At 44.7% G+C, this 72,089-nt stretch overlaps 1 protein-coding gene across 2 annotated transcripts; it reads left to right on the top strand.

Moving 5' to 3' along the window:
• The first annotated feature begins 58,789 nt into the window (after window positions 1–58,789).
• On the top strand, window positions 58,790–62,113 carry LOC149449200 (polyubiquitin-C). Of its 2 annotated transcripts, none has more exons than XM_089693685.1 (2): window positions 58,790–58,812; window positions 60,165–62,113. In XM_089693685.1, exon 2 carries the CDS (start codon window positions 60,171–60,173, stop codon window positions 61,998–62,000), a length of 1,830 nt encoding a protein of 609 aa, XP_089549811.1. In that variant the 5' UTR covers window positions 58,790–58,812; window positions 60,165–60,170; the 3' UTR covers window positions 62,001–62,113. The 2 variants fall into 2 exon arrangements, with proteins under 2 accessions (XP_089549811.1, XP_089549810.1); XM_089693684.1 differs by lacking the exon at window positions 58,790–58,812 and adding an exon at window positions 58,993–59,147.
• The last annotated feature ends 9,976 nt before the right edge of the window (window positions 62,114–72,089 follow it).

Genomic DNA, 72,089 nt, shown 5'->3' with positions numbered 1-72,089 from the left:
TGGCCGCAAGGTACTGTTATGATCCGCCAGGCGGAGCCTTCCGGCTGCCAACTGATAGACCAACCCAGAGCGTGGGGTCTAAGCCCGGGCTGTGCCTTCACCAGGGCCCCTGATGGTGGGGATGGACTTGAAACAGTCCCGGGCCAGGTCACGACCTCTGGGCGGGCCCACCAGCGGCTGGGAAGGCCTCCGGGGATGCGTGTAGGTACCGGGAGAGCCAGATATGAGGCGGATGACGGCCCCAGCAGGGTGGCACGGATAGTGGTTCCGTGGGGGGTAAGCGGGGTACCAAATCAGCGGGCAAGGCGTAGTCAGGTCACATGCAGGGTCAGCCAGGTAAATCAGTCCATAGAATAGTCAGGATATCCGAGTCAAAACGCAGGAGCAGGCAGAGTAGTCAGGACAAGCCGGATCAAACACAGGGGCAGGCAGCGTAGTCAGGGTCGAAAACAGGGTCACAGAACAGGAGCAGGTATCCAGGATCACATAAGACCTTGCGGCAATGGGTGACAGTGCAGGGCATCTTTAAATAGTGCGCCCTGCACTGTCATTGGCTGGCTGGGACGCGCCCCCGGCTGTCATTGGACGCCTGAGGCGCGCCCTCGACTCTCTACTGCGCATGCGCGGCGTCCTGTCAGCCGCGGCTCGCCGCCAGTGCGCATGCGCGGGGGGACGGCGTCGTGATGCAGGATTCCGGCGCCGTGATCCCTGACAGTAGGCGATAGTATGATTAATTGGGGTAGAGATTTCCAGAGGATGGGGAAGCTCTGGAGAAGTCCTGGAAACTAGCATGGGAGGAGGAGACAAGGGAGCTAGAGAGTAGAAGGTCTTGCGAGGAGCAGAGAGTACAGTTTGGGTGGTATTTGGAGACAAGATTGGTGATTTAATTTGGGGCAGAGTTATAAATGGCTTTATACGTTATTGTTAATGTTTTGAATTTTATCCATTGGGCAGTGGGAAGCCAGTGAAGGGATTGGCAGAGAGGGGTGGCAGATACAGAATGGTTAGTAAGGTGGATGAGTCTGGCAGCAGCATTCATGATGGACTGAAGAGGGGATAGCCTGCAATTAGGTAGGCCAATGAGGAGGGAGTTACAATAGTCAAGGCGAGATATAACCAGGGAGTGAATAAGTTGCTTAGTGGTTTCCGAGGTTAGGAACGGCCGTATCTTGGAGATGTTGTGGAGGTGAAGTCTACAAGATTTGGACAGTGATTGGATTTGGGACTGAAAGGACAGATGGGAGTCTAGGATTACACCCAGTACCCTGGCATGAGGGGAGGGACTGATGATTGTGTTATTGATCTTGATGAAGAAGTCAGGGGAGGGGGCGCAGGCTGGGGGCAATACTAAGAGCTCAGTTTTGGAAAGATTGAGTTTGAGGAAGTGGAGTGACACCCATGCCGATATGTCACTTAGTAGGTTAGTAATGCGAATGGAGACTGAAGGGGTGAGGTGAGGGGTAGAAAGATAGATTTGTGTGTCATCAGCATAGAGATGGTACTTAAAGCCATGGGAGTTTCTCAAGTGACCAAGGGAGGAGGTGTAGATGGAGAAGAGAAGGGGTCCAAGGACAGAACCTTGAGGGACCCCTACAGAAAGAGGGAGTGAAGAAGAAGAGGCAGCGTTATAGGTAAAGCTGAAGGAGCGCTGCGATAGGTAGGAGGAGAACAGGAGAGAGCAGAGTCTCGGAGGCCAAGAGAGTGGAGTTTTTTGAGGAGGAGGGGATGGTCAACCGTATCAAAAGCCGCAGAGAGGTCAAGTAGTAAGACTATGGAGTAGTGGCCATTGGTTTTAGCTGTTAGTGGACCATTAGTGAGTTTTAGTAGGGCAGTTTCAGTGGAGTGTAGTGAGCGAAAGCCAGACTGTAAAGGGTCAAGAAGGTTGTTGTCGGTGAGGTAGGAGCTCAGGCGATTGTAGACTAAGCGTTCTAGGAGTTTAGAGATAAATGGCAGCAGGGAGGTGGGTCTTAAGTTGTTCAGGTTGGTGGGGTCTGGGAGGGCTTTTTAAGTATGGGAGTGATGTGTGCATGCTTTAGAGGGGAGGGGAAGGCACCAGTAGAGAGGGAAAGATTGAAGATGTGAGTGAGGGAGCATAGGATGGAAGAAGAGGGTGACCGTAGTAGTTGTGAGGGGTCAGGATCCAGGGGGCAGGTAGTGAGACGGGCTTCTGAGAAAACCTTAGTGACCTCTTCAGTAGTAGCAAGGTCAAGAGAGGAAAGTGTTGAGGGAGGTTTAGTATAAGGTATGCTAAGTGGGATGGATGTCTGTGCAGTGGAGATGCCCCTACGAATTGCATCAGTCTTGTTTTTGAAATGATTTGCAATCTCGTGAGCAATGAGTGAGGTACTGGGTGGAGGTGGAGAAAGTAGAGAGTTAAAAGTAGAGAAGAAACTATGAGTACTGGATGACAAGGTATTAATAAGAGTGACAAAGTAGGCTTGTTTGGCAGCATGGAGGGAGGAATTGCTTGTTAAGAAAGCAGATTTCTATCGGGTGAATGGTTGTTGAGATTTGGTTTTACGCCACAATCGCTCCAGCGCACGACTATGTCGTTTAAGATTTCTGGTGTCGCCAGTCTGCCAAGGTTGTAACGGTCGGGGCCTGATGCTTCGTGTTGTTAGTGGAGCAAATGAGTCTAATGTGGATGAAAGAGAGCTGTTGTAGACAGCAGTGGCCAGGTGAGGGCAGGACATGGGAGAGATTCTGTCATCGAGTTGGTCAGTTGCAGAGTGGAAAAGAGAAGGGTTCAAGTTGTGAAGGTTTCTGCAGGTAATTGTTTGCTGCTTAGAGGGATAGGTGTTTGAAGACGAGGACACTGTGAAAGTGATGAGATTGTGATCAGAGAGAGGAAAGGGGGTGTTTGTGAGGTTGTAGGGAGTGCAAAGATGGGAGAAAACAAGGTCTAATGTATTCCCATCAGAGTGAGTAGAGGACTCCAGAGTGTGTCCATTGTGCTAAGGCAAAAGATGAGGTTAAGTTGAAGAGTTGGGATGTAGCCGGGTTGTTGACATTAATAGGGATGTTAAAATCTCCGAGAATGATAGAGGAGAGAAAGTAGGGTAGCCAGGTGGAGAAATCATCAAGAAAGCAGGATACCGGTCCAGGAGGCCAATAGATCACTGCAATCCTCAGAGAAATGGGAGAAAACAGCCGGATGCAGTGAGTCTTGAAAGAAGAGAAGGATAGAGAGGGAAGGTTAGGGAGGACTTTAAAGGTGCTCAGCGGGGATTGAAGCAAACCAACTCCACCACCTTTCCGACCACTGGGTCTGGGTGAGTGGGTCCAGAGAAGGACTCCATAGGAAAGTGCTGCAGGAGAAGAAGAATCTGCTGCTTGAAGCCAGGTTTCTGTAATTGCTAGTAGGTTAAGGGAGTGGGAGACAAAAAGGTCATGGACAGAGGTGAGCTTATTACAGACAGAGCGGGCATTCCAGAGCGCACATGAAAAAGGGAGTGTGGTTTTTGGGAGCACGGGGACGGATATTAAATTGAGGGGATTGCGGCTATTCCTGGAAGAAAGAGGATGCCTGGTGTGGGGGTGAAATAGTGGAGGACCAGGGTTTGGGGAGATATCCCCAGAGGTTAGGAGAAGAAGAAGGGTGAGGAAAGTTACATGGGAGAAGGATGTACACAAGTGCACATGCCTTCCTGTCCTGGTGTTTGGGTCAGCAGGAGAGTGAAGTATCAGCAGGAGGTGATGAGAGCAGTAGTAGGGAGATGGTAGCAGTGAGGGTGAAATGTACAAGTTTTGGGGTGGAGCAGAGGGGTAAAGAAGTGAGATTTTGGGAACGCAGGATAGTAATATGAAAAGGAGGCGTAGAGGGGACATATTACAAAAGGTACATGGAGTGGGACTCAGACTTGTAAGAGATTTCCCAGGGTGTTTGCTTGCAGTCTATCCAGCATGCAGTAGAGTTTCTTGTTGTTGTATCTTCCTGCTGCTTGAGTTATCCTGCTTAATTCAACTGCTGTGTTCAACTGCTTCTTAGCACTCCACCAAAAACAGCACAATGTTTCACTACTAAAATACCGCATGAGTTAATAATATAACTCATGCTGTATTTTAATAATATAACTCATGCGGTATTTAGGAAGCTGAGTGGTATCTTACTGCATACGCAGATGCTAAAATACCGCTCAGTAAATTGTCCCTGTTTGAAGTTCGCTGTCGAACGTTCAGTAGGTTCGAATCTTCGTCCATGAACAAAACAGGAGGGTGTTTAGCCCATCACTAATTTCAATAAGAAAATGATTGTTTAGGTGAAACTGAAAGTGAACCCTTGCTTTTGACCTCAAGGATTGAATCATATTTTTGTGCTGCGCACGTTACATGTGTTAGCATGTTGTAACGCATTACTGTGCAATACTATGTTTTGCTGCATCAAAAAAGATGCTGCATTTCTTTTTTGTCTCTGTGGTCCCTTAGTAGTCCATTCAGTTGAATAAGATGTGTTAATCCAATGCACATTAACAAGCATGGCTTTATGTGAATGGGCACTAAAGCAACACAGAGCAGTCTCTCTCTGGACTAGCCATGTACCTACAAGCCTGTATGCTGCTGTAGAACTCAATATACCCAATATCAACTCTAACTCAATGGCATTTGGTTTGTTAAAGTGCTGTATTATAACAAATGCATTTGTTTTAAATAAAATATGACCTAAACAAGATATGGTCAAATATGACTTAACCTCCCTGGCGGTATTCCCGAGTGTAGCTCGGGGTAACATTTCAGTACCAAAAGCGGTAACCCCGAGCTACACTCGGGAATACCATGCGGCGCTGCTCCGGCATGTGTTCTTCACTTACCTTACCCTGCGCTCCCACGATGTGTCCCCTGCAGCGTCCCCGGCCATCTCCTCCGGCCGATGCCAGCATCCGGCTTCTGTGTCCTGTCCCTGTGACGTCGGGACGTACGGGCGCTGCCGGCGGCGGGAAATTTAAAAATTTTAAAAAATGTCATTTTTTTTTTTTTTTCATTTTACACAGTAAAACATTGCTGTTTCAACCTATTTCACATACATTTTGTCCCTAGTGCTTTGTCCTGCGCCCTGCCTGCATTTTGTCTGTTCTTTCTGCCTGGAAACTGAGAAATGTCCATGGCGTCCAAAAAGTGTCCCTTTAGGTCAAAAGCGGTTTAGATCAGCTAGAGAACAGCGATAGTAAATCAGAACCACTTGCAGAATTGAGTGATAATGATTCGTGGGGGAAATTCGTCATCAGAAACTGAAAACGATTTTGCGACTGAGCTCAGCAATGTGCGAACTTGGCGCTATATTTCACATTTCAGTGTTTTTGGTTTGATTATATTATTGAATTAAATTTTTTATTATTTTTATATTATTTTTATGATTATTTATTAAATTATAATTTATGATTTTGTGTTTCAAATTTTATCATACCCGGGATGTTTACTAGACTCTTGTTCGGACAGATTTCAGTGAGTTTTTCCTAAAAATTACAGCCTACAATAAAAAAAATACATATTTCCATGCAAAAAAATGGTACCGCTTTCAGCACCAAAAATCTGAAATAATCATACCGCCAGGGAGGTTAAACAAGGACCTTTATGGCAGGATCACCAGGTGTTCATTTATTGAAAGCTGCAGATTTATTATTAGTGTACATCATTCTGTGGTGCTACATATGCTGTACTTGTGTTTGTGCTGGAAGTGCACTTGATCACACGCCCCTCCTCTTTTAGGTGACTCATGATAACAGCAAGAAATAAAGTGGAAATAAATTAAAAAATGATTTTTTTTATTACTATTTTTTACTATTTAGGGCTGTCAGGAAATATCTATTACCATTTACGACCAAATGAAAGTCCAACTTGTCTTGAATAAGACAACGCATAATATACAATGGATAAACAAAGTAGTTGTGATGATATGTACAGTTTTACTAACAAATGTCAACCAAGTTGCAAAACTTGGTTCAGCCATTATGGTTTGTTTATATCTGTGTTATTAAGGGGTTATGTAGCACCCTTCTAGAGTAGGATGCTAGTCAATTTAGTTTTCATCAAGTGTAGTCAAGGAAGCAGCGATTGCTTGGTTTGATGTTTACCCCTGCTTCTGGAAGAAGTTTCTAAAATATAGGGCTGGAAGAATCAGATGACCAGACTGAATTTTTATCATGCCCTAGCCAATTCCTGGAGGGGGGTGTCCAGAAGGTGGCTGGGGGAGGCAATAAATAGCCTGGAGCCCTGCTTAGATCCTCTTCTTTGTATGGCCAGCCTTAGACAGTTGTCAGTGAAGCAGGTGTACTCATTGGAAGTTTTCCCCTCAGCTCTTGTAACTTTTGTTCTAGTGAAAACTGCAAGGGCCTGTTCCATCAAGTGTTAATATGCATTGCATTAAAGAATATGTAAACTCAACATTTCCTATTCATGATATGTGCCTGCTGTATCATGTACTTAAATGAAAAAGTATCCTGTTCTTTGTATTGCTTGCTGTGTGTGAAATCCCTGGTGTTCCTGACAGTCAAAAAATTATCACCCTGGGCAGGAGAGCACAGTGTGGTCAGTTCTATAGCTTTGCTCAAAACTTAGCCTGTTCTCCTTCAATTATCAGACTTTTGCTGACACGCCCCTCCCATCTGCACAGCCATTAACCTGGAAGATCAGTATGCTGCTGTTTCTCCTCCCCCAGGTCTCCAAGATCCTTGTGCAGCTGAGAACAGAGTTGGTGATTACTTTTAAAAAAGAAGGAAATAGGTATTTATTTTTTTTTCCATAAAGTTTATTAATAAACTCAGAGCATACAATAGGTACAGGTAATACAAGGTATCAGTCGGAAATACAATAGGAGGTAATACACATACCGCAAACAAAAAGATACATAGCAATACATAGGCAAAGAATCAGATGTAAGTCATCCCAGGGAAAAGAAAACGGGAAAAATGAGGACATGCAAAAGCAGGAACATTAAAGGCATAACTGGTCTCAAGCCCTTATTCAGCATATTGGAATCACAGCACTGGCAGGGTCGATGATATTTAACCTCAGTTACTGAGCAGCAGCAAAGTGCAGGGCCAGTGAGTCAAAGGTATGCATTGGAAATGTATACAGTAGGTGTGGAGGGAGGGGTGCAAGGGCTTGTAAAATAGGGCCTTTTTCTTTTGATGAAACTGAGGTAACCCACTACAGGTTGCCAGCACGTGGGTAAAGGGTTCGGGAAAGGAGATATGTAAAAGTAAAACATATGTGCAGCTGGATTGCAGATAGGGAGTAGGGCTCCTATGCGTAGAGAAGTGTACCAAAATGGAAAGGGGAGAATGAAAGCTAAACTCTGAGTATGAAAGCAAGGAAATGGGGATTAAGAATTTAAGAATAACCATGAAAAAGAAAAAAAAAGGGGGGGGGATGGGGGGTTGGGGAAGGGTCAGACGGGGAGGAGGTGTGGAGGAGTAGGAGAGTAGGTAAGTCACCTTTACTCAAGACTCCCTGGCAGAGAAGCGAGCTGGGGACAGTTGCAGGCATAGCAGGGTGCCAAGCGTAACTTGCTCCAAGCAGTACAGGACATCGAGACAAAGGACCTCAATCACAACCTTAACAAAAACAGAGAGCCGATAGATCACCAGAAACACTACGGGGTATCAGAGAGGTTCAGAATCAGTCAGCAAGGCCCATGAAAGAACGATATTCAGGGGTTGTTCAGAAGTGAATCCAATAGGACCACGTATGAGAAAATTTAGTAGGGTTATCCAGAGAAGAAGCAATCCGCTCTTCCATTTCAGCAATTCTGTTCAAACGTATGAACCAATCTCGCACTGTGGGGGGGTGAACAGACCCCCAGAGAACCGGTAAGCAGAGTTTAGCTGCGTTAAGCATATGCATAGCCAGAGATTTGAAATATAGACGTTTGGGAAGCAGAGTGTGGTGGAGGAGGAGTTGGGCCGGAGAGAACTCAATATCAAGAGTAGACACCGAAGAAGTAATCCGATGTACCTCCTGCCAAAAGGGCTGAACCATAGGGTAGTCCCACCAGATATGAAGAAGAGATCCAACAGGAGCCCCACATCTCCAACAATTACTAGGTCTGGATGGATCAAAATGATGAATTCTAGAAGGTGTATTGTACCAACGTGTCGCCAACTTATATCCGTTTTCTTGTGCCGAAACATCAAAGAGCACTTATGAGAAAAGGTAAAGATTTGGTCCCAATCAGAGGAAGAAAAGTCAAAGTTTAAGTCTCTTTTCCAAGCTTTGCAGGCGGGAAGTGAATCAGAGGTTCTGTCACCAAGAAGAAGCAGATAAGTAAATGATACTAAATGCCTCCATGGTTCAGCCTTTGAACAGAGTGACTCAAAGGAGGTGAGAGGGCAGACCCATTGATGGCGATATGCAGGAGAGAGAAGAAAATGTCTGATTTGAAGATAGGCCCAAAAGGGAAAGGTGAGATCACCCATAGTACTTGCCAGGGAAGAACAAGACTTCAGCTGACCTTTGTGAAAAAAGTGGCTCGCCAATACTTGACTGTGTGGCCAATGTGCTGATGGAAAGGACTTATGCATACTGGGAGGGAAGTCCGGATTGAGGCAAAGAGAAGTTAGTGGGTTGGGGGCATCGGAAATGGAGGCTGATTTGCAGGCTAAGCAAAAGGTTTTAAGGGAAGGACCGATTATTGGATGTAGGAGGAGGTCTTGAGGAATGTGTTTGGTCAGAAGCCACTGGATCGATGCCCAGGGGGAAGTGGAACAAGAGTGTTCCAGCTGGACCCACGCTTTGGTGGTAAAGTGAATATTCCAATCGATTATCCTAGTAAGATGGCAGGCCCGATGGTAAAGTTGCAGGTCAGGTAGTCCAATCCCCCCTTTGGATTTGGGGAGCACAAGCTGGGAGAAGGAAATACTTGGCCATTTATGATTCCAGAGAAAAAGAGCACATTCTTCTGAATGAAACGAAAAAGGCGGGTGGTAAATGGATAGGTAAGGTTTGAAATAGAGGAGGCGCGGGAGGATATTCATTTTTAGTATAGCAGCCCTACAAAATCAGGAGAAGCATGGGCGATGCCACCTAGTTAGGTATGCTCGGATGGCACCAAGGGTTGGAAGAAAGTTTTTGACATAAAGATCAGAGAGGTTACTCGTAAGCTGTATTCCCAGATAGGTAAGGGAGTCCCTTTCCCATTGAAACGGGAACTGTGACTGACAAAAGGAAACCAGGTCTGGAGGAAGAGTAATGATTAAGGCATAGGATTTGGAATGATTAATTTTGAGGTTCGAGATATATTGAAAGAAGGAAAAATCCTTAAGTAGGTTGGGCAAGGTAATCCGGGGCTCCGTCAGAAACAAAAAAATGGCGTCTGCGTAGGCAGCAAGTTTGTATTCCTTGTTCGCCACAGAAATACCCCTGATATCTGGGTTTAAGCGGAGTTTGCGTAACAATGGTTCTAGTGACATCACAAAAAGAAGCGGGGATAGGGGGCAACCTTGGCGCGTACCATTCCCAAGAAGGAATGGATGAGATAGATGCCTATTCACACGGACCTGAGCCGTTGGACCAGAAAACAGTGCCATAATGAAATTGAGCATGGTGTCCCCTAAATCAATCGCCTGTAGGGATGCCTTTAAGTAATCCCAGGACACCCTATCAAAAGCCTTCTCGGCATCTAGGGAAAGAATAAATCCTGGACTGCGAGAATCGTGAAGTCGGTGGAGAAAGTTAAGAGCCTTGATGGTGTTATCCCTTGCTTCCCTTTCCCGGGATGAAGCCCACTTGGTCAAGGTCAATCAGGGAGGGTAACAAGGGAAGGAGACGGTTGGCTAGGATCTTTGCGTAGATTTTGATGTCTACGTTCAAAAGAGAGATTTACCTTCTTTGGGGATGACAGTGATATGAGTTTCCAGGAGGCGATAATGTTGCATGGAGGGTGAAGAGAAAGTGTTGAAAGCGGAGAGGAAGGGTCCACTCAAAATATCTAGAAACTCCTTGTAATATGCCACATAAAGACCATGAGGGCCTGGGGCTTTTACCAGGTTTTTTTTGCTGGGTGCTCAGGAGAGTTCCTCCGCCGTGATATGATGTTCCAAATCCTGAACAGTATCATCAGGTACAGTGGAAGGACTATAGAGGCAAAGAAAGTCAAAGATTAGGGTGTCTCTAGCCTTATTGGCCTCAGAAGGGCGATGTTCTGGAGGGAGATTGTATAATGTTTTGTAGTATTGCTCAAAGTGAGATGCTATATCCGCATTTGAGGTGGCCAAAGAGCCATAAGAGCCCCTAATCTTGTGAACTGTTAAACTCGACTTTTTTGTCTGGAGGGATCTGGCTAATAATCTCCCGCTTTTGTTAGCAAACTCATAAAAAAGTTTTTGCGACAGAATAAATCTGCACTTAGCTGCCTTGCCTAGTTCGTTTAAGAGCTGTGTGCGGGTGTTCATAAGATCAGATAAAGTCGAGGCGGCCTGATTATGTTTGTGCGCCTGGAGGAATCATGGAGGAAAGAGATTACCTCTTTATCAGCTTGCGTGATAAAGAGGTAATCGATTCTGGAATATTTGTTGTGTGGAGCTGAGAAAAATGTATAGTCTTTGACATTCGGGTGGAGGACTCGCCAAGAGTCGTGAAGTTGCAGATCTTGAAGTTGAGTGTGAATCTGTCTAATGGATTTATATGGCAAGAAAGAGCTCCCCGAGGAAGAGTCCAATACAGGGCATAAGGGAACGTTAAGATCACCTCCCAAGATTAGTATACCCGTCTGGAAGGAGGAGAGTGAAGAGGTAATGGAGCGGAAAAAGGATACCTGTCTAGCATTGGGCGCGTAAAGATTTGCTAAAGTGATGGGCCTATTGGAAAAATAACCTTTTAGAAACAGGAATCCACCATCCGGATCCGGAAGTGACTCCGAGATAGCCAGAGGGAGGTGCTTTGCAATCAAAATGGCAACGCCTTTAGATTTAGCATGAGGGTTAGGAGCATGATAAACTGTCGGAAAATGGGAGTTGGTAAGCTTGGGTATGGCATTGTGACGGAAGTGCATTTCCTGAAGAAAGACAATATCCACCCTCTGTTTAAAAAGGTGCGAAAGCAGGAGAGAGCACTTTTCAGGGGTATTCAGACCCTTCACATTAATAGACAGAACTTTCAGCGAAAGATGTCCTGACAGGGAGTTGAGAGAAGGCATGTCCAGGAGAGTAAAGGGAACCTAAAGGGATGGGAAAAGGGAGTAAGAAAAAAAAAAAGGGGGTGGTGGAGGGGGATGGGGAGAAGAAGGGGGGGAGAGGGGAAGGAAAAGAAAAGAAATTAAAAAGGTAGAGGAAATTAGGGGAGAAAAGAGAGAGAGAGATAACCGGCAGTGGGGGTAGACCAGCTGACCCACCAAGATGTGGGAAGGAGGAAAGAAGAACAAGAAAGAAGAAGGGGTAGGAGGGAAACAGCAGAAAGAGGAACAAGGAATGAAAGGAGATGAGAAGCAGAGGACAAAAGAGTAAAAACGGCCGGAAAAAGTTCAGCGAGAGCTCTCAAAGCTTGCTGTGTGGGAAACGCGGTGGACTTAGATCCACAGTGAAAGAGTCCGCCGGGTCATGGACCTTAAAAAAATGCAAGAATAGGGGAAGGAGGGTGAGCACAATTCGTTTGAATGAAGATATAGATGGGGGCACAACCGCCATCGTCCAGCATAATGGGTGAGGTAAGACGCAGCAACAAGCTTAGGGATATCAGAAGGAAAATGTAACAAATGTCATGAGGGCAAGGAGACCGAATATATATCATTAGGGCGTATTGTGGTGGAAACATTGTATGTAGGGAAATTAGAAAATGCACATCTAAGTGGAATGCAGTCGTGGCATGATAATAAGTTATGGACAGAGTTGTGGTATCGTAGGTGTGCCATGGTAGGGCCAGTGTGCGAGTCCATGCTGAAAATAAAACATCAGTGAAAGCCAGATGGAAAACCTGCATATCATTAAGATGAAAAGCAAATCGTATCATAATCTGTTTAGGGCAAAAACATTGCAACATCACAGAAACAGCAGGGCAACCATTCAGAAAAAAAAAAGCAACCATCAAAGGAAACAATTGGGAAAAATGAGACATAGTGCACCATTTCTTTTTGGAACCCTAAGGTATCTTTCATCTGTCCTAACTCTTCTCTTCCCGACTTCCTCCCAAAAACTTAAACCATCCATCTCCCATCCCGCTCCCGCAGGACTCCACAACATTCTAAAAATCAAGTAGCACCTCGTGTCTGAAAAGAAAAAATAGCGGTAGTTAGGCAAGGGGAGAAGATGGGACTAGGGGGGAGCTCAGCAGAAGTTATAAATGATGGTTTCAAAACCTGTAAGCAGTAAATGTGATTTAGATGGGTGTTATGACATGGGTGGAGGAGGGGGAACAATACCTGGAGAGTGTAACGAGGTGATACTTGATTTCAAACAGATATGTAACATAATAGTATGGAAATGACAGCCCGGGTCCCGGATCCCTTCCTCCCCCCAACCCAGTCCTCCCCCGCCATCCCACACTACCCCTGGAAAAGGTATAAAAGGTGAGCTGGAGTATGAAGCTTCTCACAGTAAACTCTGATGAACAGTAGGGATCATGCTCAGGGAAATACAGACAATATGTAATGGAGGGCATGGAAATCACCCCTGACCACTGCAAGAGCAACAAAAGACCCCTGGGAGGCCATACAACCAAACAGGTGCCGAGCATAGAGGGGCTGGAGATCCATACTCTCCAGAGACTCTAGGCAGCGGGCAAATCAGCATATACATTACAAACAGGACATGGAGGGTGCCTGCGGAGGTACATCAGGACTGGCGGTCCATTGGAGAAGTTGAGACGGAGAGGGAAAAGGTATTCATGATCGATGAGGTGAATTTGGCAACATCTGCAGGGGCATTAAAAGACCTGGACCAGGGCGGATGGGTTAGAGAGCAGAAAATGAAAGGGTGAAGGTGTACAGTTAAGGGGCTAAATAGGACCCGAGGTGCTACCGGAATGGTCCTGGAGTCGGATGGGAGGGATCTGGTAAGATCATAGTCTGGATAAGTATTGCTGATGAGAGAAAGTCAGGGAAGAGATCGAAGAAAGGCCTTTAGGCATCATGGCGGGGTCTGCGATGTGCAGGAGAGGCCGTCGGGCTGTTGGCAGTGGAGCCTCTGGCAGGAAGTCTCGGAGGAGTGGAAGCGACCGATCGGCGGTGGCAGAGATGGGGGCCTTGCCAATCCATGTCACTTGGTACTCGACCAGATTCAGTAGCATTTGGAAGACGCAGAGATCTGCACCAATCTGGAAGCTCAACTAGAGGAATGTCTAGTGCGGAACAGAAGCTTGGGAGATCCTCTGGAACTCGCAGGTAGGCTGTGCGCCCCTGAGCTTGAGTGGAGAGACAGAATGGAAATCGCCACCTGTATGGTATGTTATGAGAGCGAAATGTGTCCAGCAGGGGGCGAAGTTCTCGCCTTTGTTGCAAGGTTATGGAGGAGAGGTCCTGGAACAGGTGTATCTCATTACCCTGAAATAAAAGGCGTCTTCTTTCTCTGGCCCTTCTTAGAATGTCTTCTTTGATTGGAAAGCTGACCAAGCAACACACCACATCTCTTGGGGGGTCAGAATCTCTGCCTCTGGAGTGAAGCGCTCTGTGTGCACGTTCCAGATCAATGGGTGCAGCAGGTGGACGGCCCAGCAGATCATTGAAGATCGCAATTACTGTTTTGGGGATGTCGCTCGGCTCCACAGATTCAGGCAAGCCACGCAATCTGATATGATGTCTGCGACCTCTATTATCCAGATGTGTGCGATACTGACAACTGCTGTATCTCCACTATGGCAGCAGCATTAGATCTGCTTGTGAACTCCACCTCCTCTATTCTTGTACTTAACAAATGAAGGTCTTCCCTTAGGTCACTAAGGGCTGTGGTAAAAGTAGCTTTAATGTCACCTGCAACTGCCTGCAGATCTCTTAAAGAAAGTGTATGAGTGTCTAAAGAGAGATCATGCTGTGGGACAGATGCAGTGCCAGCCCCAGTGTCTGTGCTCTGTACACCCTGAGCACATGTTTCTGTAGTGGGGGGGGAGGGGGATGCTGCATGTGGCCTGTCCCTCTGCTGAGAGCTGAACAGCTCCTGAATATGTCTAGACTGCTGGGGGTTATGTGCCTGCGGAAAGCGGCAACAGGTCCACTTTCCCCCATCATATAATGGCTCTGTCTCACCCGCTCCTCTGTTAATATCGATGCAAGGTCTCTGGCTGGCAGGAGCTCCTGTGTCATGCAGCCATCTTGGATCTCGGCAGACCACGCCCCCCCGGAAATAGGTATTTATAATGTTTTTTAAATCTATACTCCAATGTTTTACCTTTATTTCTATTTTAAATTGAATGGTTTTTTTTTACAAGTTGAGGGTTTACAAACACTTTAAGGCAGTCCAATGAAATGAATAGGTTTTCAACGCACCCTAGTTTGTCCAAAATTTCATATGACCCTTTTTGTAATGCAATCCACGGTAAGAATACCGTAGGTGCATCGCCTTACTGCATTGGGTTGTCATTCAAAATGAATGGCCCCGCATGTTATTATTATTATTTTATTATTATACAAGATTTATATAGCGCCAACAGTTCTGCTCAGCAATATATATATTACAATATAAGGGAGACAGTACAATTACAATACATTTCAGTACAGAAGGAATATATTACATGCATTACTGCGCATTGTGATAATCCATGTGTTCCCACAAGGTGGTAATGTAAATGGGCCATAAAATTTTGGATTTCTAATTCTTCTTTTCATTGTCACCAGGGCTAATAGAGTAATTTTATCTATCTGGGGCACAGACAGCAAAAACGTTATGGAGGATAACTTCTGTAACTAAAAAAATAATTTTGACTTATTCTTAGATACATCTTTACTATTTCCAGCACAAGGCTCCAGTATGCTGAATGTAATGCGTATATGGCGTGAACTATGTGAATCAACCAGCAGAGAGAGTCAGAGATACATTTCCCTTCATTTCATACAATAAATACAGTACAATGCTGAGTAGAGGTGACTCACTTGTTCCAGGTCACACGGATCAGAAAATGTTTTCTAAAACTGACGAGACACAAAATTATCATTGTTTCAAGCTACAGCAACGGCACACAGAAAGAATAATATGTACCAACCAAAGAGACATATCTCACAGAATGACATTCAGGAAAACAGAACCATCTAGCAGTAGCACATCTGGCATGGGGTGATTTCTCCTACAAGATGGTACAAGGGTGGACTGTGCTGATGGCTGGAGCTTAAAACAATAAGGTCTGTCAGACAATTGTAGGGAAGAAATGGGAGGCAAGCAGCTAAGCATGCAGCAGGTACCTGCCTTCTACTGTTGACTATCTGGGTAGCTCTGTAAGTAACCATATACTAGTAAAAGAGAGATGTAACATTACATTCAGTCCATGGGTGCTTGTCCTCTACAGAAAGTGATGCAGTGGTGGAAGGAACTGGATAGTGAAAGGGGAGCTGTAACATCAAACAAGGTCCAAATGGGGATGTGAGAATGTAATATTTTAATTTCTGTTGATAGCTTGTGAGTTCTTGAAGTGGACAAGCTGAGGTCATGGAGCACCATGGCAAGAGGGCATACACATACAGTATGTGAAGCAACAATGAGGAGTGCAAGGGATGGCAGTCTACATCGGTGCACATGGACCTCTACAGTTTGTGTCTACCATTACACAGAACCACAGTAGTTCACGCTTAAAGTGTTACTAAACCCAGGACCCTGCATTCACTATCTGGTCTCCCACAGTACACAGAACATGGAAATGCAATTATTTTAGTAAATAGAAACAACTAAATACCTTTTCTCATCAACATTCTATAACAGTCTTGTGACTTCTATCAGTGTCCAGCTGAGCACTGGTTAAAGCTTGAAGGAGGAGTTTTCATTCTGCTCTGACTGTCCTATGGGCTGCATAACCCCTGACACTCTGTCTGGACAGCGCTGATTGGCCCTCTGCTGATCACATGCACCCTCCCAAAGAAAAAAAACTCTCTAGCAATATACACTACACTGAGCATGTGCAGAGTGACTCCTAGAGTTTTGTACTATGGCAGATGGATTGGGGACAGTTAAAGAAGGGGAGGATCAGAGAAGATAGGAACAAACAGCCTTTTTACACAATGCAGAGGATTAACCCCTTAGGTTGCACAGTGAATATTCATTCGGTATATGATTGGGTGCTAGCAGCTCCCCACGTTCGGTAGCATTGTCCATTTAAGAGCGCAGGAGGATCATACCATAAAAGCATGCTTTACTGCATATACAGACTGATTTTATTGCTGTGGGTTTAATAACACTTTAATAACATTTCCTGTGTATATGTGCTATGGCTACGGAGGAGTACATATCTCAGTGTTATATTGAGGGACTGCTTGTTTGAAGGGGTGTTCAGTGAAGGCTTTCATTTGATGACAGTGCTGGACATAGATTCTGAGAAGCCATTTAAATGCCATCTGATGCTCATAATTATTGCTGTACACTTCTACATTCTCTCTTTCCTTTGGGTCACCTGTCTAAAGCCTGTCAAGAACCCATGTGGCAGCTAGAGTAAACTGTGGCCACAAGTTGTGCAATTTGTCTGTGTTCCCTGCCACATCTCAGTAGTAGCCAGAATCACTTCCGTTGATGTTATCAACAGAAGAAAAAAACACCACAACCCTTACACTGCTGAAAACCTAAACCTTTAATTGTTAATGATTAATTATAGAATTTAGTATACTCTTCCATCCTGACCATCTTGATTTCCATGTTGTTCTTCAGTAACAACCCCCTAACAGTCATAGACCAGGAACAAGCATGTTGCAAAAGAGTATCAGAAGTGTCCAAATTTCTTGTTGATACTTGTTACTAGTTAGTGGTTTGGACAGCATTAAAGCCAAGCATGGCAGCCACAGAACTAGCATTTCAAAAGGATAGGTCAGCAACAGAAACCACCGTTTTCCTCTCTTGACGGATTCCCTTCAATAAAAAAGATAGATGGCTAAACATGATAATAAGGCTTTAAAACCATTATGCTAGGCCAACCTCCAGGTTTCCACCTGTAACGCTACCCTCTTCTGGGCCATTGTGTTTCTGCGTCACCCTAAACTTCGCACAGCCAGGTAACATGCATTTTCCACACTTGCATCCACAGTCAGTGAACAGTACATGAGCTTGGTTATTGTTATTTATTAGGGAATACAGCTTGGATAGGGTAAAAGGGATTATGGGATGCCCAACTTGGCTGAATCAATGCAAAGGGAAAACTTTCTTCGTATTTACAGAAACAGATTGTGGACTGTTCTATTCCTAGAAAGCGGGCAGTCATTACGGATCAATAGCAACTGCCCCTTACAGGCTAGGGACATGCAACCCCTTCTGAAAGTTAGATTAGCTTTTTGTAAACTACATGCAGAGATGTCTCCTCTCCCTTGTATAACATTTCCCAGCTCCACAGCCTGCAGACACTACCAGCCCTCCTGGCTGCTCTCAAGATCTCCCAGGACAAAGATAAAGGATTAAGCACAGTGCTGTCCTTTGAAAGCTTGCTACATGTGACAGTCTCTCCCCTTGTAGATCCCTAGGTGTGCTGATGTACTCGCTCTGTCTTCCTTGCTTCCACTGCTCCCAGGCCTTTATCCTGTTCATGTTTTGATGCTGAATGGACTCTCCTGAGCCAGCCCGAGCCAAGCCTGAAAGCCTGCCCCCCTATTATTATTATTATTATTATACAGTATTTATAAAGCGCCAATAGTTCGCTCAGCGCTGTACATTACAAAAGGGAGACAGAACATGTGACAGAACAATACCAATACAATGCAAAACATGAGGGGATCAAGGGCCCTGCTCTTTCGAGCTTACAATAGGGGACCCATTCTAGACCACCGACAGTCTATTCAGCACTCCATCTTCCACCCGACCTCCCCTTGCCAGCCTGACTCACCTATATATGTGCAGATTAGGTCTCCACCCCTTCCACCCACTGGCTTCTGGAAGATTCCATGGTCTTCCAGAACCAGGTGGAGGCAATAGAGTCCCAACCTCTGAAGCCATCCAGCCCGACCTGCAGTAACCTGATCTAATTACAGACTCACACAGTTACCATGAGTCTCACACACATTAAATTTACCTACACTACCCTAATAGCACATTAGAGGGTGCTCTACACATCTCTCCGCCATGAGGAGTTAGTGACACCCCAAGTCCAGCCAGCAGTATTGCATTGACAGACTGAAGTCAATCAACCAAATCCAGCCAACCATGTTTCAGGTTTTCATTTACCTAAATGAGGTGTTAAACTTGACCCTTCTTTTTTCCTACAAGTTTATAAAATGGCTGCATTCTTTCTCTCTCCAAGGTTGGACATCATGACTTATTTAGGTACAGAAACGTAGACATACTGTAGGTATTAATATGAAGGGTTTAGCACACATAAGCATTGAGAAAAGAGTTTACTTTGCAATGTGTCTTAAAGTGTTATTAAACTCTTTTATTTTTATTACATGTAGTTTATGCCATAATGTGCTAGTATGCACAGCAAATTAGCACATTATGACAGGGTTTAGCTGTCATAATGTGGCCTCCAGCACTTCCATCTTCGCCCAGTCTTCCAGATTCTGTCTGTTCAGCCATTTAAAGTGTTACTAAACCTACAACAGTAAAATAGTCTGTATATGCAGTAAAGCATGCTTGTTATACTCGCTGTGGAACCTACGGGGTTAATCGTCTGCATAGTGTAAAAAGGCTGTTCGATCCTGTCTTCTCTGATCCTCCCCTTATTCTACTGTCCCCATTTCAGCTGCTGATTGTACAGAGCCCTAGGAGACACTCTGCACAATATTCAGTTCGATGTATATTGCTTTTTTTTTCCGGGAGGGTGCATATGATCGGCACAGGGCCAATCCGCGCTGTCCAGACAGGGGGCCAGGGATCATGCAGCCTCATAGGACAGTCAGAGGATAATGAAAACTCCTCCTACAAGATTGAGCAGTGCTTGGCTGGACACTGATAGCAGTCTGCTATATACTGCTGTATATTGCTGATGAGAAAAGGTATGATGAGAAAAGGTATGATGATGAGATGCTGACGTCAGGGAAAGAAGAGGGGAAGAAGGGATGGCTCGGGTGAGCACATCGCTGGATCCCAGGACAGGTAAGTGTGTGTTTATTAAAAGTCAGCAGCTACAGTTTCTGTAGCTGGTGACTTTTAATAAACACAAATACAACTGTAGCTCCTCTTTAAAGTGTCTCTAAATCTAAAAACATTGTTTTTACCTTAATGCTTTCTCTGTATTAAAGTAAAAAAAACATTTTGCCACTTACTGTGACCCCCCCCCCCCCCAAACACTTACCTGTGTAGGTCCAGAGCTGTGCCCATCTGCAGGTCTTCCTCTTCTCATAGGCGGATCAGGCAGCAGGGGGAGCCATTGGCTCCTGCTGCTGTCAATTAAATCCTGTGGGCAGGGCCAAGCCACACAGTGCATGTCTATGGACACACTCTCTGGCTCGAGAGCGAGCCCTCTCGTCTGCCCCCATAGCAAGCATTTTGCTATAGAGACACAGAAGAGGGGGAGCAGACAGTGCTGGCGGGGGGAACTCAGAAGAGGAGGCTTGGGGCCGTTCTGTGCACAGAGCAGAAAGGTATAACATGTTTGTTATTTTAATTAAAAAAATGCATTTAGAAATACTTTAATACCGCTTTAAGGCCTACACCATTGGCAAAAGTTTCCTTCACTTACTGTCACTGTGATGCCCATACAAGAAATAATCAGTAATAAGATCACAGCCAGTAGTGAAGTTTTTTTTTTTGCTGGCTGTCCCTCTATTACTGATTATTTCTGACCTGGTTCTAACCTTCCCCATTTAAAAAAAAAAAAAAACTTTAAGGGGGCAGTTTGATTTGAACTACAGGCCCGTTCTTGATGTCAGCAAAGTCCCCCTCACATAAATACATCAACTTTGAGATCATTTGAAAGGCTTCTGCGTGCATCATCACTATGTACAAGCAGGGTGTCAAGGTCATACCTTTCTTCAGAGCTTGTGCATCTCCATGTGCTGGCATCCATTTTGGGTTTCTGCAAAGCATGGTGGGAACCTTTATGCCTTCAGGCTTCTGCGGCTCCTCCTCAGAAGGGTGTGATTGAGCACATTTAAACCTGCTGTCTGCAAGTGCTCTCTGCATTAGTGTCCTGTATGTTTCCTTGTTGCAAGCTCTTGTTCTGTTCTCGTTGCTCTCCTGGTAAACGACTCGGCTTGGACAAGACTATTCGCTGCTTTAACCCTTTACCTGACCTCCTGTTGCTGAACCCGGCCCGTGACCTGAGTATTCTTTGCTTACCGTCTTGTACTGTCTGCTCCGTTGTTATTGACCCAGCCTGTCTGACTACGCTACACGTGTTCCCATCTAGCTCCCACCAGCTGTACGCCATTGGCGGCAGACGTTACCGCAGCTGGGGTAACTCGGGGGCCGTGACCTGGTCTCAGGCTGCGTCAAGTCCATCCCCACCATCAGGGGCCCTGGTGAAGGGTAGCCTGGGGCTTAGACTCCGTGCCCTGAGGGACTCTGGTCTGTGGGTAGTGGCTGTCGTCAGTCGCGGCGTGACCATACCATAGGCCTGCCTGCCCATTCCATCGTTCCTGCCCTGACACAGGGCTGCAGTTAAAAACCATGGGGGCCCATACAGCTGACCTGACAGGGCCCCCATAAAAACCCCCCCAAAACAACAGTTATGAATGAACACAGTGAGTGATCGGTACCATTCATTCAGGAAAGAAACGGGCTGGTAAATGTAACATATTTACATGAGCCTCCCCCCATTCTCCATCCTGAAAGATCCTATTGAAGGTGGCAAGCAGAGGAGGGAAGCCAGCAGCACTGTGGGGTTGGGGGCACACAGGGGGCCCCTGGGTGGCAGAGAGAAACGTATGGAGCACAGGGAGGGTGATGGGTGCAGTGAGGGGGATAATTATTGGAACTAATGTTCCAACCCAGTGGTGTATTTAGGTTTTGTGCTGCCCTAGGCAACACAAAAATCATCTGCACCAACAGACACCGACCAACACACCCCCTTCCCACGAAGAGGGCCTGACATTGACCAACAACACCCCTGCCCCTTACCTGTGAGAACCTTCCACTACCACTCCCAGCGATAGAGAGAAAGTCACCCATCTTCACAGCTCCGGATATCCCTGGGATTCAGAGTCAGGCTCTAAATACACCATCAAGCAGCCTGCAACCTCTCTCGTAATCCCACCTGGTCCCCATGGTGTGCATGTCTCTTCTTCCATCCCTTTTTCTGGGGGGAGGTGCTGCCCCCCTGAAAAATGCCGCCCTTGGCAAGTGCCTTGTTTGCCTTGTGGTAAATACGCCCCTGTTCCAGCCCTGTATGACTATCTCTGCATCAGCTGGGAGGGAGAGGAGCAGAATCCAGATTTCAGCTGCTGCAGTAAGAGCCATACAGGGGATCATTGCCAGTAATCCCCCCCTCCACATGCCTTGCTGATCACCCTCCCTGCCCACATCCATTTCACCCAGCTGCATGGGCCCCCCTGCTGGCCTTGGCCCCATATAGGAGGACTGGTGGTACCCCCTTATCCACAGCCCTGTGTACAAGGTCATGCCCTTATTGGCTGTCACCATATCTTTTTAACTTTTGATTGCTTACCTGTAAGTAGTGTAGGAGGAGCTTTACTTTGGTTGAAAATCATTATAATGCCATTCTGGCCTAATCAGTACCAGTTTAGCCACAAAAAAATGTCAGTTTATGAAATAAGATCGTATTCATTTGCATGCTTGTCTCACTGTGTATGAAGAGTGAACATTTGTACTAGGCAGCAGGATCAGGCAGATTGAGAACTTTGCCCAGTCCTGTTTCTGGTAATAGGGCAGAAATAAACAGGCCAGTGCTGTGATGTGCTATCTCATCGGCAATAAAAACGGGAGATTCCTCCAACATACCCTAAACTGTGGACATTTATGTCAATTGTGAACAAGGTCAAAAAGATATATTGTCTTTAGTTCAGATCTGAAAAGTTGGATCTTCCCATGCAAAGCGTCTATTGCACTAGATAATCAGTCCTGTGTTTATTCACCTGTTAGTAACATCCCATAGTAGAAGCCGATACCATGACAAAATGCCTGTGTTGTGACCACAGGAGTGCTAAGCAGTAACAGCTATTCTGGGTCAGTGAACGCACCTTGGTAAGGACGTGTCACTGCTGACTAATGCTGGGACATGTCAGGACTTGCAACCAGCCAACATTTTGTACTAGTTTATTTATGGTCTTGCTAACTGAAAGCCACATCTTTCACGGTAATTTCTGAAATAACCTGATTTCTAGGAAACCAGTCTGTCAACATGTTTTGGGCTTCATGTAAACGAGCAGCTGCTAAACTCGAGTTTAGGAGCTTTTGGCATTTTTTTGCCAAAGCTCCTAAACTCAACTCAGTAACAGCCCATGTGTCCATGTACACAGGCTTTTAGCAGAGTTTTGGGAGCTGCAGCGTTTAGGTGAAGTTAAACCTCCCTCTCCAGAACGCAAAGGAATCATGTTCAGGATAGGAACGTTTTGACCGCCAACCCTGGGAAAACACAAAACGTTAAAAACGCAATAAAAAGCAGCAACAGTAATGTAAGGGAATGTCTTTTTAACTGGCATTCATTCTTTTTGTATAATGCCTCCATTTCTAGATGTGTAAACAGTTAGTTTTGCTTGTAACTCCTCTCGTTTCCTGAGTCGAGTTTCTATTCTCAGTAAACAGAACCACTTTATATGGTATTTATCAACCATTTGTAGTTTCTATCTTCTTTGATAAGAGTATAATATTTCATTGGTCATCCTAAAATTAAGCAACACCTATTGGGCTCTGTATAACAGTTCTTGTCATGCATTAAACTCTCAGAGATTTAGCTTTATCTAGCTTTGGAGCTTTATTTAGCTTTGGAGCTTTATTTCTCCCGGGCCTGGTCGTGAAAAATAATCGAGGACAGTAGGGATACAGACAGAAATTGATCCTATCACGTGGTACTGCGATTTGCCGATTGGTCAGAGTAGGCTCGTGTACATAAAGCCTGAGGCTCCATCTACACTGCAGCTGATAAACTCACGTTCAGGAGCTTTTCTGCATTTTTTCAGCAGCCCCTGAACTCTCCCTAATGTTTCCCTATGTGTCCATGTACACTATGTTGTTTACAGTCGTTTACAGGCAGTTGAGTTTGCGGTCGTTTTTGGCCGCACCAAACTTGCGTTCAGGAGTAGATTTTATCAGCGTTTCAAATGACAAACGCTTGTAAACGCGTCTAAACACGGCTAACCGCGTTTATAAACATTTGTTTTTGGAATTTTTTTTAACTCTTCCATTTCCAGATGCTGTCCAGAGCCTTTTTTCATCATGAAAAATGCATGCAAAGCATTTTCCCGATACTCAAATGGATCTGGTACACCATACTTTGAGAAAATATGGTAGACACTGCTGCTATAATTTCTGCACAGAAATGAGCTGGAACACATCCAAACACCACAAAAAAAAAAAGACAGCTAATCTCAACAAATACTGCTCTCTCTGCTTCTGCTCTCTATTTCTCTCAAAATGTCTGAAATAGTAAATTTTTTACTGTTTTTCAGTGCATTCTGGGCATTTTGGAAAGTCGCCTGAGGTTATCTTTAAAAAAACACTTCTAAACGCAAACGCTCATAAACGCAGTATGCAAACACGGCTAAACAAACATTTTTTAACCTACGTTTTCCAGCAGTCAGTTTCCATTGTTCAGAAGTGTCCCGTGTACATGGAGACTTAGTCAGTTCTGTAATCCTGGCACAGGGTAGTATCTCTGGGCCCACAGCGAGTATTTCTGGCACACAGCGGCAGCAGGTAATCCTGGCCCCGGGTAGTATCTCTGGGCCCACAGCAGGTATTTCTGGCACACAGCAGCTGCGGGTAATCCTGGGTTAGGCAGAGTGCTTAGCGGGCATGGCTGCGGGGGTCTGGCCTCAACTCAGAGCTCCCAGCAGCTCCAGGGACCAGCAGCAGAAGAAGACACCAACAGAGTATTTCCGGACACACAGCGGCAGCGAATAATCCTGGCACAGGGTAGGCAGAGTATCTCTGGGCCCACAGCGGGCATTTCTGGCACACAGCGGCAGCGAGTAATCCTGGCACAGGGTAGGCAGAGTATTTCTGGGCACACAACGGCAGCGGGTAATCCTGGCACAGGGTAGGCAGAGTATTTCTGGGCACACAACGGCAGCGGGTAATCCTGGCACAGGGTAGGCAGAGTATTTCTGGGCACACAGTGGCAGCGGGTAATCCTGTCACAGGGTAGTATCTCTGGGCCCACAGCGGGTATTTCTGGCACACAGAGGCAGTGGGTAATCCTGGCCCCGGGTAGTATCTCTGGGCCCACAGCGGGTATTTCTGGCACACAGCAGCTGCGGGTAATCCTGGGTTAGGCAGAGTGCTTAGCGGGGATGGCTGCGGGGGTCTGGCCTCAACTCAGATTTCCCAGCAGCTCCAGGGACCAGCAGCAGATGAAGACACCGCCTGGGTCCCGCTCCGACCTTCTTAAGGCCGAAGCAGGACGCTTCCCGGTTGACCTGGCAATGTCCGGCCCAGTGCTGGGGCAATGAGGCACGCCCCCTGACTCGAGCCGAGCTCTCGTGATTGCGGCCTTTGTCTCCAGCGGGCGCAGAGCGCGGGAAGCCTCGTGCCCGAGCTGCGCCCACCGGGGGGGACGCACTGAGACATCCCGGCGGCCTGCACTGGAGGTCTCCTGGAGGGGGTCGCGACTCTCTGGTGACATTGCCTGGAGAGGTGCGACCCGCACCACAGGGGCCGCTTCCTCCCATCCTGAACAGCCTTTGAAGTAGGCTGTGATAGGATGTGAGGAATCTGCAAAGGGGGAGGGAAGGGTGAAGGAACAGGCAGAAGGACAGCAGGCACAGGGGGGGTGGGGGCACGGGGCACACCATGACAGGCCCACGTATAGCAAACCACAGGGACAGGAAAGACAGTATATCACATGGGTTGAGGAACAATTGAAAAAGGAATTCATGGAAAAAATGTTCCCGGTGGAATTGAAGGTTTTTTTACCATGAGGGACATGTGCCCATGTTAGACATAAGGGTTTGTTACATCGAATAATACCTATTAGTGGAATTAGAGTGAGCTGTCTCAAAATGATGTTTTTATTAAGTTTTTTTTTATTGATTTTGCATTGTGCAATTTTATTTTTCCTTTGTCAAGGAATTCATTCTTTAGAACAATACTTTGCAATTTCTAGTCATCTAGTCTAGTACAGTTACATCTTAAGTGATGAAATTGACTCTTGGCTTGACTCGAAGTCAACCCGAAGTTCCTCGGTTCCAGGAATTCCTTGCATTGCACGCTAGTCACGGCGCCTGTCACGGAGTCCACCGCTGACACATACTCCATCCCTGGGACCTGGACACCATTGGATACCTCCGGCCATTGCACTGGCCATATTGAGGACATGCTTTTTTTTTTATAGCGCAAAAAATTAAAAACGCACAGGCGGACAAATATCAACTGAAAGAAAGCTCAATTCTTGGGAAAAAAAGAACGTAAATGTGATTTGGGTGCAGCGTTGCAATTGTCAGTTAAAGTAATACAGCGCCGTAATGCAAAAAATGTCCTGGTCAGGAAGGGGGGTAAATCCACAGGAGGGTAAGTGGTGAAAAGTCAGCAGCTACAGTTTTTGTAGCTGCTGACTGTTAATAAACACAAAACAGCTGGAACTCCACTTTATTGTTTTGATAATTTTAAGAATATGTAAAGGATTAAGTCAGGTCACAGGGTAGGGTTAGGGTCAGGTTAAAGCCCATTTCTAGATATTTTTTTCTTTTAGAAATGGGCCCCTATCCCCTCCTGCCTGTTTAAAAGTAGAAAATGGCAAGCAGTTCTCACCCTCTTCATGCTCCACGCTCCCTTATTTCCTACTGCATTTTGCATTGCCAGGTTTTTGATCTGAATGACACCCAACATCATTCATCTCAGTTCCTGTGAGCCAAGGGCTTCAAGGGCATTCCTCCTGTGAATGCATGATCAGGCTGCTCTGGTCTTACCCTAGGTTCACACCTAAGCGTTTTCTGCAGCGTTTTGCAGTACAGTCCATTGATTTCCTATGGGACACATTCACACCTGTGCATTTTTTGGAAAGGGTCAGGGACTTTTTCTGAACGCAAAAAGTTGCGTTTTTGTTTCTATAGACTTCAATGGAAACGCTGCAGAGAAGCACGTATTGTGTTTTTGCTGTGTTTTTGATGCGTTTTGCATTTTAAATCTGCCTAGCAAGAAGAAAAAAATCAAAACGCATAAAAATACAAGTGCAAAAAACGCAATGCGAAAAAGGCTCAAACGCATAGGTGTGAATCCAGCCTTAAAGGAGAATGCTGTTAGGAATAGAACTTTGTCACTATGTGTGCGCTCTTCTTTGCAGCTTTCAGAATTTGCGCACTGCAAGAAACCCTGAGTGTCACATGACTGGATTGAAGAAAACCAAAATAATTATGTATATGAAAAAAAAAATACTGAAAGTTTTAGGGTTAAGTATAAGCTCCATAGAGGCAAGGGTAAGTGCTGGAGCACATTTTCACAAGATTTAGAATCCTCAGCTCTCAGAGGATCCTGCTGGAAGGCTGAATGACATCACCTGCATAGCAGCTGATAACTAGGGTGTGAAGTAAGTACAGGTGTGCCTCGGTTAACGTAATTTTTGGTTTACGAATGAAAATCCATTGAAAATAATGCCTCGGTTTACAAATTTTTTACAAATTTTTTTCACAATACGAAGTTTATTTTTAAATGCAATTGCCGGCTTTTTTTTTCTTCACTATAGCTCATAGAATTAGCTGTCACTTTCCCTGGAGCTAAAGGATACTTTGTTTCTTTTATCTCCGGAAACAAGCAAAAAGGAAACATTGTTTTTTTAACTTGGGAAAATAAACTAAAAGGAAACTTTCTTTCTTTTAGCGGGGGGAAAGTGACAGCTGATTCTTTGAGCAATAGTGAAGAAAAAAATAGGTGGTAAAAAAATAGGCGGTAATTTAAAAAGCGGCACTGACCTATAGTGACATCAACTTTTTTTTACTTTTTTCTGACCTCCGGAACAGATTAATTGATTTTCAATGCATTCCTATGGGAAACCGCGTTTCAGTTTATGAATTTTTCGCAATACAAAATGTTCCGGAGAACGCATTAAATTCGTAAACCGAGGTACACCTGTAGATTTTTCTTTCTTTTTCTTGTGTGTTTTTTTTAAAATCTGTTTTCTAAAGGTGGGTTTCCACCAGATACATAAAATGGCAGGTCTGCTTTGAAATGTTTTTGATGTACTTCCTGAAAAAAGCAATAGTACACCCTGAACTTAGTAGACATAACTATCACTAGTTGAGAACCAAAGTATAAAAAACCCAAAAGCACATTTATGCATGCTGTAGTACATCCTCTTTATTGCCATGATTTTTTATAGCCACAGCTAAAGTACAGCTCCTTGTATCTTACAGAAAACAAAGCTTTTACTGCTGATTTGGATGAGCATAATGTTCCCGTTTAATCACACCGTTGTACCAGATAGGAAGAAAAAAAAGTTCTAGAAACATAATTTTGGGTGTGAATGATCTAGAACTAAGGTAAGGTGACTCATTAATATGTTATGTATAAATGCCCTAATGTTTCCTCTATGCTCTGGAAACATGCAGACTGTAAATGACTCAGCAGAACGTTCCCCTCCCAGTATTTCCAGTAAACAGCAGTAAAGCTAGAGCAAGAAGAATGAGTTCACCTTAAAAGAAAACTTGCTTGGTAAAAATAAAATAACATTAAATTATATATATATATACTCATTTTCCTGCTTATACTATTATTGGTGCCTATTTCACTTCTTAAAGCTCATGTGTCCCTCCAATAGCCACGTGAAGCGCCATTTTGTCTGGGCCACTCTAAGAACTTATTGTCCAACCAAAGTGTACCACAATTAAACCGTTATCATCTCACATACTTTTTGTCACTTATATGGTATATAAGAACTGTTTGGTGTTATATAAATATTTCCTGAAGAAGCCTAAAATAGGTGAAACAGGTTGAGAAATATTACACCGGAAACATTTCTTTGAACAAGCATAACTTACAATGTTGGGACATGAAAATGTATCTTTGTTTTTTCAAATGATATTTTAATATTGATTTAATAATAAATATTGTAAATGTTATCTTTCCTTGTTCTATTACTATATGGCACCCTTAAAATCCCACCAGATCGTTTCTTCTATGTGAGGAGTTTTTGTCTCTTCTTTTTCTTTCTCTATGTATCTTTTTCTTTCTCTTGACTCTTTCCACTATTATCTCTCTAAAAAGTGTGTCTGAGCTGGCAGCATTATCCTCTCAAGACCCCTTTCCAGTCTTATATAAGGACAAGATAGTATTGATGTCTAAGGACTTCTTTCCTCCTAAGGCAGTTTTGACCTTTCATCTCAACTTGGACATTTTTATTCTATCTCTCTGTCCAACTCCGGTATATCATAAATACATTTCCCTTCACTCTCTGAATGCATTTGTGCTGTGCAGGTTTACCTATTAGTCATTACATTCATCAGAAAGATTTTAATCATTCCTGAAGGTTCTTGTGAAAGGAGCCAGCTTCTCATTTCAACTTTTCTTAGTGGCATAGACAGGTCATTGTTCAAACTTATGGTCTTAAGGACAAAGTTCTCCCTTTTCCTATCAAGGTGCACTCTACTGAGTCAGTGAGTGCCTCTTGTTCTTTTAGGCATCAAGCAACTGTTTCCTAGATGTTCAAGGTTGCCACCTGGTCCTGGTCTTCGTATGTTCATAAGATGTACTGGGTGTCAGGGCAGGAGCTGTGGAATGGACAGGCAGGCCTAATGGCAAGGTCACGCACCGACTGACGACAACCACCACCCACAGACCGGAGTCCCTCAGGCCGTGGAGTCTAAGCCCCAGGCTGCCCTTCACCAGGGCCCCTGATGGTGGGGATGGACTTGACGCAGCCAGGGACCAGGTCGCAGCCCCCGAGTAACCCCAGCTGCGGTAATGGCTGCCGCCAATAGCGTGTAACTGGTAGGAACTTGATAAGAACGATAGCGTAGTCACACAGGCCGGGTCGATCACAGACAGTACAGAATGGTAGACAAGAATACACAGGTCACAAGCCGGGTTCAGCAATGGGAGGTCAGATAAAGGGATAAGGCTGAGAATAGTCTTCGACAACGCCGAGTCAGTTTCCAGGAGAGCCACGAGAGTAGAACAAGAGAATGCAAAGAGCAAGTGCAGACAACAGGCTTAAATGTGATCAACCACACCCCTCTGGGGGATGGACCGCAGAGGCCTGAAAGCATAAAAGGCTCCCACCATGCTTTGCAGAAACCCAAAATGGATGCCAGCACATGGAGCAGCATAACCTCTGGGAAAGGTAGGACCTTGACAGTACCTCCTCCTCAAGGGCCCCTCCCCCTCCGCAGCAAAAGGCTTCTGAGGAAAGCGGCATGAAAAGCGCGGAGGAGGGCAGGAGCATGAACATCCGCGGAAGGAACCCAGGAACGCTCCTCGGGACCATAACCGCGCCAATGAACCAGGAACTGCAACCGACCGTGCACCAATCGAGAGTCCAGGATCCCGCTCACCTCATACTCCTCATGACCGTCAACCCAGATGGGACGGGGCCAACGCAGAGAGGTAGTGAAGCGATTGCAGACCAGAGGCTTCAACAGGGATACATGGAAGACATTAGAGATCCGTATCCCAGGAGGAAGGGCATAGGCAACCGGATTCACCTTGCGGAGGATGCGAAAAGGGCCAACAAAAGGGGGGGGGCAGTTTGGGTGTGGGCACCCAAAGATTGAAGTTGCGAGTAGACAACCACACTTGATCTCTGACCTGGTATGAAGGAGCGGGCAGCCGTCTGCGATCAGCCTGGAACTTCTGGCGCTGTGCTGAGTCCTTCAAGGACTTCTGAATCTGCCCCCATGAAGAACGCAGGGCAGCAAGATGGTTCTCCACAGCCGGAATGTCCTGTGGTGAGAACCTCTCAGGTAATACCGCAGGTTGGAACCCATAGTTGGCCATGAAGAGAGACATCCCGGAGGAGGAGTTGACAGCCAAGTTCCTGGCAAACTCCGCCCATGGCAGGAGATCAGCCCAATCGTCCTGATGGTCCGAGATATAGCAGCGAAGGAATTGTTCCAGGGCCTGGTTGGAACGCTCCGCAGCCCCATTGGACTGCGGGTGGTAGGCCAAGAGAAGGAGAGCCTGATACCCAACTGGGAGCAGAAGGCGCGCCAGAACCTGGACACGAATTGACTCCCACGGTCCGAGACAATCACCCTGGGCAACCCATGCAGGCGAAAAATCTCCCTGGCAAAAACCGTGGCCAGTTCTTGAGCAGTTGGCAATTTCTTGAGTGGAACACAATGGCACATTTTGAAAAAACGATCAATGACCATGAGGATGACCATATAGCCCCGAGACACAGGGAGGTCTACAATAAAATCCATTCCCAGGTGTGACCAGGGACGCTCCCCATTGGGAATGGGTTGCAGAAGGCCCAATGGAAGATGCCGTGGAGATTTATTCTGGGCACAGACCGAACATGCCGCTACATAAGAGGCAATGTCGGAACGGAGAGATGGCCACCAGAATAAACGAGAGATGACCCAGGACAACTGGTTCCTCCTCAGATGACCGGCAGTCTTGGAGTTATGGTAGGTACGCAGCAGGCGGGTGCGCAATCCCTCAGGTACGAAACATCTATCATCCGGTCTCTCGGGAGAAGCGTCAGTTTGAGCTGCCAAAATCTGCTCCCCAAGGGGAGAAGTCAGACTGGTGCGAATGGCAGCCAGGATCTGGTCCTGAGGTATGACCGAGGTTGGATCAGAGTCCTCCCTGGACAACTCAGAGTATTGCCGCGACAATGCATCAGCCCTGACATTCTTGGAGCCAGGCAAATAGGAAACCACATAGTTGAAACGCGACAAGAACAAGGCCCATCTGGTCTGATGGCGCGTCAATTTCTTGGCCTCCGAGAGATACGTCAGGTTCTTGTGATCGGTAAGAATGAGGACCGGAACCGCGGAGCCCTCGAGCAGGTGCCTCCACTCGAGAGCCTGAACGATGGCCAACAACTCCCTATCTCCAATCTGGTAGTTGCATTCTGCAGAGGAAAGCTTCCTGGAGTAGAACCCACAGGGAAGTAGGGGTCCATCAGGCGACCGACGCTCGAGGACGAAGGGCAACCCAGGATTGGGATGAGACAGTATCAGAGCCGAAGCGGAGGTGGATTTCAGAGCCTCAAAAGCTACGATGGCCTCGGATGGCCACTCGTGAGGATTACTGCTCTTCTTGGTTAGGTCTGAGAGAGGCTTTGCTAGCGTGGAGAAGTTCCTGATCAACTTCTGATAATAGTTGGCGAAACCCAAAAAGCGCTGAATGGGCCGAAGAACATTGGGACGAGGCCACTGCAGAACCGCCGCAACCTTCTGAGGGGCCATGGAAAATCCCACCACAGAAATGATGTAGCCCAAAAAGGCAACCTGGGACCGATAGAATTCACACTTCTCGAGCTTACAAAAAAGTTCGTTCTCACGTAACCGTTGCAGCACCCGCTTGACATCCTGGATATGGGACTCCATGGAGGCAGAGTAAACCAGGATGTCATCCAAGTAGACCACCACGCACTGCTGCAACAAGTCACGAAAGACATAATTTATGAACTCTTGAAAGACTGCGGGTGCGTTACACAACCCGAAGGGCATCACCAGGGATTCATAGTGACTGGTTCTGGTGTTAAACGCGGTCTAGGGTAGGCATTCTTGATGGCGATTCGATTGAGACCCCTATAATCGATGCAAGGCCTCAATTCACCACCTCTCTTCTTTACGAAGTAAAAGCCCGCTCCTGCTGGGGAAGTAGACTTACGAACATGCCCCCGGGAAAGTGCATCCGCAACGTACTCCTCCATGGCCTGATTCTCCGCAACCCAAAGAGGATACACCCTGCCACGCGTAGGAGTGGCACCGGGTTGCAAGGGTATGGCGCAGTCGTAAGGACGATGGGGAGGTAAGGCACCAGCGTGCACCTTGTCAAACACGTCCAATTACTCCCCATAGACGGTAGGCAACACAGAGTCCGAGGAGGCACACAACACCTTAACCGGCCCACGGATGCACTCGGCCCCACACTGTGGAGGCCACGAGAGAATCTCGGCCGTTCGCCAATTAAAGGTTGGATTGTGCTTCTGGAGCCAGAGATACCCCAAAACCACGGAATAGTGCGGGAAAGAAATTACCTGAAAACAGGCCAACTCCCTGTGAACAGTCCCAATAGCTACTTCAACCGGCAGGGTCTCGTGGGTAACCTGCGGCGGTTGCAGGGGCCTGCCATCTATCGCCTCGAGAACCAATGGGGTAACTCGAGCCTGCAGGGGAATGGAGTACTGCGCTGCAAACGAGCTGTCCATAAACAAACCGCCGGCCCCAGAGTCTACTAACGCCTGGGCCGTCACCGAGCCCTCCGCCCAAGAGAGGACAACGGTGATCAGTGGTTTATCTTTGCGGGACGCCGGGGACGAGGAAACTCCACCCAAGATCTGTCCCCGACAGGATCTCAGGTGCGAGCACTTCCCGGACGGACCGGACAGGACTGCCGAAAGTGCCCACCAACGCCACAGTACAGGCAGCGACCCTCCCGACGCCGAGCGGCTCGCTCCCCCTCGGAAAGGCGAGCAAAAACCCCAGCTGCATGGGCTCACCGCCAGACAAGCCATCCCCAGGAGGCGTGGGAGGAGAGGGAGGAACGGGGGGGACAGAAAACGCAGGCGCCAGTCGGTTGGGAGGCCTCCGCAGGCGCTCCTTGAGTAAAGGCCTCTCCCTGAGCCTGGTGTCAGTCAGGATTAGGAAGGAAATGAGTGCTTCCAGCTCCCCAGGCAGTTCCTTGGCTGCAATCTAGCCTTCAACGCATCTGAAAGGCCATGAGAAAAAGCAGCCACCACAGCCTCATTGTTCCAGCCCACCTCTGCCGCCAGGGTACGAAACTCTATGGCGTACTCGGCAACGGTCCGTGAACCCTGATGCATGGACATGAGCAGCTTGGCAGCCGAGGCGGAGCGAGCCGGCACGTCGAATACCCTACGGAAGGCGTCAACAAAACCGGAAAACTCGTGAATCACCGGGTCATTCCTCTCCCATAAGGGATTTGCCCAGGCCAGGGCCTTGTCTGAAAGCAGCGAGATTAGGAAGCCTAACTTTGACCTCTCAGTAGGAAAAGCGTGGGGTATTAACTCAAAATAAATGCCCACCTGGTTGAGGAGCCCACGACACTGACTCGGCTCACCCCCAAAGCACTGTGGAAGAGGGGCTGAACCAGTCATACCTCTGGGCACCGCGGGCGCAGTGGCAGCCGTGGCGGTAGGCGCAACAACCGGAGCAGCAGCAGGGGCGGCCACCGGAGTGACAACCTGCCTAATAGCACCAGGAGCAAGGTGCGCGATGCGTGCAAGCAGAGTCTGCAATGCCTGAGTGAACTGATCCAACAGGAGATCCTGTTGATCAAGTCTGGCGACTAACATGGGAAGCAAAGGCGTACCTGCACTGTCAGGATTCATGGCATTCGTGTAATGTCAGGGCAGGAGCTGTGGGATGGACAGGCAGGCCTAATGGCAAGGTCACGCTCCGACTGACGACAACCACCACCCACAGACCGGAGTCCCTCAAGCCGTGGAGTCTAAGCCCCAGGCTGCCCTTCACCAGGGCCCCTGATGGTGGGGATGGACTTGACGCAGCCAGGGACCAGGTCGTGGCCCCCGAGTAACCCCAGCTGCGGTAATGGCCGCCGCCAATAGCGTGTAACTGGTAGGAACCAGATAAGAACGATAGCGTAGTCACGCAGGCCGGGTCGATCACAGCGGGACAGACAGTACAGAACGGTAGACAAGAATACACAGGTCAAAAGCCGGGTTCAGCAATGGGAGGTCAGATAAAGGGATAAGGCTGAGAATAGTCTTAGTCAACGCCGAGTCAGTTTCCAGGAGAGCCACGAGAGTAGAACAAGAGTTTGCAACAACACGAACATACAGGACACGAATGCAAAGAGCAAGTGCAGACAACAGGCTTAAATGTGATCAACCACACCCCTCTGGGGGATGGACCGCAGGGGCCTGAAAGCATAAAAGGCTCCCACCATGCTTTGCAGAAACCCAAGATGGATGCCAGCACATGGAGCAGCATAACCTCTGGGAAAGGTAGGACCTTGACACTGGGTGGATTTTCAACACAGTGTAAATGTTCGCCAGCACACCACAGATCTTCAGAATAAGTCTGAATGATTTTTTATTGAAAAAAGATCACATTACAGACAGAGAAATGCAATGTTTGGCACTTCAACGTGCAGAATAACATGAATGAACACATGTGCAATAATGCACCACAACAGTGTGATCCTTGCCAAAATGTAAGGCTTCATACACATCTCTCCTCCCTCCACTTAGTATGTGCCTATGGACACACACAGCTGCAGAACGTGTGTGCACGGGTGCCCCTAGCAGCTGACTTGCTAAGGACACACCCGAAGAAGGAAGGAGCATGCAGGCAATCTTCTTATAGCCTAGGCCATCTTCATGTAGAGCAACAATTCTTTTTTTCAGATTGTCATAATGCATCCCCACCCCACCCTGCCTGCTGTCCCTCTGCCCCTGCCTTTAATCCCATCACCTCTCCCTCCCCCCTTGCAGATTCCTTCCATCCTGTCACAGCTTACTTCAAAGGCTGTGCAGGACGGGAGGAAGCGGCCCCTGTGGTGCGGGTCGCACCTCTCCCCGGGGATGTCACCGAGGAGTCGCGACCCCCCACCAGGAAACCCCAGCGCAGGCCACCGGGGTGTCTCCGCACGTCCCCCCGGCGGGCGCAGCGTGAGCACGAGTCTTCCCGCGCTCTGCGCCCACCAGAGACAAAGGCCGCACTCACGAGAACGCGGCCAGAGTCAGGGGGGTGTGCCTCGTTGCCCAGGCAACGTGATGCTGGGCCGTCCATTGCTGGGGCAACCGGAAAGCGTCCTGCTCTGGGCTTGAAGAAGGCCGGAGCGGGACTCAGCCCGTCTCCTTGATCGCTGGTCACTGGAGCTGCTGCTGGGAGGTCTGAGTTGAGGCCAGACCCCCGCAGCCATCCCCACTGAGCCCTCTGCCGATCCCTGTGCTAGTGCTACCTGCCGCCGCTGTGTGCCCAGAAATACTCTGCTGGAAATACCCGTTGTGTGCCCAGAATGCCAGCTGTGTTCCCAGAAATACTCTGCTGGAAATACCCGCCGTGTGTCCAGAAATACTCTGCTGGAAGTACCCACTGTGTGCCCAGAAATACTCTGCTGCATTACCCGCTGTGTGCCCAGAAATATTCTGCTGGAAGTACCCGCTGTGTGCCCAGAAATACTCTGCTGCATTACCCGCTGTGTGCCCAGAAATATTCTGCTGGAAGTACCTGCTGCGTGCCCAGAAATACTCGGCTATTACCCACTGTGTGCCAAGGAGTATCGTTGCCTGCTGCCGGCTGTGTGTGCCAGAGGTGACCCCTGCCAGAACTGTGAGTGTCCATACCACTCTTTGAATCCCTCTATTTGCCCGCCTGGATTAATACTTGCTTGGGCCATCGCTACCCAAATTGCCCTATTGTGGGCCGGATTACAATTGTTTCGGGCTCCGCCCCTCTCTTTCCCTTTTTGGGTACCCGGACGCTACCTCCCTACCCTGATTGAGTGTCTCCCATATGTCAATAAAGCTTTGTGTGTTTATCATCCTCCGTGTGTGTTCTGTCCTGCCTACGCTTCCGTCACACAGATCCTCAGAGAGTTCTTTGCCACAAGGAGCAGGGCCCTCCTATCCCTCTTGTATTGAACTATAGTGTTGCTGTATTGTCTCCCTTTATATTGTAAAGTGCTGAGCAAACTGTTGGCGCTATATAAATCCTGTATAATAATAGTAATAATAATAAAAATAATAATAATGAGGTGCCATGTTGAACTTCCAGTGACCACTATGAGAGAGTGAGAGTGATAAATTTAACACACCTGCTCCCCATTCATACCTGAGACCTTGTAACACTAACGAGTCACATGACACCAGGGAGGGAAAATGGCTAATTGGGCCCAATTTGGACATTTTCACTTAGAGGTGTACTGACTTTTGGTGCCAGCGGTTTAGACATTAATGGCTGTGTGTTGAGTTATTTTGGGGTGACAGTAAATGTACACTGTTATACAAGCTGTACACTCACTACTTTACATTGTAGCAAAGTGTCATTTCTTCAGTGTTGTCACATGAAAAGATAGAATAAAATATTTACAAAAATGTGAGGGGTGTACTCACTTCCGTGAGATACTGTAAGTAAAACATCTTTTTATTTTAACACACACAAAAAATAACCTTTAGTATCACTTTAAATAAAAGCACTTCTAAATTTTATTTTTATTATTATTGGACGACTGTGAATAAAGGAACAATCAATCAGTTTTTTAATTTCCCAAGGTTCAGTTCTGAGGAATGAAAGAAACTAAATTATTTTAATATAACTTGCAAACAAAACCCAATAATCTACTTTCCCAAAGTGTCTCACTGCCTGAAACCTTCATTAGACTAGTCACAGGGGTTTGGCTGTTTGCCCACACTCTCCTCACATGACAGTCTTCCTGATCTTGTAAACTCTTGAGTTATTATTTGAAATGCGGTAATGAATCTGTTTACAGGACAGGAAAGACTCTGGGATTTTATGTTTATAAGAAATAGGATACACAATACATATAGTACTGGAATAGGGAACTCTTTTCAGATGGTGATCTGTTTTTTAAGAACACACAGCTCTGATTGCATCAGACAAGGAGTCTATTTTAAGAAATATTGCTTTGTGAATGCCTCGGTATTAAAAAAGTCACAAGTCACAAACAATACTTTTAATGTTTGTTATGTATGAAGTTTCAGTTTCCACTCGTTGCTTTTCGCAGGGCGACTGAAACATTCACTAGATGTTGATCCTAAGAGAAAAAGGCTTTAAGAACATTTAGGCTAGGTTCACACTTATGCTGATTTCAGTGCATTTCCCGGTTTGCAGAAATGCACTACAGTAAATTTAACATGATTTCCTATGAATCTAGTTCACATCTGCGTATTTTGAGCCACTGTGGATTTTTGATAGGGTCAGAAACTTTTTTTTCCCACAGCAGATTGGGTTTTGCTTGTAATAGACTTCAATAGAATTGCACCAAAAACGTAAGTTTTGTTTTTTTGATGCGGTTTTTATGCATTTTGTGCTTTTTGTGATTTTAAGCTAGTTGTTAAGAATGCCGGCAGCCGCCCGCTTCTTAACAACCAGCAAACAACATGTTTGTTAAGGAGCAGGCGGCCACTGCATCCTTAACAATCAATGAGTCATCAACTGACAGCTGACTATAAAAAAAACAATTGCCTGCAATTAAAGAAATCATGAAAAAGACAGCATGGGGTTCCCCTCCCCAATCCAGACCAGGGGATCAAACCTTGAAATTTTGGGCATCCCGGAAATGGCGACAAACTTCAGTACCTTATAATTTCTATAGCCATCGCTTTAAAAGCCCCTACAGGTCAACAGTTTAGAAGTAACTGTGAATAATTGGCCTAGAATTATTAAACTCACTTTGGCATGCTATGTGATATGTATTATTGTGCACAGACACTCCTGACACATGTCTTTACATTTATTTGTGCATGTATGTGGCGGTGGGGGACTCAAAACATTTTTTATTGAGGGGGTTTAAGTGATTGGGTGTAACTTTACGTTTTTACACTTTTTAAAAACTTTTTGAACTAAACTTTTTTTTTCATTACATAGGGGACAAAAAGTCTTATCCACCCACAGAAAAAGGTTCTGGATAGATTGGAGCTTCATTTATTCAAAAACAAAATAGGTATGTACACAAATTTGAGTCTACTGTCCCATACTAACACTGACTTATTTACTATTTCCTAAATACATATTTATATCAGGAGAAGACTATCCATTATGGTATAGTGTTTTTTAATGGCTGTATGAATATGATAGTATGTAAGGAAGGATCTAGGATGTGAGGGACAAAATTTGCTCATTAGGTCAGTTCAAAGTTCACAAAACATGTTCCATGATGGCAAACAGGTCTTTAGATAAATAAAATCAGGTGTTTGTGTACACTTCATATCTGTGAAATACAACTGACTTCACATACTAGGGATCAGCCTGTTCCTTGTCAGAAGCATGACCTGAAGCAAAATGACGCAATCATCTCCTCCTTGTAACTCATGACTATGAGTCAACTAGGTGAAGTGTTTTCTCTGTACAACTTTCCAGAAAGTACCTTCAGACAGTAACCAAATGTTTTGCTGTATGTTACTAGTTCCTCATACCAGTAGGGCAATGCTGGATTTGCTGGTAGCTAGAGGTAACAATATATAATGTGGTGACGTACATAAGTGTGAAGAATTCAAAGTACATTAAAGTTTTAAAAATCTCCAACTATTACTTAATTTTTGGGTAAATGCCATGTGTACATTTATGTAAATTACTGCAGCTTTGCCTATTCCCAGCAAGATGACATTCCCTTATTAATCCCTTTATAATGGGGAGAATTAACCAAGCAAGATGCTGACAGAATGGGCCCCTATCTAGTGTAAATCCGGCTGCCTCTCATTCAGCACATGATCTGCAACAGGATTTCTGCTTATTTTCATCTTGTATAGCTCGAGCCCCAGACAGCCAGGTGCAACAGCTTTGCAAACATACTCACCAGAACAGGAAAAAGTGGGGAAATCCTTCAATGGGGATGAGTTCTAGTGACCCTGGTGAGAACCAGGAATTCCCTAACTTTGGAGGGATTTCCTCTCACTTCCTGTTTTTGGTATAGATCAGGAAGTGAAGAACAGGCATCTCCCCAACAGGATTGCACAAAAAAAACTGACAGGAGTTGTAACCCTCCCTTAATCTATCCAAAATGGAAAAAGAGTTTTGCCTTTTGTTTCTTGGTCACCTAATTGCTTTTCCTATTTTCCTATGAGCACAGCCCATGTTGTGCCAGGCTAAGCCAGATGACTGCCAAGATGATCCTTTTATACAGAGCCAGAGAACATTCCAGCCCGGCACGAGGAGACGATTTTCCCACTGAAGCTAAAAGTCTAACAGGAATTCTTAGAGTCCAGCATCCAATGATGAGAAAATGTAACAAAGGATAAAAAAAAAGTGTCTGCTGCAATCCCATGGAAGTGGGCTCAGATAAATTGATGCATCCCCTTACCCACTTGCCGACTGCCATACGTATATTATTATTATTATACAGGATTTATATAGCGCCAACAGTTTGCTCAGCACTTTACAATATAACGGGGCTCTAGAGAAGTCCTGGAGACGAGCATGGGAGGAGGAGACAAGGGAGCTAGAGAGTAGGAGGTCTTGCGAGGAGCGGAGAGTACGGTTTGGGTGATATTTAGAGTCAAGATCGGTGATGTAATTTGGGGCAGAGTTATAAATGGCTTTATATGTTATTGTTAGTGTTTTGAATTTTATCCGTTGGGTAACGGGAAGCCAGTGGAGGGATTGGCAGAGAGGGGTGGCAGATACAGAACGGTTAGTAAGGTGGATGAGTCTGGCAGCAGCATTCATGATAGACTGAAGAGTGGATAGCCTGCGATTAGGTAGGCCAATGAGGAGGGAGTTACAATAGTCATGGCGAGATATAACCAAGGAGTGAATAAGTTGCTTAGTGGTTTCCGAGGTTAGGAACGGTTGTATCTTGGAGATGTTGCGGAGGTGAAGTCTACAAGATTTGGACAGTGATTGGATTTGGGGCTGAAAGGACAGATGGGAGTTTAGGGTTACACCTTGTACCCTGGCATGAGGGGAGGGACTGATGATTGTGTTATTGATCTTGATGGAGAAGTCAGGGGAGGGGGCACGGGCTGGAGGGAATACTAAGAGCTCAGTTTTGGAAAGACTGAGTTTGAGGACGTGGAGTGACATCCATGCCGATATGTCGCTTAGTAGGTTAGTAATGCGAGAGACTGAAGGGGTGAGGTGAGGGGTAGAAAGATAGATTTGTGTGTCATCAGCATAGAGATGGTACTTAAAGCCATGGGAGTTTATCAAGTGACCAAGGGAGGAAGTGTAGATGGAGAAGAGAAGGGGCTCCAAGGACAGAACCTTGAGGGACCCCTACAGAAAGAGGGAGTGAAGAGGAAGAGGCAGCGTTATAGGTAACGCTGAAGGAGCGCTGCGATAGGAAGGAGGAGAACCAGGAGAGAGCAGAGTCTCGGAGGCCAAGAGAGTGGAGCTTTTTGAGGAGGAGGGGATGGTCAACCATATCAAAAGTCGCAGAGAGGTCAAGTAGTAAGAGTACGGAATAGTGGCCATTGGTTTTAGCAGTTAGTAGATCATTAGTGAGTTTTAGTAGGGCAGTTTCAGTGGAGTGTAGTGAGCGAAAGCCAGACTGTAAAGGGTCAAGAAGGTTGTTGTCAGTGAGGTGGGAGCTCAGGCGATTGTAGACTAAGCGTTCTAGGAGTTTAGAGGTAAATGGCAGCAGGGAGATGGGTCTTAAGTTGTTCAGGTTGGTGGGGTCCAGGGAGGGCTTTTTAAGTATGGGAGTGATGTGTGCATGCTTTAGAGGGGAGGGGAAGGCACCAGTAGAGAGGGAAAGATTGAAGATGTGAGTGAGGGAGCATAGGATGTTTCTCGGATTTACTGTTCTCACCAGTAGGCCTGAGAAACGATCCACCGGGTCGCGCTGTTGGCCATAGAGGCGATCAGAGACCAGATCAGATCGTCTTGTAGTTTGTCACCATTCCGTGAGCATGCATAATTTTATAGCGTGGCATGTTAAGTATCTAATTACTTGGCGTAGCATCATCTTTTATATTTTACCAAATTGGGTTATCTATAGTGGTCTACTGCATTAAAAATCATTAAAGTATATTTAAAAAAAAAATAATTGCGTTTGAAAAAACCGCTGTGCAAATACCGTGTGACATAAAATATTGCAACAACCATTTTATACTCTTGGGTCTCTGCAAAAAAACTTGTAAACAAAAAGAGCCAGAAAAGGCTTGGTCTTCAAATGGTTACTATCCTATTAGTATAAGATATCAGAATATATATTAGAATTAGTATAAGATATTAGTGGGGGCAACACCCCACATGCCATCTATAACCAAAATATACATTTTGGATGATGACATATAAAGAGGAGTGAAACAAAAATGTATCTGATTGCCACAAACTTCATTTTTAACATTCAAAGCAAACTCGCCCATTCATCCATGTATCCATGCTTTATTTTGCTCAGAAATCACTTTGAAAAAAAAACCCTTAGCATTTCTAACTGTAGCCATCTTGAGTAAGGGCAGATGGTTCATATAGCATTTACTTTTTTTAATCCATCTGCCCTTAGCTCAAGCATGCAGTCAGGTCTGCTTAGATGAGAAAGCCCCTCCTCCCCTCCTGAAGATACTGGGATGTATAACATAATTTTGGCCTAGGCCAGGGGTGTTCAACCCTTTTGACATACTTGGGTCACATTGGAAGAAGAGAAATTGTCATGGGCCACACATAAAATACACTAACAATAAGGATAGCTGATGAGCAGAAAAAGTTGGACATATATATAAAATATATGTATATAGGGATATAGATAATGTACCTATCTGCATAATAAAACTTCATTTAAAAAAATGGGCAACATAAAACTAGTGCAATATTTGACAATGTTTTTGAGAAACGAACGCTCAATATCTGGCTCGATGGCTGTAGTAGCAATTCCCAATGAATTCTCAAGGTGGTCATCAGATATTTTGGTTCTAATTTTGACCTTCATGTGCTTCAACCTTGAAGATAGTTGCTCACAAATATACTGTCGATGCTGCCAAAAACTGATGACATAAAAAAAAGTCATGATTGTGAAGACTGGGGTATTTTTTTGTTTACCAAAGATTTTATTGAAAAGAAAACAATGAGGTACATATCCAGATAGGGACAGATACTTATCGTGCCATAAAGTGGGACTTTTTTCTTTGGGAAGATAAAACCTATAAAAGTCCAGTACAGAGAATTACATTTTTCTTCAGCCGCAAGTATTCGTTAAGTGTAAAAATGTATTTTTACAAAGAATCCCCCCAAAAATCAACATTTTTAGTAAGATTACAATTTTGTGTTGGGTGGCACTCACAGCCGCCTTGCGCCACAGGTTGGACATCCCTGGCCTAGGCCAAAATTCTGGAAGCAACTGAAGAAATGTTAAAAAAAAACATTCAAATAAGTATATATGATCTATCCATTTACTAAGGCTACCAGCAAAGGATTAAAAATAGTCAGTGCTGATTGAGAGAGTTTAGGTCTGATTTAAAATATACATTTTTAAACTCTATATTATTAGTTAATTGTTAATGTGCAGTAATAGATGTTTGACTTTGCCAAAGGGTACTGAAAAATGTCCATGTCTCAGTTGCAAGTCAGGAGGATGAAGTTGAGACCATTTTGTGACATCTTAGTGTTTTTATTAGTATCACCAGCAGAAGCAGCCATGGTCAATGTAGAGCATGGATGCTGAACCTGTGGCCCTCGAGCCCTCTAATGTGGCCTTCCACCTCGAACCAGGAAAGTGCACATCTATTATATCCTGCAGGTTTGGTGCCCTTTCAGTAAGTGCACCACACCCGCTAGATATAATAGAAGTCTAACCTGCAGGAAACCACAGGTGCAGGTGGACCTGCAGGTGCACATGCGGGTGAAGCGCAGCAGTGTGAAAGCAGCCTTATAGGAGGCTCAGGACAGTTAGGGCTTATTTACATTTGTGGTTTGGGGGTGGTTAAATCCCATAGTTGAGACATGTTTTTATCACACCTCCCCAACCACTGGTGTAGTGTCAGGTTTCGCAATGGCGACCCTGCTCCATGCTCCAGGGGGCCCATACGGCCTCCCTGTCACATTATTTTTAAACTTGGACAGGAAAGGTTTCAAATACAAGAACTGATCCTCTTCATTTATGCAACCACCAGCTTCTCCTCCTCTCCCTCCCATTGGCATTCAGAAGCTGCTGGAGGAAAATGTTCAATATGCTATTTAAAATAAAAAAAATGCAAAATTGGGAACCATTTCATCTTATTGTAGCCTGCAACTGGTTGCCAAATCACTTAAGTGGCCCTCGCTATTCAAAAGGTTGAGCACCCCTGATGTACAGTATCCTAATCTGATACATATTTTACTCTCAGGCGTTCTCTGTTTCTTGCAGTGCAGCGGAGAACTCAGCTTGGCATATTACACACACTTAAAAAATGTGCCTGTCTCATATGACTTGGCAATGAAACTGATGAAACACACTGCACTCATTTCTCACACAGGATTCACAGAGCAGATCCAATACACTGTTTTGTAATCACAACCACACTGTTAAGGCCATGAAGGAAAAAAATAGAAACATGGCTCATTGGATTGTCACCCCTATCACTGATTTGTTTTAAAGTTAGTTATAGTCTTAGTAGAGTTGTATGGTGTCTGCGATGACTGTCAAAGTGGTTCTAAAGCCTGAATTGCGTGTGATTAGTGCAGTGACAGGTACCCCATCTGTCAAGGACAGTACTGATGAGGAGTGAAAGTGTAGGGTATGCAACTTCTCTTAGCTTTTTCCCGTTTCAGCACAAGATGGCCAGGCTGCATTCTGCGCCTCCTAACAGGTGTTGTAAGTTCAGCTGAAACCTGCTTCTCTACACGTTGTTAGAATCTGTGAGTGTTCCCGGTTGGGCTGTCTTCCCACCGGGTTTGTTGTGAACTGTCTTTGTTCTACTTCAATACATGTTCCTTACATTGCACCAGGCCTGTGTGTTATTGCCTCCACACCATGCTGCACCCACTTCCAAGTTTTTGGACAATTCTTCAGTCAGTTGAGCGCTGGATTGGTGACAAATCTTTTGGCTGGAAAACAGCTGACCAATGAGTGTAAGCTATCACCTGTATATTCACCCCTGTCCCTGTGTGGTGTCAGCAGCTATCTCAGGTGTGTCATCTAAACTCACCTCTGAATTATCTTCAGCCTTCCTTTTGTATCTTTTGACCTGCTCCCCCACCCACCCTCCCATTTGCTCTTTTTTGTCTCTTCAGAATTTATCTTTATGGGTAATATTGCCCTCTCTTTGGGTGGACAGTGGTTGGTAAACAGAGTAAAGTTTGGGGGTTGTTTAGCTCAGGGTAGCGCTTACCAGTGAGTAAAGTCCACACCAGAAATGATCGTTTAAGGGCTTGTTGGCCCACTTATATTAAAGAAAAGTAATAAAATTCCATACAATGTATGTTTCCCATGCAGGGTATTTCCACAATCAACACCAAAATGGCAAATATTCAGCCTCCTGACTTACACATACAGTAGTTCTGCTAAGGCCTTCCACTTCAGGCCCTTGTCTGTCTCCCACAGACCACTTACTCACCAATACTGTCTACACAGCTGGCAGCCCCTTGCTGGTCCAATCTTCAGGCTTGGGACTCTGTCCTTTGCAGTGCACACATGCACCCCTCTGGCTTCTCCCTTGCACACACCTGGACTCCTCTGGAGGGTCCTGTCTCTACAAAAAGCCCAGAACCCACCTGCATAATCAGTGTGCTGGCTGTTCCTAAAACCTAGTCCCAGGATTGGAGATTTCCACCCACCCAGACCACTATAAAATCTCCGGGCTCCAGATCCCAAACTGAGTTTTACCAAGCATTGAGAAAACAGAAAACACCCTGGATGCCTTGTTGAGAATCATGGTCGACTTAATATCCTTTTAGAGCCAGTTCACATATACTGTATGCAGATTAGATGCAGTTTGAACCACATCCAATCCGCATAACAAGAAATAACATTGCTTCCTATGGTGCCTGTTCACATATGGCTGGCGCACTGGCAGTGCGAATTCAATGCGGATTCAGTTCTGTTTGAAAAAGAGTCATGTATGATTTCTGAGCAGCGCCTTCAGGTTCAGATCATTGCACTGTCACAACAGTTATTTGGTTGGTGTAAGAAATTACTGCTTGATTCTTGGTGACTAAGCATGTTGGTCTGGTAAAGGTTAACAGAGGTAATAAAGGTTAGAGATTATTTCAGAATTAAAATGTATTTACATCTAATAAAGGGCCCGCTCCCTAAAGTTTCCCCACAACCTTTTATTGTGTGCTTATTATTTAGGTATGTTTTTATATTTTAACATATTCTATTCCAGTCTTTTTAGGACCATAACATAGGCAGCACAGTGCACATGTAAGTTTGTGAGTGTGGTTGCACGCCTTAATTGATAAAGAATTAAAGATACTCCTATACAGATAGAATTGCGATGTAATTATAGGAAACTCTGACCATGTATTGAACCACAGCAATTAGAACAAACAGCTTGGTAGTCAAAACACAGATTAGGTGGATTTGGAAATCGTTGCGGGCTGATCAAAAAACATATACCTATTAAATGTAGCACTACCACCTTAGGAGTGGCTAGAAGATTTGGGTCCCCCTATAGTCCTGCACAGCTAGGCATCACACATCTTCACCAAGACTTGCATCCTCAGAATCAGTTCTTGAGCTTTGGTTTTGTTGTTTTATTTAGGGGAATTGAACTGGGATAGGGTTAGAGATGTACAGGTTGCCCAAGAAAACCGATAAACTGAGGACAACTTCCTGGAACTATTTCCAAGCCTTGTTTGCAGCACAGTCTCTGATGGAGAGCAAGTCAACCTCTCCCAATGTACAACCCCAAACCCTAGATTCTTTTCCTCTTCACTTAGCAATCTGGAGGTATCCCTGAGCAGGAGATCCAGTTCCTGTCACTTTAAGAGATGATCACTGGTAGGTGACAAATCTGGTTTCCCACCAAGTGCCCCTTCCCCTACCCACCTTTTCAGCTGGGCTGCTCCTTTCCTGGTCCTTGCTCTGGGGGCCAGTAAGTCTCTGAGCTTCTCCCTTTCCAGCTCCAGGCCTGCAGGTAGGCCGCATCCCACTGGGCCTCCTCGCAGCCTACTGCCCCCAGCCTCCAGCCTCACATCTTCCTTACTATCTTCCACCCGAACTCTCCTGCACCTGAGCATGCTCCAACACTTTTGACTATTTCACTCTCATTCCCTGTACTATTTATATACAGTAGTAGATCCAGGGTTCCCTCTTAACCTGAAACTTTTCTAGCCTTTTACTGTGGACCCATTTCTCAGCTTCCATAATTTGTTGACGTGTTTCACCCAGTGTTCTATAGAAGGTGTCTGTGACTTTAAAAAAGATAAATGAAATTAGCCCTTTAGCAGTGTCTAATAAATGGGGGACTAAACATTTCCTACAAGCCCTAATGAAGCTCAAGGAGCCATGAAGAAGGCACTGTGCGGAATGTCCTGAATTAAGACAGCAGTCATTTCAGAAAATAAATTCCTGATCTTAGCCTAATATGGCCCAATCTTAGGACAATCACACCAAATATGGGCATGTCTGAGACTGAAGGATACGCAACTACCAACATCTTCAGGACCCTATACTACCTTGACATGAGTTTATAATTAGTCTCTTGTATTTTTGTATTTTGGTGCAAATAGAGGAAGTATGTGCCAATCTTAACATATTATGTCTCTGTGAATCTGTGAGGAGGCAGTCTAACTCTGTCTCCCATTCCCTAAGGAATCTGAGAGCTGTAGTGGCATCATGTTTGTTCAACAATTCAAAAGAAATAGATAAAAGACCTCTATCAATAGGCTGTTTGAGCCATAAAGACTCAAAGCCAGTAAGAGAGTCCGCCGCTCTAATACCCCTTAGGTGGGTGACACAAAAATGTAGTAGTTGCTGATAGCTCTAGGTATCGAATGGGAACTTTCCATACAGTATATCTCCCTAAGTTCCCCCAGTAAGCATAGTCCCCCATTTCAAATGAACTTAAGGCAGCTGGTGTCATCATCAATGGCCCAAGATTTAAAGTGTTACTAAACCCAGTAGCCTACATTCACTATATCTGGTCTCTCACAGTACACAGAACATGGAAGTGCAATTATTTTAGTAAATATAAACTGATAAATACCTTTTCTCATCGGCAGTATGCAGCAGTCTTGTGACTTCAGCAGAGCACTGGTTAAAACTTGTAGGAGGAGTTTTCTTTCTGCTCTAGGACAGTGCTGATTGGTCCTCTGCTGATCACATGCACTCTCCGAAGAAAAAAAAACCTCTCTAGCAATACACACTAAACTGAGCATGTGAAGAAGGGCTACGGGTTCAATCTGTCTTATCAGCGTGGACATTTGAACAAGAGGAGGATCATAGAAGTCAGGATTAAAACAGCCTTTTTTACACAATGCAGAGGATTAACCCCTTAGGTTCCACAGTGAGTATAACAAGCATGCTTTACTGCATATACTGTACAGACTGATTTTACTGTTGTGGGTTTAGTAATACTTTAAAGAAGGACAGACACTTGCCCTGAGGGAACCAGCAGATACAACCCAATGGGAGTAAGGGAGATATTGATGGATTGCATTGTTAACAGCACCCCTAATGCAGTTCATAAAGTTCTTTTTAGGGCACCGGTTGGCATTGTACTGCAGTACCATGCAATTTGGTGTGGAGCATTTTTCAAAAGTATTGCATGCAATGTAGTACATTTTCAGCATGTTCAAATAAACGGGCTGAATATTACACTGCAGGGGAATTCACAGGAATTGCACTGGGACATTCACCACCATGTTCCTGTGCGATTCTGGTGTGAACTGGCCCTTATGGTGACACTAAACTCTAGTTTTTAAAAAAATCTATTCAATTATGTATTCTTAAAGCAGATTTTCAGGAAAGACTTCCCTCCTATCCACCCCTCCTCCTCTGCTCTTCATTCAGAAAGGGGGAGGGTGTGCCTAGCGTCGCATCATCAGGAAGTGCACCGGCTGAACCAGGAAGACACGGTGGGCCTTTTGATGATGTCACAATCAACATGGCAGCACGGGACAGAAAGGTGGCACAATACGAGTTTCTCAGTGGAACAACGCTGGATCTTCTGGGTGGGTGAGTATTGGAAATGTACACAACTGACCACCCAGAAGATGGCTTCCTGTTAGAGGGTGACTACATTCATTACCCGATTTTGCCAGGTACCGGCTCCCACTTCTGCTCTGAGCGCCTACGCGATCTGAAGTGGAAGTAATACTCCCCCCCTCCGCAGTATTCTGGGACACGTCACAGGTCCCAGAATACTGCGGGGCTATTCACAATGCTCAGTGCTGCTTGCGCATGCGCAGTGGGCACCTGGCTGTGACAGCCAGGTGCCCACACTTAAGATGCCGGGGACAGAGGATGGCCGGTGAACTCAGCTGGGGTGAACACATCGCTGGATCCTAGGACAGGTGAGTGGCTGTTTTTTAATAGTCAGCAGCTATAGTTTTTGTAGCTGCTTTTTATTTTTTTCAGAGGAGACTGGAGCTCCACTATAAGTAACCCTGCTGTGAAAATGAAATTGCTTAAAACACTGTTTGAGTAAAAGAAGTCAGTAAACCTTACCAATCCTACCTCCTGTGGTGCTAACATTGCTACACTTAAAAGAAAGCGTCTTTTGAGGTCTGTTGAGAAAACAACAGTTCTGGGAGTGTTCATCTCTTGGTTCACTGGGACGCTTTGTAGTTCCCTTCATCTGGACATCATAGGACTAGGACAGGTAGGCCTGCTTGAGGAAACACTGAATGTAGCAGTTGTGACCATGCATATCATAGCTTTTACTAGTGATGTAAATGAAGGCTAGGGATGAATGCATTCTGATCCTAGTCCAAGCTCACCTGACGGAGCATGCAAGGAAGCTGTTACTATACTGGTCCAATTGTATACAGCCGGGGCATGTATACACACCTATTGTACATATGTAGCTGCGGGCTAGGGAATGCCCCAGCTGCACACAATTGGTCTGTATAGGTGACAACCCCTTGGTGAGCTTGCTCCTGTGTGTTCAGGCTAGGATCTGAACACCTCTGAGTTTATTACTATTTTGAAGATAATGGAGCTGTGTATGGGCCATCCAGAAATGCAACCACTGCATCCACCCTGCATGTGGTTGCGCACAGTGGTACAGTTTTCTGTGGTCAAAACAGGAGGCTACTCCAGCTAAAGAATCTTCAACATCTGAAATACTGCAAGGTGTGTTGGATTCCATTACCCCTCTCTGCACTCTACAGTTTTGTCTGCGGGCTGTTATGCCACTACAGCTTTGCTAGGGCACAGTGGGGATGTAGCGGCTGGAGGGTGGAAGCAAAGCACGCAGAAGAAGACCCAAGCATCCAACATACCTGGAAGCATGTCCGATGCTGAAAATCTTTCAACATGTGCACCACTGACTCTGTAGATCAGAGTCACCAACTGCAAGACTGGTATGTTATAACTCTTCTTTTGCAGGGTGGTTTGTTTGTAAATTTTATTGTGGTGAAGGAGTCATTTTAAGAGTTCATAATCAAAAAAATAATTCTAGTCTCATTACAACAGTAATTTACAACAGTATACTTTTTTTTTAATTTTACATACCTATATTTATATTCCTCCATATTTACATTACAGCAATGTGTCTGTAGTAAGGGGGAAAAAGACACAGGACAGGTGAGTGACACTCCATGTTTCCCCACTAGTTGGGCATCAAGTGTAGGTCACATGAGAGGCATACTGGATTCTTCTGGGCTATTCTACATACCTATAGCAGGATCTCCACTTCACACATGGGGTACCCTTACTCTTTGCCATCTTCATCAATGCCCCAGGAAAAGGCTGACACCACCATACAGGAATACTCTACCTTAAAGTGTTACTAAACCCACAACAGTAAAATCAGTCTTTATATGCAGTAAAGCATGCTTGTTATACACACTGTGGAACCTAATGGAAGGGTTCATCCTCTGCATTGTGTAAAAATGCTGTTTGATCCTGTATTTTCTGATCCTCCCCTTCTTCCAGTGTCCCCCTCTTATCTCCTAATAAGACATATCGTGTGGAGTAACTCTGCACATGCTCAGTTTGGCGTGCATTGCTATAGAGGTTTTTCATTTCTTGGGAGAGTGCATGAGATCAGCACAGGGCCAATCAGCACTGTCCAGACAGATGTCAGGGGTTTTACATCCTCCTAGAGCAAAATGAAAACTCCTCCTACAAACTTTAACCAGTGCTCTGCTGGACACTGATAGAAGTCACAAGACTCCTCTAACTGCTGATGAGAAAAGGTATTTAGCTGTTTATATTTACTAAAATAATTGCTTCCATGTTCTGTGTACTGTGGGAGACCAGATATAGTGAATGCAGGGTCCTGGGTTTAATAACACCTTAACTGTGTGCCTAGCAATGTGTAATGTGTGTAGTGTGCACTGCTATATTTTTTTTATTGCAAAAAAATAAAAACCCAGTAGTGATCAAATACCACCAAAAGAAAACTACACTGCAAAAAAAAATTAAAGGAACACTTTTTAATCAGAGTATAGCATCAAGTCAATTAAACTCCTGGGATATTGATCTAGTCAGTTAAGTAGCAGAGGGAGGTGTTAATCAGTTTTAGCTGCTTTGGTGTTAATGAAATTAACAACATGTGCACTAGATGGGCAACAATGAGATGACCCCCAAAACAAGAATGGTTTTACAGGTGGAGGCCACTGACATTTTTTCCCTACTCATCTTTTCTGACTGTTTTTCACTAGTTTTTCATTTGGCGAGGGTCAGTGTCACTATTGTTAGCTGTAGGCGATACCAGGCAGGACCGGTATCTGCTCTTTTGTGCAAGGAAGAACAGGATGAGCACTGCCAGAGCCCTACAAAATGACCTCCAGCAGGCCACTGGTGTGAATGTCTCTGACCATCGTTCAGCATGACCGTTTTGGTGGTGGGTCAGTGATGGTCTGGGGAGGCATATCCATGGAGGGACGCACAGACCTCTACAGGCTAGACAATGGCACCCTGACTGCCATTAAGTATCAGGATGAAATCCTTGGATCCACTGTCAGACCCTACGTTGGTGCAGTGGGTTCCTCCTGGTGTACAACAATGCCCGGCCTCATGAGGTGAGAGTATACAGGCAGTTCCTGGAGGATGCAGGAATTGATACCATTGAATGGCCCCCAAGCTCCCCTGACCTAAATCCTAATAGAACACCTCTGGGATATCACGTTGCGGTCCATCCGACGCCACCAGGTTGCACCTCGACTGTCCAGGAGCTCAGTGATGCCCTGGTCTAGATCTGGGAGGAAATACCCCAGGACACCATCCATCTTCTCATTAGGAGCATGGCCTGAGCTTGTCAGGCATGCATACTAGCACGTGGGGGCCATAAAAATTACTGAGTACCATTTTGAGTTGCTGCAATAAAATTTCAGCAAAATGGATTAGCCTGCTGCATCATTTTTTCACTTTGATTTTCGGGTGCCTTTTAATTCAGTCCTCTGTAGGTTGATAATTTTCATTTCCATCAAATGATGGGGCGTCCTTATGTTCCTAACACATTACCCAGTCCATATCAGTATAGATATCCAAAAATAATGAAAATAAATAAATAATATGTGCTTAATGATAACAAAATTCCCAAATAAACCACCCAAACTAATGAAAAAGCACAAACTTAAATCTATACGTATGTGCATGAGAAATACACATACATATATTACATCACACGTGCACAATGTGAAGTGAAATGATGACTAAATAATAAACGCAAACTCAAAGTCCAATAATGAAATGTTGAAGGTGAACAAAACTGTAAACGGTGTTTCCAATAATACTGTAAGGTGACCACAAGTGAAACAAATCGTGCAGATATCTGGGTGTAGATAGAGCTTATGAATCCAACCACCTTCTGGATTAGCCTCTCACCTCATCACTTCGACCCTTGCCTGATCAGGGCCCTGATGAAGTCACGTGACATTGTGACGTAACGCGTCGGCGTAGCGCGGTGACGTATTTCCGGCGTGGCGGCCATCTTGGTACACCTGTGTATTCAGCTGTACACCCAACAAACATAGATATATCCTCATCTGAGAGCATGAGGGTCTAATGTGGACTGGCTGCTACGTAAGTGCAATTTTACCAAAGATTTTATGTTCCTATGGTATAATAAACATACTACATTATGGGAGGATTCCTCTTTTTTGTTCTGAGAAATTGATATTTCACCTATACTTGGAGAAGAGCCTGAGTGGGAATACTAAATCCTGAAAAGTGGTTTTGGAGTGCTGTGGTGCCTGGAGGATCTGTGAGAGGGATCCATTACTGCTCTTTGACCCGCAAGGGTCGAAGTGATGAGGTGAGAGGCTAATCCAGAAGGTGGTTGGATTCATAAGCTCTATCTACACCCAGATATCTGCACGATTTGTTTCACTTGTGGTCACCTTACAGTATTATTGGAAACACCGTTTACAGTTTTGTTCACCTTCAACATTTCATTATTGGACTTTGAGTTTGCGTTTATTATTTAGTCATCATTTCACTTCACATTGTGCACGTGTGATGTAATATATGTATGTGTATTTCTCATGCACATACGTATAGATTTAAGTTTGTGCTTTTTCATTAGTTTGGGTGGTTTATTTGGGAATTTTGTTATCATTAAGCACATATTATTTATTTATTTTCATTATTATTGTCACTACTTTGATTTGAGTTATTGGATTCCACATTCACTTAAATAAGTTTGAATGTAGCGCAGCATTTATATGGTTTATATTTACTTGATCACTGGTATATGATTTAATGCTAGCAGCTGTTTGGGGTTCATATATTAATTTAGTTTGTTTTAAACACACATTTGGAGCGCAGGAGGGTCACACCACTATTGCTAGTATAGATATCCAGCATGATATTTTTCCCCATTGAGATCTGATGTGTTTTCAAAGTGTTCCTTCAATGTTTTTGAGAGTGTAGATTTGTGTGAAAAAAAATTATATAAATTTCATTTATGTACAGTGTTGCATGACCACGCTCCCAGTGTGTCGTTTCTGCTGTGATTAGTCGCAGCAGAAGCCAATTAGCGTGTGGCGGCCAATGGATGACTGCCGGCACACACGGATTGTGAGGAGAGAGACAGAACACAGCTCTGCTTATGTAAACAAGGCAGAGCTATGTCCTGTCAGTGGCAATGTGCTGGATTTTGTTTCTTTGCAAAGCAGGGAAAAAAATCCAGCACATTACCTAGCAAAAACACATGAAAGTACACATATAAACACTGGTTAGACACAGCCATTTGATCGCCCTAAATGTTTAACCCCTTCCTAGCCAGTGCCATTAGTACAGTGACCGTGTATATTTTTAGAACTGACCACTGTATTAGTGTCACTGGTTCCCACAAAGTGTCAGTTAGTGTCAGATTGTCTTCCGCAATATCGCAGTCCCGCTATAAGACACTGATCGCCGCCATTACTAGTATAAAAAAAGAAAAAAAATTCCAGCATATACCATAGTTTGTAGACGCTATAACTTTTGCACAAACCAATCAATATACACTAATTGGGATTTTTTTACCAAAAATATGTAGCAGAATACATATTGGGCTAAATTTATGAAGAAATTAGATAGATTAGATTATTAGATATGTTTTATAGCAGAAAGTAAAAAATATAGTTTTTTTTTTCCAAAATTGTCTGCCTTTTTTGTTTATAGCGCAAAAAATAAAAAACCCAGTGGTGATCATATACCACCAAAAGAAAGCTCTATTTGTGGGGAAAAAATGACATAAATTTAATTTATGTACAGTGTTGTATGACCATGCAATTGCCAGTTAGAGTAACATAGTGCCATACAGCAAAAAATAGCCTGGTCATGAAGGGGGTAAAAAGTAGATAAAAGAGGTCCATCAGTGGCATTCCCCAATGGCTGGGATCTTTGAACCCCAGGTCCCACTGACCTTTTACATCATGGCAGGCTCCCAGAAATTAGCATCAGCGTAGCGGGGAGCTACGAATTGCCAAGAAGTCAGCTTCGAGTTTTCTCTCCACACCCCCAGGGCTCTCCGCTCTGCACTACTTTCTGCACAAGACCATTGGGTCTGACCCAAAGAAACCCGCCAAGCAAAAACCTGGGAAAAACATTAACCTAAACTTCCTGTCTGAGGCAGCACATAACTAGCTCAGTTGCAACCTGTATATATGTCCATCAGAAGGACAAACCATAACTCTGCCAGAAGTGGGATATATGGCAGTAAGAGCTTTCCACGCGTTGAATACCAGTGAGGAACAGCTCACCAGACTTCACATTTACCCTCATTACACCACTTGTTTTTATTAGAAGCACAGGTGATGGAGCACAACTGTAAGCCATGGACAGAGAGTTGTCACCCCATAACAGGAAGTGCCTAAACAAGGACCTTCCGGGTAGTACAGATAGCGATTATTTTGACAGATATAGATTTTAAATTATTGAAAATTACAGTCAACATGATATAACCATATTAACCACATCCTGCTAGCATAACACACACACTATATTGCCAAATGTATTGGGATGCCTGCCTTTACATTAACTTTAATGGCATCCCAGTCTTAGTCCATAGGGTTCAATATTGAGTTGGCCCACCCTTTGCAGCTATAACAGCTTCAACTCTTCTGGGAAGGCTGTCCACCAGGATTAGGAGTGTGTCTATCGGAATGTTTGACCATTCTTCCAGAAGCACATTTGTGAGGTCAGGCACTGATGTCGGACGAGAAGGCCTGGCTCACAGTCTCCGCTCTAATTAATTCCAAAGGCGTTCTATCGGGTCAAGGTCAGGACTTTGCTTTGTGCACTGGTGCTCAGTCATGTTGGAACAGGAAGGGGCCATTTCCAAACTGTTTCCACAAAGTTGGGAGCATGAAATTGTCCAAAATGTCTTGGTATGCTGATGCCTTAAGAGCTCTGTTCACTGGAACAAAGGGGCCAAGCCCAACCCGTGAAAAACAACCCCACACCATAATCCCCCCTCCACCAAACTTTACACTTGGCACAATGCAGTCAGGCAAGTACCGTTCTCCTGGCAACCGCCAAACCCATTGGATTGCCAGACAGAAGCGTGATTCGTCACTCCAGAGAACACGTCTCCACTACTCTAGATTCCAGTGGCAGCGTGCTTTACACCACTGCATCCGACATTTTGCATTGCACTTGGTGATGTAAGGCTTGGATGCAGCTGCTCGGCCATGAAAACCCATTCCATGAAGCTCTCTGTTTTTCTGCTAATCTGATGGCCACATGAAGTTTGGAGGTTTTTAGCTATTGACTCTGCAGACAGTTGGTGACTTCTGTGCACTGTGCGCTTCAGCATGCGCTGACCCCGCTCAGTAATTTTATGTGGCCTACCACATTGCTTCCACTTTGTTATAATACCACTAACAGTTGACCTTGGAATATTTAGTAGCAAGGAAATTTGGACTTGTTGCACAGGTGGCAACCTATCATGGTACCATGCATGATTTCACTGAGCTCCTGAGAGCGACCCATTCTTTCACAAATGTTTGTAGAAGTAGTCTGCATGCCCAGGTGCTTGATTTTATACACCTGTAGCCATGGAGGTGATTGGAACACCTGAATCCAATGATTTGGAGGGGTGTCCCAATACTTTTGCCAATATAGTGTATATGTGTTGGCCAGTGGTGTATCCTCAATGGGTGGAATGTATGCGGGGCACAAGGGGGATGGGACCCTCACATACACACTGCACCCATTCCTGTCAGCAGGGGCTGCTCAAGTTCTCCCACCATCATATCTAAGGTCCTAGCAATCAATGATGCACTTTCCCAGCACACATGGCAATACGAAACTTCCTCTGAGCAGTGCTGCTCCACCTCCCAGCCTTATCCCAGACTCTGGCTGTATTGGTGGCTGAAGTGTGGCATGACTCTCCCTTGTTGCAGGTCCACACTGGGACCCAACTTATGTTTTTGCACACAGGCATTCAGAAAACACCCCTGGCAATGGCAGGGTAGCTGGGCCTTGATGCCCATATGTGTCTATGGGTTTCGAGGTACCATGCTGAGGTAGACAGCTCCTAGTCACTAAGCCCAGCTTCCTTTGATAATGTGCATCGCACGAAACGCGTCAGTTGGGCTACAGTATCCGGACGTCTGACCACCGCTTGTGGCCATCCTGAACAGTATCTGGTCAGTGTTTACTTCCATTTCATTTTATCCTTACCATTCATTGTTGTGTTACCTTCTGATATAATAAACTCAGTGTATACGGTATCACGCTATGTGGTGTCCCTTATTGGGCTCTCTTCAATGAGAGTCCCCACTTGCAGAACCTGCTCAGAAAAGGGGACCCCAGATGGTGACATGTTTGAGACACGTTTAAGAATCTTGGAGTGCCTACCCCGAGTTGCGATTGGAAGGTGTATGACCCTGACCTTACCTTGGCAGAAGATGACCGCTACCTGTTGTAACAGGATAAATCTCACATGCGTATTTCTGACGCACTTCTGGTGAGTGCGCATTTTTTACCCCAGATTCACCGTGTGGTACACTGGAACTCTGCCCCACGCACTCATTAGGATCTATTGGATCCCCACGTTGAGCCTTCATTTATCTTGGGACTTTTTATTCACTCAATTTCACCTCAGTGTATTCTGATATTTGCACTTGATTTTATACTATAATATGATGTTTTTATTTATGTTATTTTAGCGCTGCACCTTATATGTATGTACTCTGTTGGAAGGTTCTTTCTTGGTTACCTTTTTTGGTGTTCTAGCTGCTATCTTCTATAGATTCCCGGATAGCGCTCGCATATTACCTTTTTATAGCTCCTAGTCACTGTTTGCAATTTGGAACCAGCAGAATGGGAACCTGCTCATGGAACCTCTGTGGATGTAGCAAGGGCTTAGTTCAATGTAGATGTAGCAAGGGCTTAGTTAGGGGTTAGTTCAACGTTACCAAAAAACTGCCTATGTAGGTAAGGGGCAGTTTACGTACCTCATGAAGCTTGACTTGAAAACTCCACGCACATTGCTAAGGATGTTGCTAGGAGAGGTCCAGCTGTTACTGTTCACTCTCACCATCACTGAAGTGCACTCTTTCTCTAATTCAAACCCTCTTACAAGCTCTATCTCTCCCATGATGCAGTAGCTTTGAGTTCAATGTTTGAGAGCTCACTCTGGTGATGGTAGAGGTGAACAGGGATAGCTGGCCAGCTCTTAGCAACATCCTAGGAGTTTTCCAGTCAGGCTTCATGAGGTATGTAAATGGCCTACACCTATAATAAGGGCATTATTCAACTTTAGTCAAAGCTACCCAGTTTGTTTTTATCTACAGACACCCCTTATCTGCATTGACAGTTTTTTAGGCAAAGATAAGCTAATAAGCGTCAATATGAGATTTTTAGGGATTGGTTTTACATCTTCTGTAACAAAAAAGGAGAAGGTCTCATGTGCTGCCAAAAGATACCAATACAAGGAAGAAGGACTTGTTCACACTTTGCTTCTTCCCAAACACCCCTATAGTGTTAGACAGGCGTTAAAAATGCTTCCCAAAGCCCTATGCAGGGTCTGCATTTTACAGGCACTTTACAAGCCGTAAAACCGCACCACAAACGCCTATAATGAACTTAATGGTATTAATGCCACGCAAACGCCTGCCAGGCATTTGAGGAGTGACACCATGGACTTGAATGGGAGGCGTTGAAAGGCTTCAACTCCTCTTGACTGGACATGAGGCGTTAACTTTGACAAGACCCTAATGCTTCAGTGTGAACAGCACTGTGTGCTGCCATATGAATCATTTTCATAGGCGTTTGAGGAGCATTATAAAGGACTGCTTTCAACACTGGTGTGAACGGAGCCTAACAATCAATGCTGCTGCATGCACACCAATGTGTTCCCACATCAGCAAGATGTAAATAATTATATAAAAGTAGAGCGGTGTGCAAATCAATAGATAATATGTCACAAAAAAAAGAATAAGCAGCCCTGCTAGCACATGTGCACTTACAGAAAATGGTAATGATTCAACAGTAAATATAACATAAGAATCAAATAAAAATAAACACGGTACAGCCCTACTAACACAATTTTGATGTCTATATTTTGTAATGATTGGCACTTTTTACCCTATATGTGTTAGAAGGGCCCTATGATGTTTACTTTGATTCTGTTATTTTTACTATTGAATCATTACTTTTTCTTTTTTTATGACAGATATCTGAGCAGCGCAGCACAATTTTATACAAATTTACATCTTCTGTAAGGCCTCACTTCACATCTAGTGATTTGAAATGCACTTTTTTGTGCCTTTTCCTGCAACAGGCAGCCTATTGATGTCAATGCGCTGCCCTACCCACGGCTTATGGAGCATTTTGTCGCATTCCAGTTTGTCGGTAGTTTTGCGTGTGGCAAAATGCATGTTTGCACATTTTTCACAAGTTTCTGTGCGTGTTCCCCTATGCATAGATATGAATGGCGCCCATGTGGTACTGCGCACTGCATGACCAGGCATTGGAGACCACAAGATCTAATACACCAATGACTGCTATAATAGGCTCCTTTACAATAGAATTTAGGGAAATTATGTAATTCATATCTTGTAAGCTTTCCACATAAAATAAGTGTGTCTGCCATGGGCCTTCACACTCAGAGATCATCCATCTTCACAACCCCACATCCAGTACCGTCAGGGAGAAGTGACAACCAGGAAGTACGCTGTAAGTCCTCTAACAGGACGTCTGGAATCTGCCCGCCAGCCCCAGCAACAACATTGCGTCACATCACTCCAATCAGCGAACACCACATCCCACCCCGTTCCGAGCAACGGATAGAATCTTCTAGAGAACTAAGCCGCCGTCTTCGCCCTCCGCCTGGTATCCCTCCGCGCCGGCATTTCGTGAGGTAACGTATTTTCTGTCGCAGAAACGTCTTTCCCACCGGGCGCTGCTTAATTTAATCGCCCTTTGTCCGTGTAGGCGGATAGAGGTGGCTGGGTAAGCGGGAAAGATCGAGTCTCTTCTAGAGGTACGGGAGTTACCCCGCCCTGTTCTCAGGGCTAGGGATTCTTTAGTGGCGCAGGAGCACATGACTGGCGGGGCAGTGATGAGTCATCCGCCTGCTGTATAAATAGGATGGTACAGGAAGCCGCCAGGCATTGAGAAAACTGCGCAGAAATCTAACAAGGTTTAGTGAGCGGAGAGCGGTGATCTGACTAACATTGAGAAGTCTTTGATAAGGTGAGAGGCCGGTTATGGTTCTTTGTGTCGCCGCCTTGTGTGCGTGGCGGTAGGAGGGATGTCCTCTATGGTGGGGGGTTGTGGTAGATGTGCTGTGTGGGGGTTGGTATTCCATTAAATGCTCTGTGGTTCTGTAATGGCATTTGTATAGATCTTGCTTTGCTATAACAGGGTTGTATGTGTCCTGGGTAATGCGCGGTTTTCTTTTCTGTCATGTTCCCTCTTTCACTTTCTGGATGAGACTCTAATCGCTAAACTGATGGCTTATAACGATCCTTATGGCAACTGTTAAAGCATAGCCTTATGGATGGAGATAATACAACAGTCACTTCTATTGTAGATTCGTGTCTGGAGCCTTTTGTCTGTTGCTTGGTGGAATCTGTTTTACAACCCATGATGTGGCTTTGGAGCTGTGGAACTACATGTCCCAGCCAGTCTAGTAAGCTGTTCTGTTGTCTGACTAGGAACGCCCTGTCAGCCTTGGACCTTTCCCCTTTAAGGATTGGCACAGTGTGCCTTTGTTCCTCTTGCGCCCTCCCCTGTCAGCTCCCATGTTTACCTCCTTGATTTGACAGACACTTAACATGTTTACAAGCAGTGTGTGTGATTTGATGTAGACTTTTTGTTTGTTATAAAATTCTACTATTAATATTGCCATTAGTTTGGGCAGCGCTTTACAAAATGAAAGTAGACATTAGTTACAATACAATTTGGTACAAGAGGAAATAGAGGGCCCTGCTCGTTAGAGCTTACAATCTAATTTCGGAAAGTTTATGAAGACTGGAGCAGCTTGGCATGACAGCCAAAAGACTTTTTAGCTTTAGTTTTCATAGCTAAAAAGAAAACAAGCTAAACCTAGAAGCTGATAGGTTGCTATGCACAGCTGCACCAGTCTTTACTAAATTTCCCTCATAGTGTTAAGACGTTTGGTAGTTGGTATTATACCGTATTCTTCTAGCCGATGTGGGCTGTGCTCTAAACAAAGATCTTTTATATATATTTTTTGTCTATTTTTAGGCCAAAATGCAGATCTTCGTGAAAACCCTCACAGGCAAAACAATCACCCTTGAGGTTGAGCCCAGTGACACTATTGAAAATGTGAAGGCAAAGATCCAAGACAAAGAGGGCATCCCTCCAGATCAGCAGAGGTTGATCTTTGCTGGCAAGCAGCTGGAAGATGGTCGCACCCTTTCAGACTATAATATCCAGAAAGAATCCACCCTTCACCTTGTGCTCCGTCTGAGAGGTGGTATGCAGATCTTTGTGAAAACCCTCACAGGCAAAACAATCACCCTTGAGGTTGAGCCCAGTGACACTATTGAGAACGTGAAGGCCAAGATCCAAGACAAAGAGGGCATCCCTCCAGATCAGCAGAGGTTGATCTTTGCAGGCAAGCAGCTGGAAGATGGTCGTACCCTTTCAGACTATAATATCCAGAAAGAATCCACCCTTCACCTTGTGCTCCGTCTGAGAGGTGGTATGCAGATCTTTGTGAAAACCCTCACAGGCAAAACAATCACCCTTGAGGTTGAGCCCAGTGACACTATTGAAAACGTGAAGGCCAAGATCCAAGACAAAGAGGGCATTCCACCAGATCAGCAGAGGTTGATCTTTGCTGGCAAGCAGCTGGAAGATGGTCGTACCCTTTCAGACTATAATATCCAGAAAGAATCCACCCTTCACCTTGTGCTCCGTCTTAGAGGTGGTATGCAGATCTTTGTGAAGACCCTCACAGGCAAGACCATCACCCTTGAGGTTGAGCCCAGTGACACTATTGAAAATGTGAAGGCAAAGATCCAAGACAAAGAGGGCATCCCTCCAGATCAGCAGAGGTTGATCTTTGCAGGCAAGCAGCTGGAAGATGGTCGCACCCTTTCAGACTATAATATCCAGAAAGAATCCACCCTTCACCTTGTGCTCCGTCTTAGAGGTGGTATGCAGATCTTTGTGAAAACCCTCACAGGCAAGACCATCACCCTTGAGGTTGAGCCCAGTGACACTATTGAGAACGTGAAGGCCAAGATCCAAGACAAAGAGGGCATCCCTCCAGATCAGCAGAGGTTGATCTTTGCAGGAAAACAGCTGGAAGATGGCCGCACCCTTTCAGATTATAATATCCAGAAAGAATCCACATTGCATCTTGTGCTCCGTCTTAGAGGTGGTATGCAGATCTTTGTGAAGACCCTCACAGGCAAAACAATCACCCTTGAGGTTGAGCCCAGTGACACTATTGAGAACGTGAAGGCCAAGATCCAAGACAAAGAGGGCATCCCTCCAGATCAGCAGAGGTTGATCTTTGCAGGAAAACAGCTGGAAGATGGCCGCACCCTTTCAGATTATAATATCCAGAAAGAATCCACATTGCATCTTGTGCTCCGTCTTAGAGGTGGTATGCAGATATTTGTGAAAACCCTCACAGGCAAAACAATCACCCTTGAGGTTGAGCCCAGTGACACTATTGAGAACGTGAAGGCCAAGATCCAAGACAAAGAGGGCATCCCTCCAGATCAGCAGAGGTTGATCTTTGCAGGAAAACAGCTGGAAGATGGCCGCACCCTTTCAGATTATAATATCCAGAAAGAATCCACATTGCATCTTGTGCTCCGTCTTAGAGGTGGTATGCAGATCTTTGTGAAGACCCTCACAGGCAAGACCATCACCCTTGAGGTTGAACCCAGTGACACTATTGAGAACGTGAAGGCCAAGATCCAAGACAAAGAGGGCATTCCACCAGACCAGCAAAGATTGATCTTTGCAGGAAAACAGCTGGAAGATGGTCGCACCCTTTCAGACTACAACATTCAGAAAGAATCCACCCTTCACCTCGTGCTTCGTTTGAGAGGTGGCTTTTAAACCCCAAAGAACTTTAATTACACATTGCTATTTCTTTGTTGCACTGTATTGTTGGTTGTATGCTGCGGTACTGACCATATAGTAAAATTAAAGTTTTGTTGCACACTGAACAACTTTGTGTTTTCTATGTGTTTGGTATGTGTGAGATGTTGCACTTTGTTCCTTGTGTTAGGAGCCCAGGGTAGTCTCTCCTTTTACGTATAGGAAATGTTGCTTAAAGGGTGAAATTTGGCTGCCATTAACACTACATTATTTGTTTAAAATAAATCGGTTTGGTAACTGGGTAACGGTGCCCTTTTTCCAGTAAGGCCTTCATAATATAAAGGTGCTTTCACACCAAGCTTGTCCACTGCAGTGTATTAAGGTGTTGCATTAGGAAAAGCAACAAATTCTTTGACACTAGCATTACACTGCAACACAGTGGCATATTGCTTAGCAATATTGGTGAACTGGTATGTTGCTTTGTGGTACTTCCTGACCAGTTACATTGTATTGGTAAAGCAAGGGTTATTGCAGTGTAATGGTTTAAAAGGGCATTGTATGTTTGTGTGCGGGCATTGGAAAGCAGAATGTGTAGATGGGTGCAGCATGGGTAGGGTTCCCAATGCTGAAAGGGTTTCCGCTCTCCAATGGCTGCACATCTTTGGTATGCAAATAAAACCTTTTTCTAAAAGAAAAGTGCAAGTGGGCCTTGGAGAAGAGCTTCTTTTCAACACTTATTGCTGTCAGTGTTCCCACTGGGTAGACTTCTCCCTATTAGCCCTAGTTACCATCGTTACTGATAAAATTTCACTTGCACCAAAACAAGAGCTAAAGGTAAGTTTGGGACACTTTTGGTATAAACTCAGGACCGAGTTTAAATTAAACTTCCCCAACGGGACAGCAAAAAGTGTATGGGTTTTAAGTAGTGCAGTCAAAAACCATCAATGGTTGTCTTGCAAGCGTATACCACAAATAGCCTCTTCTAGTGATCGCACAATTAGAGGTTTGTGTCATGCAAGCTTGATTATGGTTTTTAGCTTTGTCCAAAAGCAGTCAACCCCCCCCCCCCCCCTTTTTTTTAAAGGTTTTATTTTTTAGGTGTGCTTGCAAGCACCACCTGGCTTGACAATACTCGGCCCCATGGAAACTCTAGGCTAACAGTGACTACAGTGTTGCATTCAGGCAGCTGCTGAAATAGCTGGCAATGGAAATTACTCCCACCTACACTTGTTTAGCATGTGAGGGAAAAGATCTATTTTCTTTTGTTCAGCCCATGGGATGAGCAAGAGAAATATCAAACAGTGTATATGGCCAGCTTTTAGCCCTTTGTATTCTGAAAATTCCCCGAGTGTTTGCCTAGAGTTCTGCCTCAAGGTAAAAACAATATCAGGGCATTGGCTAGGTATCGGCGATGTACCTATAATGTGCTGGTTGCTTATACGCTTTTTTTTTTTTTTTTTTTTTTTTTTTTTTTTTTTTTTCACCCAGTGGTTGTCACCAGGCCTCAAAGAATAGAAGAAAACTCATAATTTGCTTTGCAGAAATGAGACTTATTTGATATGGAGAAAACCAGAGTATGATTCGTACACCTTCTGAAAGTGATGTGAGTGTATAACTATCAGTGCTACCTATTGGTGCCCATCAGTGTTGCATATCAGTGCCTCCTCATCAATGCCCACCAGTGCTGCCTATCGGTGAAGGAGAAAAATGACCTGTCTGTAAAATCTTTTAATAGGTACTTAACCACTTGCCCTCCTGAGGATTTACCCCCCCCCCCCCCCTCCTGACCAGGCCATTTTTTTTCTGTTTGGCACTGCACTGTTTTAACTGCTAATTGCGCAGTCATGCAGTGCTGTGCCCAAACAATTTTGTGGGTTTTTTTTCACACAAATAGAGCTTTCTTTTGGTGGTATTTGATCACCTTTTTTGCGTTTTTTTTTTTTTTTTTTACACTTTGCTTTGCAGGAGAAATAAAGATCATTTCTCATGCAAAGCTTGCTGTCAGAACCTAGTTGTCATGGGTTAAGTATTTGACAGCTCAGGATAATGATCTGTGATTGTCTGGAACTGGTCACATGGTGCTGTGATTGGCCCCATGTATCATGTGACAGCTGTTGGCCAATCACTTCTCACTAGGAAGAGAAGCCAAGCTGTTATGAATGACATTGATTCATAACAGCTTTGCTTACATAGTGATCACATGGGGGGGGCAACTGCTGCTGTTAGTACAGCCAGAGCGACGCATGGGTACATCGATTTGCCTATAGCTGCTGCTCTGTCGCAGTACATTGCGGGTGGAAGTGGTTAAAAAAAATTTTTTTTGTTTAGCAAAAAATAAAACTCCATGATTAAATACCACCAAAAGAAAACTCTTGTGTGGGGAAAAAAATTATAAAAATTTCATATGGGTGCAATGTTGCATGATTGCGTAATTGTCATTCAAAGTGCAACAGCACTGATTGCTGAAAATTGGCCTGGGCAGGAAGGGGGTGGAAGTGCCTGGTAGGCAAGTGTTTAATATACACTTAAGATTTTTTTTTTTTTTTTTGTTTCTTAACCAAAGACCTGTAGAATAGTATATTTTGGCCTAAAATTTACCAAGAACTTTTTTTTTCTTAAATTGGATTCAAGTGTATATTAATGGCTTGTGTGAAAGTTACTGAGTATACAAACTATGGTGTACAGTGAAGGAAATGCGTATTTGATCCCCTGCTGATTTCACAAAGAAATGATCAGTCTAAAAATCGTAGCTAAACAGCCAGAAGGGAGCGCTCTTGAAGCTGGTGGACGTTTCTGAACAGATTGCTGTACGGTACCTCTGTGAGCCGATTCATGTGATCACTGATTGGCCAATCAGATCACATGAATAGTAGTAAGCAAGATGTCACTTCCTGACATTGTTTACTATGTGTGAAATCTGAATGATCAGAGGTCACGTGCTACAAGGCTATTCACAACAGCCTTGTGCCACGTCGCAAGCTGTGACCAATCACAGCTCTCACAGTATTTCACAATGGCTGCAGGAATGCAGCCAGAGAGGAGAAATTATTGCTCTTACATCCTTTATGGGTGTAAAAGCAATCAGTGTGTTAAAAAAAAAAAAAAATCTTCACCCCCCCACACTAGTGACACTGTACTGCTAGGGTGACAGTATGTTACAAAAACATAAAAAATGTAAAAACATTTTTGAAAATTTATAATTGTCTTGGTTATAAACTATTTTTTTTTTTTTTCTAAAAAGATAAATGAATGCATTTTGACCAAGATTTCTGGAAAAAAAAAATTTGCAAAATCTTATAAGAAAAACTTTTTGGAAAAAAAAAAATTATTTTTGATTTTTCATTTATATAGCAAAAAATAAAACTCCTACCAAAATAAAGTTTTTGTCTCAAAAAATGCTAAAAAATGCATATGGGTACAGTGTTGTCATTCAAAGTGTGATAGCACTGAAAGCTGAAAATTGGACTGGAAGGGGGTGAAAGTGTCCGGACTTGAAGTGGTTAAAGCTCACCAACCTTGTAAGAGGGTATGTAGAAAAAAAATAGATGTGGATGGCTCAGTGCCTGCAATATTTCACACTATCAAATCTCTTAAAGTGGAACTTTAGTTAGAAAATTTAGTTCTGCTAGATCATTTCAGGCTGGCCCCTTTTGCAGGTAGAGCTATATAAAACATTAACAAATGCTTATACTGTTAAAAATCCAGTGATGCAATGTCTCACTCTGCATGTGCTTAGTTGCTCTCTATTTTTAGGTTTTTGTTTCTAGAGTTAAGTAGCAGAGGGGTTTGTTAATCAGTTTTAGCTGCTTTGGTGTTAATGAAATTAACCGGTGCACTAGATGGACAACAATGAGATGACCCCCCAAAACAGAAATGGTTTTACAAGCAGAAGCTACTGACATTTATTTCCCTACTCATCTTTTCAGACTGGTTTTCACTAGTTTTGCATTTGGCTAGAGTCAGTGCCACTACTGGTAGCATGAGGCCATACCTGGACCCTACAGAGGTTGCACAGGCAGTCCAACTCCTACAGGATGGCATATCAATACGTTTCATTGCTGGAGAAGCTGTGGAGAACATTAAGCTGACTGTAACATCGTTCAGTTTTATTGTTTTGGGGGTGGGTCAGTGATGGTCTGGGGAGGCATAACTAGGGAGGGACGCACAGACCTCTACAGGCTAGACAATGGCACCCTGACTGCCATTAAGTATCTGGATGAAATCCTTGGACCCATTGTCAGACCCTACACTGGTGAAGTGGGTCCTGGGTTTCTCCTGGTGTACGACAATGCCCAGTCTCATGTGGCAAGAGTATGCAGGCAGTTCCTGGAGGATGAAGGAATTGATAACACTGAATGGCCCCCACGCTCACCTGACCTAAATGCAATAGAACACCTCTGGGATATGTTTTGGTCCATCCAAAGCTGCCAGGTTTCACCTCAGACTGTCCAAGAGCTCAGTGATTTCCTGGTCCAGATCTGGGAGGAAATACCACAGGACGCTATCCGTCATCTCATGCGGAGCATGAGATGATATAAAAAGTTTACACACCCCTGTTAAAATGTCAGGTTTCTGTGATGTAAAAAAACGAGACAAAGATAAATCATTTCAGAACTTTTTCTACCTTTTAATGTAACCTATAAACTACAACTCAGTTGAACTAAAATCTTTTAGGTGGAGGGAAGCAGAAATAAAAAAACTAAAATAATATGGTTGCATAAGTGCGCACACCCTTAGCTACTTACAGTCCACCCTATAGTAGAAATACTGCTACAGGGCAGCACGGGTGTGTAAAATCACATATATCTACGTGATTAGCGCTCCCGCAGTTTTAGCTTCAGATTGCCCATCAGTACACCAGTAATCACATTTAACCCCTTAATTGCCAGGAACACACTTTCGTACACAATAAACCTCCATTGCTAGTATAGTGTCTTAACGGATCAATATCTTTGATCAGATCAGCACTATACCAGCGTTCACATTAGTATAGTGTCCCCAAAAATGCAGCATTAGCGGGATCAGTCCCGGCACCTGGGTTTAGCCCCCACGCTTATCCCCCCTTCTCCCCCACCAAGTGCAGTGCCAGTTGGTCACTGTCAATTGATACATTGCACACAAAACCGCAGTGTTCGCAGAATCAGACCTAATCTCTGTTAGCATTTGCTGGTAAATTTTTTTGTAGCGGTTCAAGCAGTCCCTGACAGCCAGGTGCTCTGTGGCGAGTCCCATAAGTGCAGTACAAGCTGGTGCAGTGGCGAGCACAAGTAGTGTGCCGTAGTCACCTAGAATTTGCACACAGGCCGCAGAGCCCCTAGTATCCTTCCGGATGTGCTTGCAAATCCCAATTGGTAGCCCACAAATTTTGCAGCACCTGTACTTCCCCCATTCATTGCCCAACGCGGAATTCAGGTGGAAACAGCAAATTTAAATACTCCCCTTGAATTTTTTGAGCTGTTTTTCACACAAGATCTGTATGCATTGATTGTGGATCAAAGCAATTTATATGCGCAACAGTTTATCGCCGCCAACCAAAATTCTAACCTTGCCAGACCATTCGCATGGAAACCCATTACGGTTTCCAAATTTAAAGTTTTTTTGGGCCTAACCCTCACCATGGGCATTACTAAAAAAAATGAATTGTGGTTGTATTGGTCCACAAACCCGGTTCATCATATGCCTGTGTTCTCTGCTGCCATGGCCAGGCATAGACATGAGAGTATAATGTGTTTTATGCATCTCAATGACAACATACTCTGTCATCCTGAATTTGAGTGGCTCCACAAAATTCGGCCCCTCGTAACTCACCTTAACCAAAAATTTGCACATGTCTATACTCCCCAGCAAAACATCTGAGTTGATGAGTCCCTCATTAATTTTTCTGGCCGCATTCCATTCAGACAATTTCTCCTTGGCAAGCGTGCCAGATATGGGGTCCAGATATATAAGACCTGTGAGAGGGCAACAGGCTATACATATAAGTTTTAGATTTACGAGGGAAAAGATAGTCACGTGGAGCCCCCGGGATGCCCAGACTACATTGTCAGCAGTGTCAAGATAGTTTTGGACTTGGTGTCATCCTTTTTCCCTATGGGTTACCACTTGTACATGGACAATTTTTATTCAAGCGTACCACTATTTAGACATTTGTGCAATCTTGGAATTGGTGCATGTGGCACCATGCGATCTAATCGCCGGGGCTTCCCCCCAACGGCTTGTAAATACCCGTCTTAGAAAGGGGGAAAAAGCCTGCTTGAGAAATGAGAATGTCATTCAGCTGGAGCAGCGACTTGTTTGTTCTGACAGCAACAGGGTCTTGCTCTCAGAATATACATAAGTCCGTGTGGGCAGCGTTGTTGGATGAGATTTTGCATCCGCAGTTAAAAAAAGAGCATATATGCCGAAGCATGGGGGCCTGGGATGGCCATTGGCTGGATGGCCCCTATGCTTTGGCATATATATTTTATAATATTATTTGGCACATTAGAAGTGGGTGGTATATTCTAATGGTGGGCATACCACACAATTTTTCTGGCAGATATTTGTTGTTTTTATTTATGTGGGCTGGATTAAAAAAAGAGAAGAACATAGCATATACACCCAACAAGGACCAGCAATGTACTAGTACATCACTGGACTTTGGTTATACCAGGATGATGCCTGCCTGTGGATCAGAGTTTATGCCCTCCTCCGCACTATGTTTAACACAGACCTTAAGCGCAACCCATATGAAGCGCTCTTATTTAAACCATTAGTGGGCCTACTTTGTCCCGAATGGCAGCTGACATCGCACCTATTTATCGCCACCAAGCTGATGATCGCGAGGGCTTGGAAGACTCCCCTCCTCAGCTTTGAGGCTGTCAAAACCGGATGAACTCCATAATGGTTAACGAAAAACTGACGGCTATACTGTTAGACACCCACACAAAATTCCTGCAGACATGGCGTCCCTGGCTTGATATAGCCCAACTGTCGAGATTCGACCAGTCCCTTCTGTCGATATAAAATTTACACAGTTTATTTTTCTTTTTTTTTTCTGCTGCGGTCCCCCTGGAGCCCTTTTTGTTTTTGTTTTTGTCTCCTTTCTCTTCGTTCTTCTCTTTCGTCTTGTTTAGTCTGTTTTTATGCTATTTGTGCTGATTGTGATTATTGCTTTGAGTGCCATACCAGCAATATTATATCCTTATGTTGGACTCCATTGAGAGCCCTGCATGCGGAGTACCTATCTGCATTCAGAGAGGCTCCATCTCATATCTTCTCCGCTTTCTGTATGCTGATATAGTGACAATTTTTCCTTAGAGTTTATATTGTCATTAGTCTCTATATGTTTACCATTTTTGCAACTTATTGTTTTCTCCTTTTTTTTTATTTCTTTTTTTTTATAACATGGCACTTATGTACGCAGTTTATTTCTATGTCTCTCCATCAGTACATACTCTGTAATATTCATCGAATACCTTGTATGTTTTATTCCTGTTGGTCAATGCATTTGTTTTTGACTGATTCTCTGCTGCTATCTATTCTATAATAACATTCTTTGTAAAAGTCTGGTCTTTAGGAGTATCAGGCATGGATTTGCTTTAGCAAAAACAATAAGCAACATAAGTTGTCTCTACAGGATACAACATACAAAGCATACTTTTACATGACAATGGGGGACCAACAAATAGAATTGAGTACCATAAGCATGCTTTTACATCATAATAAAGCTTGTACACACTTGATGCTGGCTTGCAATTTGTGAACAAAACTGGAATTTTGAACTAAAGTGGAGAGTTAAAAACCAGCAGTTAAGACAGGAGTCTTCTAACCTGTAAGTAACATCTTAAATTTCCTTAATTATACAGTATTGTAACTGGGATAATGGGCGCTAGCAAGGTGGATGGTTTTGCTGTGTCGTATGTATGAAAAAATGGTGCAACAGCTCCAGTATGCATATCGCTGTGACTGATGTGAGCAGGTTGTCATTCTAGAAGCTCACATTAGGCAGAAAGGACAACCTTGAAAGGGGCCTTCTGCTCACTGAGCTGGTAATTAATGGGGTTGATGTGGAGGGGTAGGTCAGGATTATCAGGTAGGAATATGGGTTACTGTAGCTAGGGAGAATGGTACATGAAAAAGGAAGACCAGTCCTGTGTTTGAGCACCAAAACAAATTTTCAAAGTTGAATGAAGATGTGGAGGTGGCAAATACAGAGGTGACAACCCTGGATATCCCTGCTACCCTTAACAGCTGGGAGAGTAGCCCATCTAGTACAGGTGGTGGTAATAGGGGATTCTATAACCAGAAGGACTGATAGAATAATTTATCAACAGACATCAAACCAAATGGTTTGATGTGTCCCTGGTGCCAGGGTTTGGCATGTGGTGGAACAGGTTGATAAATTACTGGGAGGGGCTGGGCATGACCTAGCTGTCTTGGTCCATGTTGGATCCAACCACAAAATACATGGAAGGTGGAGGCTCTTTAAGAATTAATTTAAAGAACTAGGCTGCAAGTTGAAGGGAAGGACCTCCAAGTTGATATTCTCAGAAATATTGCCTGTGCCATGCGCAACACAGGAAAGACAGGGAAATTAGAGAACTGAATGCATGGCTAAAGACAGTGTAAGAGGGAAGAATTTGGGTTTCTAAAGCACTGGGGTGACTTTTCATTGGGGCACAACCTATATGCTAAAAATGGTTTACACCTAAATGGAAGGGGGTCTGCTGTGCTTGGGGAGAGGTTTATGGGAAGGCTGGAGGAGCATTTAAAGTGAAGTTCTGGACTCCGCCATCTCCCAAAGAAAAATTTTAAGTCAGCAGCTACAAATATTGTAGCTGTTGACTTTTAATATTAGGGCACTTACTTGTCCATGCATCCACTGGTGTTCTCGCCCCATGCCGATTCTTCAATTTGCTGTCAGGTGCTGGCACCACCATCTTAACTAAGGGAATCTGACAGTGAAGTGGAAGTATGCAGCCACGGCGAACTAAGCTGGAAGTGGGAACGGGTACCTGTAAAAACCAGATACCCACTCCTCCCCAAAAGGTGCCAAGTGTGGCAACAGAGGGAGGGAAGAGGCAGAAAAGTGGAGCTTCTGCTTTTGGGTGGAACTCCACTTTAAACTAGGTTTTAGGGGGGAGGGCGAACTAGAATTCAGTGGGGCAGACAGGTCAGTAAGGGGTCAGCCAGTAATATTGAGTGGACGGGGGATAGATGGGGGTAGAGTTATGGCAGGTGATAAGAAGGTTCCCATGTTACAAACAACCATTGGAAATTATAGTACTATTTGTACTACTAAAATAAATATGCAAAACACAAGAGCATAATGTGATAATGAATTAAAGTGTTCACCAACGTTCGAAGTCTGCCAAGCAAAGTAGATGAGTTGGAAGATTTGGTGCTCAAGAGAACTATGATTTAATTGATATCGCTGAATCTTGGCTTCATTCCTCACATGACTGGGCTAATAATATTCCTGGATATGCTCTCTTTTGGAGACAGGGTAAAGCATAAAGTTTGTGATGTCTGTCTCTATGTGATCTCAAAGCAAGTGTGAAAGAGGACCTGGTTAATGGAGAGTGTGATGAGGCTGAAGCATGATGGGTGGAACTAAATATGGATGTGCGTAGTTCAAAGTTAATCATTGGAGTTTGTTACAGGCCACCAAGTGTTAATGAGGAGGGGAGACTCAGCTCCTTGCACAGATAGAAAGGACTGCAAGGGCTGGGACAGTGATAATAATGGGGAATTTTAACTACCCTGATATTAATTGTAGTATTGGCACTGCTCGAACATTTAAAGGAAACAAAATGTATAAACCTATTACAAGACAATTTTATGGTACAGTTCATAGAGGCCCCAAAAAGGAATGATGCTCTGCTGTACCTGGTAATCTCAAACCATGCAGAGCGTATTACTAATGTTCATATAAAAGAACATCTGGGTAGCAGTCACCATTACATGATTTCATTTAATGCTAGCTGTAAAAAACAAAAACATACAGAAAAGATAAAAACACTTAACTTTAAGACAGCAAATTTTCCAAGGATGAGGGCTAGACTACAAGACTTATATTGGGAGTGAATATTGGCATCGAAGAACCTGCAGTGGGACCACAGCAGG

Source organism: Staurois parvus, unplaced genomic scaffold (genome assembly GCF_062004578.1).
Source record: "Staurois parvus isolate SC_StPar_1 unplaced genomic scaffold, SC_StPar_1.0 ptg000635l, whole genome shotgun sequence".
Lineage (NCBI taxonomy): Eukaryota > Metazoa > Chordata > Amphibia > Anura > Ranidae > Staurois > Staurois parvus.
Note: the sequence above shows the minus strand (reverse complement) of the source record. Positions and strands in the feature narration are given on the sequence as shown.

Excerpts from the sequence above, each read along its gene's own strand:
- LOC149449200 (XM_089693685.1), top strand. The coding sequence starts at position 60,171 with ATGCAGATCTTCGTGAAAACCCTCACAGGCAAAACAATCACCCTTGAG.